The sequence below is a fragment of the Triticum aestivum genome, chromosome 4A, assembly GCF_018294505.1.
Source record: "Triticum aestivum cultivar Chinese Spring chromosome 4A, IWGSC CS RefSeq v2.1, whole genome shotgun sequence".
In the NCBI taxonomy this organism is placed as follows: Eukaryota; Viridiplantae; Streptophyta; class Magnoliopsida; order Poales; family Poaceae; genus Triticum; species Triticum aestivum.
Genome location: NC_057803.1, coordinates 286,034,817 through 286,106,905, shown reverse-complemented (window position 1 = coordinate 286,106,905; position 72,089 = coordinate 286,034,817).

Sequence of the window (72,089 nt, the reverse complement as noted above, 5' to 3'; positions counted from 1 at the left end):
CACCACATCAGGTGCGCTTCACCGACGCCGTCTCCCACCTCACCAGGGCTACTTCACCGAGCACATTGTCGCACCTCCGCCCCCCGAGGCCGTTGGGGCTTCACCAACGGTATCGTCCACCGCATCGTAGTGCTCCCCTGCCACTCAAGATCTGCATCCGTGTGCGACCAGCCAACGCCAGCGCATCACCCTCAACGGCTCTGAAGTGACCCGCACTCTAGCTAGGCGAGCGTGCCCAAACGCCGACCCGAACTAGGTATCCACACATCACTCCCTTATGCACTATTCCGACGATGTTTGGATATCCTTTCACTGCTCTCTTACCTTACACGCCTATGCAACTCTGACTTTAACTTTTGTTTCTTCTAGAGATATCATCTGAAACAAGAAAACCCATTTTTAGCAAAGCATGACGGCGCTACCGGATCTGGTACACATCCTGCACACCCGTATAACCTTGTAAGTATTTGTCCTCCGGTACAACAGCAAGGTCGATTCCTCTTATTTGATCAACCATTCGCTGTGTCAAAAATGTAGAGGGGGATGCAAGGAGCACAAGGCCTGCACATCCAAGCAAGTGGTAACATGGACTTGTACATGGAACATCCCAAGTGCAAGCAGAGCTATAGTGAGCCTGTACAACGAGCTAGCGTAAGTCCATGCATTTCATTTAATCCGTACTGGCCTACGTGTATGATTTGTGTGAAGTGGTGGATCCACGAATTCAAGTTACCAGGGGCGAACATTTAACATAAAAAATACAAAGGCACTTGCACTCCAGAAATCAACATAACTTGAGAAATGTGAAGCTACATGCACTTTGAAAACCAGCTAATGATCCAAAGTAGTTCAGATTATAAAACACTAAATGATGCAAGCACCAAAAACACAAAATTCAACATGGTGTACAAGGACTACTAACATGGTCTGTACCTACTTGAATTATTCGTTCTCTGGCTGAAAATATCGAAGTATAATTGCACCTATAACGAGTGCGCAAACTGCATATCAATATATCTATCCTGCATAAGTACGCCAATAGTTTTGAACAACAGATTAGAAAAGTATTTATGCTACGTTGTCATGATACGGGGCCTTTCTGGTAGATGGCCTCGACGTTTCCTGAAGCCATGAAAATGTACTGTAGTTTGCTTGTCATCAATGCCTACAAATCTCTATGTCTCTCTCAACATAGCAGATCATCATTAGACACTAAATCCTTCAATGGGAGCTTGCAAAATGCTTGCATTAGATCCCACATTAGACACTATATGTTCATCACCAGGAGCATGCAAACTGTTGGCATCAAATCCTTCATTAGCAGTCTATTCATTAGACACTTCAAGCTCAAGAACAACATGAGCTTGTATGTTTGCACCAGAAACTTGATTAGATACATCAGATTCAATCAGTTCAGTATTGATTGGGGGAGTTATAAAATAAGCAGAAATTGGTTTGATTTTCTCATAGATTCAACAGTTTCACAACACCGTCAGGTTTAACTATTGGCAAGAAATTGAACAGTTGAATTAGATATAATCAGGATGTGATGTACCTGCTCATTGCGCATGCTGCTCTTGAAAGCTGCGACTGTCCATTTGCGAAAGCTCGGTGCCATGCCCGTGCTGTCGATGTTGCCTCCCATGCAGGCTACACCGAGGGCTGGATCTTCATCTTCTTGTCCTTCCATTCGCTTGAAGCCCGGCGACCGCCCTCCAACGAGGGCGCGAAGAAGTGTCGTGCTGGTCTGTCCAGCGGCGACAAGGTTAGGAGCAAACCAGGCTGGAGGCTGGAGGGAACGAATTGGGATTTTTCCTGTTGTCGATCGATATGGGAGGCGCTCATTTGGGCCGCGAGCCTGCTATAGGGCCTGCCTTGCACTTACGTTATAGGCCCATCCAAATTGAAACATTTTTCTTCATTTTTACATTGCCTGCTCGTGCGTTGGGACAAACATAACTCGCCTGGGCCAACCTAGACGACTCAAATTAGGTGCACACTTTCCAGCCACCCGAGGAGGCCACCCATACCAGCCCCTACGATGGCATCGCCCCCTTTTGCATGTTTATTGGGGTAGTGAAAAATATTCAAGTGGCGCTTTTGATTTACCCACAAAATGGTTGAATTGCTTGTTTCTATGAACTGAGTTGGCCAATAATGTGAAGGATGCCAGTCTTTCCATCCTATTTTAGATTGCTTAGATCTCGATATGCAAAATGTAATCGCATGAAATATACAGTAAAAGCCGGTGTGATGTGTGTGGCTAAAACTAGTCTGACTACACGTCCTCATATAACATATCAAGGACGCACCATCTTACCAGATTAACCATTCGACTTACCAATGCAGTGTGGAAAGAAAGAAGTATTGGGACTGCGTATCCAAGCAATTGACGCCATGGACTCCTTCGTAGAAGCTTGTAAGCGAAAAAGAAGTTGCAATGTGCTTGTACAAAGAGCTAGCGTAAGTTCAGTTACTTGCTTCTCGGAATTTTAGTTAGCCACTTATTGCAAAATTGTTCAGTTACGTTGCTTGGCTTAATTTAGTTTGCTACTGATTACATAATGCCATAGCCTATTAACCCTATTATAGGCCGCACCTATCTATGTGTTTGATACTTACTGTTAAGAATTACCTGTTTGCCTGAACTTAAATAGCTACTTAAGCACGTAGATAGATGGTCATATGTACTGCTAGGGTGCAGCAGAATTCACGTGTAATTTACGTTCTGATACCCTGTTTATTTAATTTGCTGTTATCACTTGTAGCACTAGTAATGTTTGCATGTTCATAGATAGACAACGGTCAGGTTTATATGAGGGACACCGTCTTTTTAACTTATATATGTGTTGGAATCATTTTTCTTACATCAAAGAAACTTACAGATGTCTATGTTGCTGGTAAACGATACCGACTTGTTACTCTAATATGTTGCCAAGAACTTGTCAGTTTTACTAGTTCATGTGTAATTAAATATGTTGCCAAAACTGGTTAGCTTTACTAGTTTGATGTTAGTTTCTTATGGCTCTTGCAAAACTTTATTTATTGATTGCTAACATTCAAGTTTGCAGGATCCAACTGAAACTCAGTTGGCACAAGAGGTATGTTTTCAGAAACTTCTTTGTTTACCTGGTTTGCTGCTGTAACTTGTTGTTGTAATGATCTTACCAACTTCACATTTTCAGAATCCAATTGGAAGTCCAATTGCACAGCAAGTACATTTTCAAAAATATATTTGTGTAACAGGTTTGCTGTTGTAACTTGTTGCTCTAATCAAGTTACTGACTACTCAAATTTTCAGGATCCAATAGAAACTCCATTGCCACAACATGTTCCTTTTGCTAAACTTGTTTGTTTAACTGCTTTGCTGCTGCAACCGGTTGCTGTAATCACGTTACTGGCTACTCAACTTTTTAGGATCCAAGAGAAACTTCAATGCCACAACAGGTACATTTTGCAAAACTTGTTTGTTTAACTTCTTTGCTGCTGCAACAACTGGTTACAATGATGTTAATAACTACTTTTCAACATCCAATTGAAACTCTTTATTTCCTTGTTTGTTTAACTGGTTTGTTGTTATAACTCCCAGGTGAGATGTTTTGCTAACTTCAACTTTTTGGAATCCAATCTGAACTTTAATGGCAAAACAGGTTAGCCCATGATCAAAGAGCGAGGTCCCCATGGACGTTGTATCATCCCACAACAGTGGCACCGGCCCAATCGTGCATCATGAATTGCCAACTACTGATGCTCTATAGGGTAAACTAGTGGTAGAAAGAGATTCTGCTTCTACACTTAGAGGGCTGCGACTGTCCATTTGCGAAAGCTCGGTGCCATGCCCGTGTTGTCGCCGTTGCCTCCCATGCAGGCTACACCGAGGGCTGGATCTTCATCTTCTTGTCCTTCCATTCGCTTGAAGCCTGGCGACCGCCCTCCAACAAGGGCGCGAGGAAGTGTCGTGCTGGTCTGTCCAGTGGCGGCAAGGTTAGGAGCAAACCAGGCTGGAGGCTGGAGGGAAAGAATTGGGATTTTTCCTGTTGTCGATCGATATGGGAGGTGCTCATTTGGGCCGCGAGCCTGCTATAGGGCCTGCCTTGCACTGACGTTATAGGCCCATCCAAATTGAAACATTTTTCTTCATTTTTACATTGCCTGCTCGTGCGTTGGGACAAACATAACTCGCCTGGGCCAACCTAGACGACTCAAATTAGGTGCACACTTTCCAGCCACCAGAGGCGGCCACCCATACCAGCCCCTATGATGGCGTCGCCCCTTTTTGCATGTTTATTGGGGTAGTGAAAAATATTCAAGTGGCGCTTTTGATTTACCCACAAAATGGTTGAATTGCTTGTTTCTATGAACTGAGTTGGCCAATAATGTGAAGAATGCCAGTCTTTTCATCCTATTTTAGATTGCTTAGATCTCGATATGCCAAATGTAATCGCATGAAATATACAGTAAAAGCCGGTGTGATGTGTGTGGCTAAAACTAGTCTGACTACACGTCCTCATATAACATATCAAGGATGCACCATCTTACCAAATTAACCATTCGACTTACCAATGCAGTGTGGAAAGAAAGAAGTATTGGGACTGCGTATCCAAGCAATTGATGCCATGGACTCCTTCGTAGAAGCTTGTAAGCGAAAAAGAAGTTGCAGTGTGCTTGTACAAAGAGCTAGCGTAAGTTCCGTTACTTGCTTCTCGGAATTTTAGTTAGCCACTTATTGCAAAATTGTTCAGTTACGTTGCTTGGCTTAATTTAGTTTGCTACTGATTACATAATGCCATAGCCTATTAATCCTATTATAGGCTGCACCTATCTATGTGTTTGATACTTACTGTTAAGAATTACCTGTTTGCCTGAACTTAAATAGCTACTTAAGAACGTAGATAGCTGGTCATATGTACTTCTAGGGTGCAGCAGAATTCATGTGTAATTTACGTTCTGATACCATGTTTATTTAATTTGCTGTTATCACATGTAGCACTAGTAATGTTTGCATGTTCATAGATAGATAACGGTCAGGTTTATATGAGGGACACCGTCTTTTTAACTTATATATGTGTTGGAATCATTTTTCTTACATCAAAGAAACTTACAGATGTCTATGTTGCTGGTAAACGATACCGACTTGTTACTTTAATACGTTGCCAAGAACTTGTTAGTTTTACTAGTTCATGTGTAATTAAATATGTTGCCAAAACTGGTTAGCTTTACTAGTTTGATGTTAGCTTCTTATGGCTCTTGCAAAACATTATTTATTGATTGCTAACATTCAAGTTTGCAGGATCCAACTGAAACTCAGTTGGCACAGGAGGTATGTTTTCAGAAACTTCCTTGGTTACCTGGTTTGCTGTTGTAACTTGTTGTTGTAATCATCTTACCAACTTCACGTTTTCAGAATCCAATTGGAAGTCCAATTGCACAACAGGTACATTTTCAAAAATATATTTGTGTAACAGGTTTGCTGTTGTAACTTGTTGCTCTAATCAAGTTACTGACTACTCAAATTTTCAGGATCCAATAGAAACTCCATTGCCACAACAGGTTCCTTTTGCAAAACTTGTTTGTTTAACTGCTCTGCTGCAGCAACCGGTTGCTCTAATCACGTTACTGGCTACTCAACTTTTCAGGATCCAAGAGAAACTTCAATGCCACAACAGGTACATTTTGCAAAACTTGTTTGTTTAACTGCTTTGCTGCTGCAACAACTGGTTACAATGATGTTAATAACTACTTTTCAACATCCAATTGAAACTCTTTATTTCCTTGTTTGTTCAACTGGTTTGTTGTTATAACTCCCAGTTGAGATGTTTTGCTAACTTCAACTTTTTGGAATCCAATGGAAACTTTAATGGCAAAACAGGTTAGCCCATGATCAAAGAGCGAGGTCCCCATGGACGTTGTATCATCCCACAACAGTGGCACCGGCCCAATCGTGCATCATGAATTGCCAACTACTAATGCTCTATAGGGTAAACTAGTGGTAGAAAGAGATTCTGCTTTTGCACTTAGAGATGAAGTTGACATGTTGAGGAAGAAAACAACACAATCACAAGTTGTACTCAAGACAACCATTAAATATTTGGTGGATTTCAAAACGAAGCAAGCTGAGACTAACCGCATTGTTAATGTCCTGAAGTAAAAAAAGGAAATTAAATTCCCACTTGGTAAATCATAGGTGAAATGTTCTTTCCATCGTTGAATAACCTTTGTGTTGTTTGTTCATGTAATCGATGAAACCATTTGTTTTAGAGATCATGTAATAATTATTTTTTTGGTTTGTAATTTTATTTGAGCACAAGTCTGTATTAATTGATAAGACTGGGAAACATTTCATTTGATTGCTGTGCCAGACTTACAAATATGCCAATCGGGCTGAATATGCATTCAACAATAATAGTAGTATCGATGGACCATATGTGGCATGCACCGGAAAGGGCCAAGATGTTGTACTAGCTGCGCTAAAAAGGATGCTCTTCTAGCAAAAAAAAGTACAGCGGCCTGGCCTATGTATGTTAGTTGATATTATTGATCCATATACTCTATAAGTGTTTATATGCCTGTTAGTTTTGTACATTACTGGTTGATTGACTCGGTATTTGAATCTTGATACATCGCTTGTGTACATATCTAAATGGGAGTACACATTGTACACATTATGCTGCGTGTGACATTTGAGTTGGACATAAAGTGTACCAAATATTCAAATTCACCTTAAACTAGATTCTAGCTTCTGAATTTGAATATCGGCATTTGTAAATCATATTCATATATGACAGTGGAATACATCTTTGTCATGCTTTTTAAGATATATAAAACACATAGAATGATTTATAAAGATTCATATAGGAATACAAAATGGATTCGGATTTAGTTGCCAGGGTAAAAATGGATTCTTATTGTCCCAAAATTCGAAAGAAGCGGCAAAATGTCCACTCCCACGTCGGTTGCCCAAAGCCAAGTGTTTGGGAGATGGAAATTACTATCTACCCCTTACACGGACAATCCATCGGCCCGATTTCCGCTGCTCTCAATACGGGTAGGTTAGTAACTTCAATTAGACGTGACCCGACCATCTCTGAGCCCATTCCAACACGGTGGGCGCCAAACATGGGCGGAAAAACACATTTGATTCAAGCTCATCCAAAAGACCTCTGTTTCTCCCTCCATTTCCCCATTCATACACGGTGGGGGCAAAACAAACTTGACTCGGCCGAAATCGATGTAGGCAAATATTTTCAATAGGGGCAGGTTTGTAAGTTCACTCAGACGTGACACAACCGCCCTACCTGTCAGCCCTGTTCATACACTGTGGGCGCCAATCATGGGCGCCAAAACACCCTCTCCTCGCCTGAAATTGCTCTGGGCAAATATTTGCGAGATGCGAGATTACCCTCCTATCCCCAACCGACGAGATGTCCAAATTTTAAACGGGGGCTAAGTTCGTAACTTTCCCATATTTTAGACAGGCGCGTCCCAAAAACATGGCTCCCCGTACCTCTCAATCCATTTTCCCATTCAAACACCGTTCGCGCTAGGCCACCATCCCCACACCAGGCTCCTCCATCCGCCACCCCATCCATCGCCGCCGTCCTCCACCCCATCCATCGCCACCGTCCTCCACCCCATCCATCACCATCGTCCTCCACCATGTCGGAGCGCCTACCATGACTGCGTTGTCCGTTGCTAGAGATGGATGTTTCTCATCCACGACGACGGACCAAGAGCCTTGCATCGCGTCCTCACGCTTCATCGGCGTCGTCGTCCTCTTTGCCGAGGGTGCTCACACAACCTTCTCTTCCACCGCAATGGGACTTATCCCCCATGCACCCATCTACCGTCGTAGAACTACTTCAACGCCACCGAAAACATCGCACCCTCGATGCCTACACAGCGCCGCAAGAGAGGTGGTACTTCATATCTCCACAACTTTTTGATCTCAACCAGAAAATAGATCGTAACTTGGTTACTGTACTTTCTTTTTTAGCTCTTAGAATTTAGTTCTTAGTTCGAAGCAAACAATGGATGCTAAATAGCATTTCCCCGGTTTCTAGCTTTAAATCTGCCATCGCACAGTCATAATAGGGTTTAATTGATCATGCTTAGGGTTTAATTGATCATGTTGGTTCCGTGGTGGTTTCTTTAATAGAAATCGGAGGGGAAACCCTCTTTTACTCAAAAAAATGCTTAGGGCTTCCCCCTTTTATGATCACTATACGATCAGCATATGTGCTTCGTGTCATAATAACACTGCTCCACCCATCAAGCTAAACAAGCTTGGTTGTTCGAATATGAATCTAATATTATTAAAAAAGAGTCATTTAATTGGTCAGCTAAATGTTCCTAATTTAGTTTTGAAAATGCATATTCGCCGCTCGGGTGTGTATCTCTACAAGGTGCCCACAGTGGGCCGCGGCCCACCCTGGGATTTTAGGTCGGCCCAGGCCCCGATTCCCCTCTGTTCTGCTGCGCGCTTCCGATCTCTACTCGCCCCCAGCCGCCTGCCTCGACGGCGACTTGCCATCCCCAGACGGCATGACTCTAGGAGGATATGCCGGACTAACAGGAGGTCAGGATCCGCTCGCCCAACAGCATCACCGCTGCCCGGGCGCGCTATCGTGCCTACCTTCCCAGTCCGTTCAGGGCTCACACATGCAGCACCCACTAAGCCAACCCGATTTATCCTGAGATACATCCTCAACACTCAGCAGCCACTCCTCATCACCCATTTTTTAATTGATTCATTACTCATTAGGCAGGACTGTCATTAGGGTTTGTTGTGTGCTGAGTGCTACCTACACTTAATTGTTCAGATGTATTTCAGTAATCTTTAGTACCTGTAAAGTTCACAGGGTTTCAAAATTCTGGCCCTAGGAATAGACACTAGTCATTTTGGATTGTTGGTCGTAGTTACATTGACCCAGATTAGTACTGCCGGCCAGGTTTGTTCACAATTTTACTTGTCTTTCTTACTCATTCGATATGATATCCAATTATTCATGTCGATTAGTTGCAAACAATAAGTGCTAGACAAACTTCTAGATTCAGAGTTTGGATGGTCTCTTACTGCAGTTACACTACAAGAAATATGTCAACTTGTGACCTTGACTATTGGTCACTCAAAGGTCATTGTTTCTCATTTGTGACCTTTTTGTGACCAAAAACAGAAGGTCAAAAGCTGGCGGTCGTAAACTGAAATTAACGACCTTCTCTGTGAGAAGGTCGTAGACGTTTACGACCAAAACAGAAGGTCGTTGAACCCATGACCTCTTGTTTTGGTCACTGGCTGTCTGCCCAGGCCACGTCGGATCTGATGTGGCAAAATTGCGTCCAATTGAAAAGGTCACTGACAAGATTCAGCCCGGTCCGATTAGGTGTTTTACATGGGCCAAGCCCAACAATTCAGCCCATTTATATACAAAAATTCTACCAATTTTTTAGCTACCTGGGCCTGGACCAACAATTCGACCTTTTTTTCTGGGTCGTGGCCTTTAACATTGTTTGGGCCATTATATTTTGGAGCTGGTCCAACTTGTCATCATCTCACACATTGGGCCCACTTGACAAAGATTTCAAAACTACTCAGATTATTTTCATAAGTGGGTCCCACAAGTCATGTTTCCATTCCACACATTTTCAAATCACATACATAATCAATATTTCAGACAGAATAGTACAAATGTAGTTCATCAAATAACACTAAGTCTACTATAATATGTACATAGTCTATTACATCCCCAATATGCCTATTGTTACAATATTACAATATTTACAGTCTATTACAGTCAAACATAAGAGACAACTCTTCGCTGAGTATACGGCTTCAAACTTCAAATTTCGTAGACCTGGAGCTCCTGTAAAAGAGTGAACACATAGGTACTAGCATTAGAGTCGCTATTATTCCTGGACTATCAAAAAATATTGAAAGAGATCTCATAGAAATGTAGATTTATGGACCAAATATATGATAAAGCAACAGATTCAGCCAACTTCAAAGACCTGGATGTTTGTGATGCATCTTCACAGAACCACAAGAACACTAGATATAGTATAATATGATTCCAGGAGACCAAAAGAGCATCAATCAGTAGCAGGTATATAGCTAGCAAACTACTACTAGACATCATCGACACTTGAACCATAGCATGTCCAGCTAGGAAACAAAAAATGGGACAAGTACTAATTCTGGATAACATGTCCAGGAAGGCCATCCAATGCTTTCAGCCACATCCTAATAAACCAACGGCACTCTAATACTACTAATTACCAGCAGCAAATCAAATTGCCAAATGAAGCACCAGCACTTGATCATCAATGCAACAGTCGGCAAGGACTCAACCACGGCGAAAAAAAATCGAAATCCTAACTGACACATGAAACAGAGCATGGTTGTAGCATAGCAAAGGGAGGAGATCACAATGGTGGTTTGTGTAGACGATGTCGAACAGCCTCCGTTCGTCGCTTGCGAGCACCATGCGCCCTGTTTGGCCATGAAGCCCTTGTCCTCTGCTGCATGAATGAAATCCAAAGCATCGCTGTTGCACACGGATAGGAGGAGTCAGAAATTTTGAGGTCAAATCAAAAAGGGAATAACATATATTTTGCAAGTGCATGAGGAAGGAAAACAATGCAAAAGCATCACTTCGACGTGTAGAATCCTAACCACAAGAGCATCAATGAGTAGCAGGCATATATATAGCTAGCAATAATACCATGTACTCTCTTGTAAAGAAATATAAGAGAATTTAGATCACTAAAGTAGTGATCTAAACGGTCTTATATTTCTTTACGGCGGGAGTAGTAAACAGCAGCATCAGCACTTGTTGCATGACATGTCCAGCAAGGAAACAAAAAATGGGAAAAATAATTTATTCTAGACTAGATACCAACTAAACCAGCCAATGGCCATCCAATGGATTAAGCAACATTCATACTAAACCTACAAATTCTTATTACCTGCAACAAATCAGTAGCATAGGCAGACTATGCCGACTGAAAATCAAACTCTAGCCACATTGCTCTGTGTTCCTACACTAAACTAGAAACCACAGAAATCAAATGAGCTAAACAGCGAGTCGGAGCCCTCTTTCTAGAGTAGAGACTCCACTCTTACCTCCACATCACACTCCCAATTCTACTGATGCAAAACTACTCTTAATGGACTGCTACAACTATACTGCAAGAAGTTACAGCTATACTCCATGTACTGCTCTCTAGGAGTACTCCAATTCATCTTTTAAAAAATGTTCAAGCACTGACTAAACAAGGAATGCAAAAAGAGATGCAGTACCCAGCTGTACTCCAGTGGAGAGCATCAACCCAAAAGAAAACAAAGATAACGGCTGAAAAAATTACTCTAGTTTATACTCCTCTTTTAGTAGTACAGATTATAGCTAATGCAATATCATGGGAGCTGATGTATAGATCCAGCGAAGGGTTTCTTCCACTCATTGGCCAAGTAGCTCTTCTTGTATGCCTTGTCAGCCCACCTCTGGTTCCTGCGGTGGGTCTTGAGCTTGCGCCCAGCTCCCATACCACGTGTCTTACTGTAATAAGAATTCATCCATACTTACATTAATTAAAAAGATCTCAAAAGTTAAAGCAGGTGCATTACTACCAACTTCACAAGCAACAAGAAAATCTTGAGCAAAAATCAGAACATGTCACTGAACCGAAGTGGTGCATACTGCATACACATCCATTTGGTACAATCATTTCTCTTTGCGTTCTAAACTGGTAAGTGGTTTACATATTAATATGTATTGCAATCATGACAACAAGGAGCTGGACATATTCTAAAAATGAGCAAACTGAAACCAAACTAGAGGATATAAAGAAACTCGTATTGTATGCTACCATGCACAAGTTCCAGGGCCCAATCATCTAAGAAAAGGAATACAGATAACATGGTGGCAACAAATTTATGTTGCTTATGAATATGTTTAGCACTGAAGTTGTATCTGATCAGCACTGGACCGTCAATAAACTCAGTTTCATCACAATGGAACGACAATCTCATCCTCTGATCCCAGCACAAACCAGCCTAAATGACATGGTTCTACTTGGCACTTGCTAGTCCAGGAACATAGCACAAGAACATCTACATATCAACTGAACATGTGCATATGTTGCAGCGAACTACAGATATGTAGATGTGTACACATTAACATATCAACTGAACTTGTCCATGCATTGCAACAAACTACGAATGTGTACACATCCCAAGGCAAATCCTGGAATAAAGAGCATGTCACTGAGCCGAGCTGATGCATACTGCATGTATACACAGATGTTCCAAGCATTTCACCTCGAATTCTAAATTAGCAACTACTTAACATACTATAATCATGTTATTGCAATCACAACAAGGAGGTGGATATATTCTAAACATGGCAACCATACAGAGCATCATGAAAACCGAGGTAGATATTATCTAGCTACCTACACTAAGAACAGGCAAACTACGCCAGCCTAGAGGCTAAGAAGGAAGACGTCTTTTATGCTACCATGCATAACTTCCATGGCCCAATCATCTGAACAATGGAATACAGATACCACGGTAGCAACGAATTCATGTCGCTCCACACATCCTAGTACTGAATTTCCTCACGTTTGATAGTGCTACAAGCAAGCAAGCAAACATGCAAATACAAGTAGTAGTATTCGTTGTCTAATGAATGGGATACATGATTCTCATCAAATCAAATAGACCAGGGTTTTCTTCTTCTTTTTTCTAGTTAATGACAAGTAATCATCAATCAAGCAAGCAACATCACATTGGTACAGCAGCTAGCATCGTTCAGCATATAATACCTACTAATTATATTTTATTTGTTTGCATCGAGTCAGCACCTACTAGATGGGATGGAAATGCATCTTCTGTATTAGTTGTGGAGCATGCGTGTATTATTAGCAACAAAAGCAAGGGTCGACACTAGTGAAAGAGCAGACACGAATATTTGCTTGCAACCTGACGACGCCGCTTGTGCGAGGCAAGGCGAGGCGAAGAGCAGCTCCTCGCTGCTTGCACGAGAGCTTGATGATCCTCCTGCCCCACATCCACTTCAGCAAGATCTTCATGTCGATCTTGCTATTCAGGCCATCGGTCACAACATCCTATCGCCATGGTCAGATATTTTTCATCAGCGTAAAGCATATAAGCATTGGATAAAACAGAACATGAATATTCTCAAGTGCCATGAATTGAGCAAGTAGGTAGTCAAAAGGACGAGGCATGTTAGCTACCAAAACAGATTTAGACTAACTGCATGTCCAGAAGGACGGGCCATTCCCAAGCAATTCAAGACACTAGTAGAGGTCAGTAGACAACAAACTTGGATGCTGTTTATCCATACTAGTATAGAATGATACGAGGCCAGTAGAAACTATTTGCTACCGACGAGCTTGCCAAGGTGCACAATTGTTCAGAAAGGAAGCACATTTGACTAAAGTACCAGATTTCAGAGTTTGTAATAGCATCATGAACAACAGCTGTAAATTACTAAATGTTACCATACTGAATGCTATCTTGAAAGATAGATACGATGCAGGCGGTGTCCATTACCGATGATCTTGCCGAGGTGCATGGAGATGGAGTTGAGCCGGGCCTTGTTCTTGTAGAGGTGGTTGACCGCCTTCCTGGACTGCACTAGCTCCTTGGCAGCGCCTTCAGGAACAAGCATCACCAGCAGAGGAAACCAAATCCGTAAATCAGCCCAAATTGATCCATGGCGCAGAGTATATATGTAGGTAGGTACCTTGGCGGCGTCTCGGATGGCCTTCTCCACCTTCTTCTCCTCCTTCTGCACGTCTGTGCACCGGCCCCAAAACCAACAATCAGCAACCAGTTGAAGGCCTAGAGCCCTAGATTGGATCGAATTGGGGACGGAGGGGAGGGGAACCTCGGATCTGGTGCTCGATGTTGCGGCCCTCGTTACGGAGGTGGCGCTGCCACTCGTGCAGCTGCTGCCGTGGTGTCGGCTTCGGCTTCAGGAGGCTCCTCACCACCTCCATCGGCACTCTGCTCCGGTCCGCGCGGCAGCGTCGGCGGGTGGTGGTGCTCTGGCGGGATCGATCGGAGGCGGAAGCATTAGGGAAGGAGGAGGAGTTGCTGCTGTGTGCGGAATTGGAAGTGGAAGCCCCTGGCCTAGTTGAGGAGGCTATGTGTGGAGGCGTGGTGGACCCCGGCACGGAGGAAGTTGGAGAGGAGCGCGGGCGGGTGGAGCAGGTCGAGGAGGATGATGAGGAGCCCGATGTGAGCGTGAGCGGGATCTGGCTGTTGAGGGAAACGAGGTCACTGCCGGGGTTGGGGATAGCGAGAAGGAGAGGCGACGCTTGAGGGAAAGCGGGAATCATGATGGGGAGGGTGCCGCCACCGAGGGGCTGAGCGATGAGAGTGTGAGGGGAACGCCGATGGACAACGTGGGAGGGAGTGGGTTGGGGGCGGCGGCGTGTCGAGATCCAGAGGGAGGGAGTGGGGTTGGGCGGCGGCGCATCGAGATCCTGAAGGAGGAAGTGCGGGGCTGAGAGGGTGAGAGCGCTAGGGTTCACTGCGTGGGAAGGGAGAGGAGTGGCGTGTGGTGAGTTTCTTTTTCGGGGTAGCTCGCGGTGGGTGGGTGAGAGGGTGAGGTGCGGGCCGTTGGATCCAGTACCATCCTACGATGATTTATGCACGATCCGCGTGAGAGGCCTCTAGACCAATCAAAACGCAGTATACGTATATGATATTTTGACCATTTAAATTGGTCATAATCGACTAAAAGTAAGGTGCTAAATCATGTTAGCTATTTTATTATGACCTGAAAAAATTGAAAAAAAAACTTCTCATTGTGTCAGCAAATTTGACTATAGTTTTTAGGAATAATCACGAATTGAAATAAGACAAATATTTTTTTAAAAGTTATGAGAAACGAGTTCCTTTAAATCATTTTTTAATTTTTTGAGTGTCCAAAATGAGTTCTTTTGTGAAGGACCTACCATATACTTGTTACAATTTTGGACCAAATTAATTTTCTAAAATATTAGGACATATTTAATTCACAATTGACCAAATGGTTGGGTGTCAAAAGATTCAATCCATCTTTGGTGAAAAAGACAAATTTCCGCCGATTCAGTAGGAAGCGGGTCAAATTTGAACTGCAGCTGCCTCATAGTTGCTCTTTATTTTTTCCAAAAATCATTTCTAGGAACATAAGTCTATTTAATCATAGAAACATCAAAAGTTTTCTAGGATTCAACCACTAGCTAGGAACGGTCAACCCCGCCGTTTTGACCATATTTTGAAACGGACATAAAAAATTCAAAAAAAAATCAATAAATTGGAAAACTTTCGCATTGTGTCATTATATGTGACCAAGTTTCCAGGAAAAATAATAAACTTGTAATACGACAATTATTTTAAAAAGTGTTCTCAGAAATGAGCTGTCATGCGTGAAGATTCATGGCTTTCAAGCCAAATGATCAATCTTATGGCCACATTCATGGCATAGTTTGTTCAAATGATCTCATATTGTGCACAAGGATGCATCCTGGAATTCCAAACAATGTTGCCTAAGGGAGTTTTCATTTTCTTTTCACGAAAAAAACATTTTCCATTTTCTGAGTTCCCGAAATGAGTTTTTTTGTGAAGGACCTACCATATATTTGTTGCAAAATTGGACCTAATCAACTTTATAAAATACTATGCCATATTTAATGCACAATTGACAAAATGGTTGGGTGTCAAAAGTTTTGATCCACCTTTGATGAAAAAGACAAATTCTCGCCGGTTTAGTAGGAAGCGGGTCAAATTTGAACTGCAGCTGCCTCATAGTTTGCTCTTTATTTTTTCCAAAAAACATTTCTAGGTGCATAAGTATCTATTTAATTAGAGAAACATCAAAAAAATTCCAAGATTCAACCACAAGCTAGGAACGGTCAAGCCCGCTGTTTTGACCGCATTTTAAAACGTGCATAAAAAAATAAAAAAAATAAAAATTGGAAAACCTTCGCATTGTGTCATATATGTGACCAAGTTTCTAGGAAAAATACTAAACTTGTAATATGGCAATTATTTTAAAAAAGTGTTCTCAGAAATGAGCTATCATGCGTGAAGATTCATGGCTTTCAAGCCAAATGATCAATCTTATGGCCACATTCATGGCATAGTTTGTTCAAATGATCTCATATTGTGCACAAGGGTGCATCTTGGAATTCCAAACAATGTTGCCTAAGGGAGTTTTCATTTTATTTTCACGGAAAATATATTTTTCATTTTCCGAGTGCCCGAACTGAGTTTTTTTTGTGAAGGACCTACCATATATTTGTTGCAAAATTGGACCTAATCAATTTTATAAAATACTAGGCCATATTTAATGCACAATTGACAAAATGGTTGGGTGTCAAAAGTTTTGATCCACCTCTGGTGAAAAAGACAAATTCTCGTCGATTTAGTAGGAAGCGGGTCAAATTTGAACTGTAGCTGCCTCATAGTTTGCTCTTTATATTTTCCAAAAATCATTTCTAGGTACATAAGTATCTATTTATTCAGAGAAACATCAAAATTTTTCCAAGATTCAACCACTAGCTAGGAACGGTCAAGCCCGTCGTTTTGACTGCATTTTGAAACGGGCATAAAAAATTCAAAAAAATCAAAAAATTGGAAAACCTTCGCATTGTGTCATTATATGTGACCAAGTTTCCAGAAAAAATAATAAACTTGTAATACGACAATTATTTTGAAAAAGTACTCTCAGAAGTGAGCTATCATGCGTGAAGGTTCATGGCTTTCAAGGCAAATGATCAATCTTATGGCCACATTCATGGCATAGTTTGTTCAAATGATCTCATATTGTGCACAAGGGTGCATCTTGGAATTCCAAACAATGTTTCCTAAGGGACTTTTCATTTTCTTTTCACGAAAAATACATTTTCCATTTTCTGAGTGCCCGAAATGAGTTTTTTTGTGAAGGACCTACCATATATTTGTTGCAGAATTGGACCTAATCAATTTTATAAAATACTAGGCCATATTTAATGCACAATGGACAAAATGGTTCAGTGTCAAAAGTTTTGAGCCACCTCCGGTGAAAAAGACAAATTCCCGTCGATTCAGTAGGAAGCGGGTCAAATTTGAACTGCAGCTGCCTCATAGTTTGCTCTTTATTTTTTCCAAAAATCATTTCTAGGTACATAAGTATCTATTTAATCAGAAATACATGGTTTGGTGGCGAGACATCGAGGTTTGGATGGTGGTTGAGGGCCCCAACTCTAGAGCGCGTAAGCTCGCATGCCCGCCGCATGGTCACCGCGTGACCGTGGCATTGTCATGCGTTCTGGGCGGCCTAGGCATGTCTAGTGGGTTGGGCACTCCCTAGGTAGGTGCTAGGAAGAAAATTACAACATAAGATTCTCATGAGGAGACCGAACTATGCTAAAAGATGAATTAGCAGCCAAGTATTTGATTAGCGGTACGGGAAATGCATATGGCTAATGGGTGTGAGTTTTGGCTGAGGATGATCATCTACTAAGAAGAATGTCTTCACAAATTTTCAGCTCAAACGGAGGATCCTAGGTGGTACTTCCTTCACAATGCTTCTAGGTGGACAAAAACTTTGGAAATTCACCGAGGAATATTTATTGGGCAAATGGAGCTTAATTTTGTTATGAGGCAATGATTTGGATAGGAAATAGTGCCCAAAAATTTTGAGGGCAATCAAGAATATATAAATAGCACTTCCTTCACAAAGTGTTTTTCTGAACAGAATAGGAAAATGAATATTGTTGAATTATTTTTGAACTAGGCAAGGAAGGTTTTGTACATATTTGACAAAGATATGACCCAAAGAATTTATGAGATTTTTTTGGAAATTTTGGGAATGACAGAAATATAGGTTGCTTCACAACCTAGGGCAAAAACTGACACATGGACATGACACATAGGCAAAACTGATGAGGTGGCGCCTAGTCATAGCAACCCACCACAATTTACAAGGTTATGACCATCTATATTGGTCATGATCAGCTAGAAATAAGGCAGCGGACCAGTGCTATATGCTTTATGACCATTTCTTGTAAGGAAATTACGACCTTTCGGACCAAAATGGTCGTTATAGTTTAGGGTTTGGAGCCCCCCGAACAGCTTTTGACCAATTGGTCTCAAATGGTCATAGATCTATGACCAACTCTTCCAGGGTCACTGACAGAAGGTCACTAGTTGACATATTTCTTGTAGTGTTACAATTCTGCATACGTGTCCTAGTAAGCTCACAAGTAAATGATTGATTCACTACATCTATGCTTTCCTTGTCATATTTGTTGTCAATATTCTTTTAGGGTGGACCACCCTGTTTCAAAATACTGGAACCATAGACATGAGTGAATAGTATTTCTCTGTGTGATCTCTTCCATCATGTGTGGGCAACGAGCATTGCATTGTATAGAAAGAAAGTGTCATTTCCAGCTTTTACATAGACTACGATCTTTTACATGGAATACAATCTACCTACTTGCTTTGTGTCGCACTACCAGCACTCCACCCTTGAAGCTAAACATTATGCCACTGATAATTCCTTAGTTTATTTGTTCAAATACGATTTTGATATGAATCTAATGTTCCTACTTCAGTTTTGAAATGTGTGTCTGCCTATTATAGAGATATAAGAGGTTTGTATTTCTGTGTTTGGTCTGGTCAGCACGGTTGGGGGTCAACTTTGCATATGCAGGGGTTTATAGGGAGACACTCTTCGAGTTGAATCCGCAATGCATTCCATAGATAATCTGACTACTTTTTATGTTTTCATGAATCTTAGATTCTGAACAGCATCATAATGATTATGAGCTTGCACGCATGAAAAGAATAAAGCAGAACAATGCCATGGCTGTCAAACTTAGCATTAAGGGACTGAAATCAAGTCTAGATGCAATGCAATGCAAATGCTCTCCACCTACAGATCATGCTCAAATATGATCCTAACAGTGATTCTGAGCTAGAGGGAGACCTAAGTCAATGTAGGTCCCTAGTGGAGGAGTCAGAGGCAGATGCCCTATCTTATTCACCCATCAAGGTGCTTGCTCTAGCTTTCCAAGGTTATATTGGTCGCACATATCTTGCAACTGATGTTTTGCATTGCTTCTACTTTGTTGCACTGCCATTAGCTTAGTTTACACATCGTGTATGTGAATACGCCCTGCCTATCCATTTTCAATACGTATTCCATCTATCATCATACCATATTTATCCATTCAGATGCTGTTCTTGTGTATCATACGTTCAAAAGGAAGAGGGCGATTGATGATCGCGGAGGAGCACAAGCAAAGTATTTGGAAAAGGTAGTGACACCTGATAAATCAAATTGCCCATTAGGTGTAGTTACAATATCACCTGACCCACAAAACACCCCAACTCTAGCAGACTCTAGCCCTACTACACTGGTCATTTCTGATGCCCCAACTCAGCAGACCCCAACTGCAACAAATAGTATGATGATGCCAGTTGACATAGCACCAGCTCTACGATGCAAAACCCCCATTCCAGCAAAGAGTACACCAAAACCAGTTGCCAAATCCATTTTCGAACCAGAGAGAGCCCCAATTGCAGCAAATAGGACCCCTGTTCCATTTCTTCCCAGTTTAGAAGATGAAGCTTATATTGTTGTGAGGAACTTTGTGCGCATCTTTCCTTCATGGAAAGATTAGAACGCAGACACAGAACAATTTCCAGTCTTCCTCCGCAACTTACGCGTAAGTAATGTACTAATGTTATTCATGGTAATTGCTGCATGTGTTTCTACTGACAGAAGACACAATATTTCATTCTTTTAAATAGACGAGGACCAAACTGGATTGTCAAGATGAGCAAGGGTTGGTTGCGCTTTTCAAGCACTCGTTGATGAAGTATCATTCCTACCTGAGGAAAGCGCACTTTGATTGCAAGCCTCTAAACGAAAATTCTGTAAAGTCTCCGGTGCTACATTTATCAGACAGTGACTGGAATAATCTTGTTACACATTCGTCTCATCTGCAGCGTAAGGTACTATCTATGATATCACATCACAATTTGTACTACATTTCTGCATTTGCCTTAACATCTCACTTGTATGAAAACTGTTAGCAGAATCACACAACTATACTGCACACTCCATTGCTCTTATGAGTACCTCTTGCCCTGTATGACCATACTTACTTTCATAGCTGTTTGATTATGTAGCATTGTTGCACATGTTAGCCTCGTTATCGTCCATTTGGTGGACATTATAAGATCCATATGGACTCTTACATAAATTTAGAATCAACCCAATGCTTTTGAAGAGGTTTAGCTCTGTAGTCCTCTTGTAAGGACTGGACGTTGTCTATCACTGTGCTTACATTAACAGCTACTCCCTCCGTCGCATAATATAAGAACGTTTTGTACAGTACACCAGTGTTCAAAACACTCTTGTATTATGGGAAGACGGATTGGTTCATTGTGTAGCATTTTGCATCTTATCTCCCTCGTCCACCATTTACTAAAAAATATCAGATCTATATTTAATCTTACCAAAAAGTTGAATACACAGATAATACCATTGCAGAAGTGTAGCCCATTGCTCTTGTCAGTACATTTTGTCCTATAACACTTGTACTTCCAGGGATTGGTAGTTGATTATGTAGCATCAATCTACATCTTATCTTCATTATCCTCTATCCCTTCCAGTATTATCATATCTATAATTACTCTCTACAAAATGTAGAGTACAGGCAATACTTATGAAGAAGATTTTGTGCTAAAATTATTGAGTTATCCTTCCCTTGACATGGAGAATGGCATTATAAAGCCGGTATTAACTGTTAATGTAAGTCAGTCCTTCTAAAGCCTTTGTGCTCAACTGCTGTTTAATTTTCTCATACTCCCTATCGTTTACTGCTGTTTAGTTTGCTTTTTCTATCAAAATGCATGTTCGCAACAACCATAAGTTCCAAGTTTTACTTGTAAAACCAAATTCCTTATTCATACCATGCACAATACTCAATACTCCCTATATGTATGCTTGTTTTTCTCGATCTATAAGCTAGTGTGTGGTGAAGCAGCCCACGTTTGCACCTTGTCATCTCCTGTTTTATCTTACTGATGTGGCTGATGATATGAACAACATGCCATGCACATTAACCAAAATAGATACAATGATTGTCTTTACCCTTCATCTATGCTTGTTATGTTTACATGGTAATCCAGTAGTGTGGTGAAGCTCCCCGCATTATGAACAATGCCAAATTATGCTATTGATATTTTGAACTTACTCTTTATTTCCTAATTTGAAATTGGATGGAATTGACAACACAGTTATAATCTTTGTTTATACACGTGCGAAACTTGTCATCTCTCTGCCTATTTCAGGGTGATATGCCTGATGGCATGCACAAGTCTATTGAAGGATGTGACACAAACCCAACATATATTGCAACAAAGAAGGAAAAACATCTTGAAGATAGCGAGACAACCCCAAAGTCTTGTCTTGATGCAGTGTTCAAGTTACTTGAGACTAGAAGTCAGACAAGCTCACCGAATCCGCTGTCTGAATCAGTTTGACTTCTTCAGTCCCAAGTTCTAGCAGAAAGGCATTCTGCAACTCAACTTTGAATTGAAGTCCTATCTCTAAGAAATATTTCGGAGAACACCAATGAGAACCTCATTGCTAAACAGCTACACCTAGAAGCTATGACCGACATGCTAGGCCGGTCTCATAGCCTTGCTCAGCAGCTTGTGTAGCAGTTCCCGCGCAAGGCTAACCTTTCTTGAACTGTCTTGGAAGTGGTCTTGGTTTAGTATTATTTTGTTACGCTGTAATGGTGCCCAGTTTTCGTAATCTACTTCTTTGTTGCACTTTATGATCACTGGTGGCGAACTTCGATGCCCAGTGGATGTAATATACCATAAATCCTTTATTGAATAGTGTAGGTTTATTCTAAGTTACTATGCCGTAATTTCTTTATTGTATAGAGTAGGTTTGTTCTTAATTCCTACTAGTTATTGCCATCATTCGCTATCTGGAAAAAATCAGATGTAGTCGACCGGGCCGAAACATTCGCCTCTAACGAGCCTGGTTTTTAGTGGGCCACAATTAGGCCGTCCTGCATCTTTCTTGGGCCCGAATGGCCATTGGGGCCTTAACACTTCGCGCCAGGCCCACAACTTACTCCGGCCTATATTCGGCCCAAATTTTAGTTGGGCCTTTTGTGGACCCAACGCTTAGTTTGGCCCATGTAGCGTTGGGACATTAATAGGCTGAATATTCTGGTGGCCTGTTATGGCCCAGAAGAAACCATGAGCCTTTACTAGGCTGAAATTCACGTTGGGCCTTATTTTTCACTAGTCATCGACGGGCCTTCAGCTGGCTGAAAGGTAGACCGGGCCTTTTTTGGCCCAGTTATATGACGGGCCATTACCATGCTGAAACATATTTTGGGCCTTAGTTGGCCCACTGGTATCATGGGCCTTTAAGAGGCCGAAAGCTTAGTACATGCATCAATAGGCCGAATTATACGACAGGCCTTTAACAGGTCCAATGTCACATTGGGCTGAACTGTTGCCACCTTTATCATGGGCCGTTAGTGGGCCGGATGTCGCGTCGTACTATATATGGCCCATGGGCAGCATGGGCCATTTCCAGGCCGAAAGACACACCGGGTTGAAATTGGCACATGTCTACATCAGGCCTCTAATAGGCCGAAAGTCATTGGGTCGTAATTGGGCCGAAATATTCAGCGAACAATTAACGGGCCAGATCTGGCTTTCGGCCATAAATGGGCCTTATTAAACATGTCGTTATTGGGCTGGCCCACTAGTACCTGAGTAAGTACTACGGGCCTTTGACTGGGCCGCCCTTTTTAACATATATGGGCCTTTGTTGGGCTGTGCCACATGTCGACGTATCATAGGCGCCTCCTGTCCAATGAATGGATGACATCTGTCCCAACGGTGAGTCAACACGTGTTTCCTCCAGCCAATGACAATTTTACATGTGGAAAATCCTCATTGGTCTGTGCTGTTAACGGGTTATCGGATCCAAAACCAGACCCGATAGCTTAACAGCGACCCATTATGGTGGATGCCACGTGTCGGTCACCCTTGAGGAAAGCACTTCTATGACGCGCGATTTATCGTCATGGAAGTGGGCACTTCCGTGATGATATTTTTGGCAATGTCATGGAACACTTCTATGACATCACATGTATGACTATCTTGATTCTGTCATAAAATTATCATGGATGTACATGCATGATAGAAAACATGACCTACTATGAAAAACACGTATCATCACGGAAGTGTCTTCCTTTTGTAGTGATAATGGGCCATGGCTGCGCCTGGGGGGGGGTGCTCCGAGGAGAGCACAACCCACCAGGGCGTGCCAGGAGGCCCAGGCGCGCCCTGGTGGGTTGTGCCCACCTCGGGTGCCCCCCGAACCGCCTCTTTGCTCTATAAATACCCCAACATTCCCAAAACTGTAGGGGATTCGATGAAATATTCATCCAGCTGCCGCAGAGTCCAGAACCACCAGATCCAATCTAGACACCATCTCGGATGGGGTTCACCACCTCCATTGGTGCCTCTTTGATGATGCGTGAGTAATTCTTTGTAGACCTTCGGGGCCATAGTTAGTAGCTAGATGGTTTCCTCTCTCTCTTGATTCTCAATACAATGGTCTCTTGGAGATCCATATGATGTAACTCTTTTGCGTTGTGTTTGTTGGGATCCGATGAACATTAAGTTTATGATCAGATCTATCTCTTTTTATATCCATGAAAGTATTTGAGTTTCTTTGATCTCTTTTATGCATGATTTCTTATAGCCTCGTATTTCTTCTCCGATATGTTGGTTTTTTTGGATAACATGATCTATTTATCTTGCAATGGGATGTGGTGCTTTGTAGTGGGTTATATCTTACGGTGCTTGATCCCAGTGACAGAAGGGGAACCGACACGTATGTATCGTTGCTACTAAGGATAATATGATGGGGTCTATCTCTACATAGATAGATCTTGTCTACATCATGTCATCGTCCTTATTGCATTACTTCGTTTCTCCATGAACTTAATACACTAGATGCATGCTGGATAGCGGTCGATGTGTGGAGTAATAGTAGTAGATGCAGGTAGGAGTCGGTCTACTAATCGTGGACGTGATGCATATGTAATGATCATTGCCTGGATATCGTCATGAGTATTTGAAGTTCTATCAATTGCCCAACCGTAATTTGTTCACCCACCGTTTGCTATTTTTATCAAGAGAAGCCACTAGCGAAACCTACTACCCCCGGGTCTCTTTCTCATACATTTGCCTTTGTGATCTACTTTTCCTTTGCTTTTATTTTCAAATCTATTAAACCAAAAATACAAAAATACCTTGCTGCAATTTATTCTTATTTATTTTATTTGGCGTTCGATCTATCAATCTACTACAGTTTTATCTCACATCCGTCTGCCTATCTTGATGCGCTGTACCCGGAAGGGATTGACAACCCCTTTAACATGTCGCGTTGCGAGGATTTGTTATCTGTATGCAGGGGCTGTTTACGTTGTGTTGCTTGGTTCTCCTACTGGTTTGATAACCTTGGTTTCATATCTGAGGGAAATACCTACCGCCGCTATGCTGCATCATCCCTTCCTCTTTGGGGAAATGCCGACATAGCTTCAAGCGACATCAACATCCCACACAGCGTTGCACAAGGGCCTGTGTGTCGGCTCGGGCCGTTGGCCAAAAGAAACCTGCACGGAAGGCCTTGCTTACGAGGGCCCGAGCTGCGGCGTGATGGCCGCCTAGACCAGCGTGTATTTCAGCCAGGAGTTGTCGTCCCTCCTCTTCCGAGATGCACCGTTGGAGTTCTCCAGTAGCGCTTTTCTTGTATAGTTCACCTTCGTGAACTTTATAGGCTTTAGAATGCCGAACTATTTGACGAGCTCCATTTTGATCATCAGGAAGTTCCTGCATATTGAGGTAGGCCAGGAAGGGTTCTGTCCATGGAGCAATAACAGCCATGATTACATGGGCGGAGGGTGTTATTTCAGTGCCCGAGCCCCTGATAATATCTGAATTGTGTTCAGATGCTGAGGGTATGATCGGTTCCGTACTAGTATTTCTGCTCTCGTCCTGCCATACCACAGATGGCTTAAAAAGCCTTTCCACAAAGGTGTTAGGCGGGACGGGATCGCGTTTAGCACCCATTCAAGCAAGGATGCCCGCTGCCTGATTATTGTCTTGAGCAATGTGATGGAAATCGAGCCCCTCGAACCGAGCCGATATTTTGAGTATGGCATTTCGGTATGCCGCCATTTTTGGGTCTTTTGCATTGAATTCTCGATTTATTTGGGATATTGCGAGGTTTGAATCCCCATGCACCTCTAGGCGTTGTATGCCCATGGAGACAGCCATTCGGAGACCGTGTAGAAGTGCCTCATATTCGGCTGCATTATTGGAGTGTGTATACATGATTTGTAACACATAGCGGACTATGTCCCTAGTAGGGGATGTCAAAATGACATCAGCCCCTAGTTCGGCTAACATTTTAGAGCCGTGAAAGTACATGATCCAGTTGGAGTATGTTGTGTAATCTTTAGGGAGCTCGTCTTCCGTCCACTCGGCGATAAAGTCGGCCAGCACCTGAGATTTAATAGCTCGGCGTGGCTTGTATGTTATTTCAAATGGTAGGAGCTCGATGGCCCATTTGGCTATGCGGCCAGTGGCATCCTGATTATTTATGATGTCATTGAGTGGTACTTTGGATGCCACCGCGATTGAACATTCTTGAAAGTAGTGCCGCACCTTTCGGGATGCCATAAAGACCACATAAGCAATCTTCTGATAGTGAGGGTATCAGGATTTGCATGGTGTAAGGACCGCTGATAAATAGTACACTGGTTTATGGATAGGGAATTTGTGTCCCTCTTTCTCGAGTTCAACGACGAGTATGGCGCTCAATACCTGGTGAGTCGCGAATATATAGAGCAACATAGGCTCGCCAACACTTGGTGCAGCTAGGATTGGGTTGCCTGCTAACAAAGTTTTTATTTCTTCCAATCCTGTTGTATTTGCGTCCGTCCATTCGAAGTGGTCGGTTCGTTGGAGCAGTCGATAAAGTGGTAGTGCCTTTTCTCCCAATCTGGAGATGAAGCGGCTCAAGGCTACCATGCACCCAGCTAGCTTTTGGACCTGCTTCAAGTCTGTTGGCATGGCCAATTGTGACAGGGCTCGGATTTTGGCTGGGTTCGCTTCGATTCCTCTGTTGGAGACAACGAACCCGAGCAGTTTTCCGGCTGGAACACCGAAAACACATTTTTCCTGATTAAGCCGTATGTCATATGTTCGGAGGTTGTAAAATGTGAGGCGGAGATCGTCCACCAATGATTCAACGCGTTTGGTCTTGATGACCACATCGTCCACATATGCTTGCAATTCTTGCCAATTTGTTTTTACAAACATGTTTGAATCATGCGTTGGTAAGTGGCACCAGCGTTTTTAAGCCCTAAGAGCATAGTGTTGAAACAAAAAGCCCCGTACGGGGTAATAAATGTCGTTGCGGCCTGGTCGGACTCCTTCATCTCAATCTGATGGTATCCAGAGTAAGCATCGAGGAAACACAATGACTCGTGTCCCGTGGTTGTGTCAATAATTTGGTCAATGTGGGGCACCGGGAAGGGGTCCTTAGGGCAAGCCTTATTGAGGTCTTTGAAATTGACGCAAAGGCGCCAGGATTTATCCTTCTTCGGCACCATGATCAGGTTGGCTAGCCAGTATGGGTGCGTGATTTCTCTAATGAACCCGGCCTCGACTAGTTTGGCTGGCTCCAGCTTGTCATTTGGGTTCAGAAAATCGTCGTAGCATTTGCTTGACTGGTTTGAACCCCTCTATTATATTGGGCTATGTTCGGCCAATCTGCGTGGGATCCAGGGCATGTCCAAAGGGTGCCAAGCAAAGATCTCCCAATTTTCACGCAGGAACGCTCGTAAGGCGGCATTGACCGTCGGATCCAGCTATGCTCCAATGGATGTTGTTTTATTAGGATTCGTCGGGTGCACTTGAAATTTGACTATTTCGTCTGCTGGTTTCAAAGTGGTGGATTTGGGCCTCTTGTCGAGGATCACATCGTCTTTGTCCACTGTGGAATTCAGGGTGGTTAGCTCTTCGGCCGCGAGGGCTTAGGATAGTGCCTCGAGGGCCAAGGATGCGGTTTTGTTTTCGGCACGGAGTGCTATATCCGGATCACCGGTGATAGAGATCACTCCGTTGGCCCTTGGCATTTTAGGCTTCGTGTACCCGTAATGGGGTATGGCTTGGAAGTGTGCGAAGGCGTCCCACCGCAAGAGGGCGTGATATCCGCTGTTGAAAGGGGCCACGTGGAAGAGCAACTCTTCAGACCAGTAGTTCTCAGGCGTGCGGAATACTACATCAAGTTTGATTTTCCCCAAGCATCGTGCTTCTTGACTAGGGATGATGCCTCAAAAGGTGGTACTGCTTAGCTCGATGCTGCTTTTGTCAATTTGCATTTTGTCAAGCGTATCCTCATAGATGAGGTTAAGTCCGCTGCCGCCGTCCATGAGCACTTTGGTGAGTCGAAAGCCATCCACAATTGGGTTTAAGACCAAGGCGGCTGGTGCTCGGACTGATCGGGCCCTTGGTTCGTCATCCGTGGTAAAAGTTATGGTCGCGTCGTTCCAAGGGCTTATTGCGGTTACTTGGTTGATTTCGGCGAGGTCGCCAAGCGCCCTTTTACGCCGATTATTTGAGGAGAAGCTTTGAAGACCGTAAAGACATTAAGATCGTTGTTCTCTGAAGAATGTCACTCTGGAGTAGTACTAGTGAGGATAGCCTCACCACTTTTAGCCACTTGCCGGAGTACCCAACATGCCCGAAGGTTGTGCATTGGTTCATTGCTCGGTGTTGGATGTATCTGACAGGGCTTATCGAGTATTTCATCAAAGACGGTTCTGTATCCCATGAAGGGTTTGTTCTTCTTGTCAATGGGCTTGTGATCGGATGCCTCGCAAGGGTGCATCCATTTTTCCTGTACGGTGGGCTGCTTAAAGGCAGGGAGTTACCACTGGGCTGTCTGAGCCTTCCATGCGCTTGCCATCGAGCAGTACTTCTATACTATGTGTGCCAATTCTGTAAAGTGCTGTCTGTGGTGGCGGTTGAGGGTGTTAAGAATTCTCTCGTCCGTACAATTACGACAAAAAACACAAACCGCGTCGTCGTCGCAGCAATCTTTAATCTTGTTTTTAACAAGGAGAAATCTGGCCCAAAAGTGATGGACCATTTCCTGAGGTTGTTTCCGTACATACATTAGGTCACATATGTCTGGAGGGCCTAAATTACTTGGGGGATATTGATTGTGGTGGGTGGGCGGGCTAAAACCCGAATCCTGAGCCAAGATTGAAGCCGGAGCTTGAAGAATCTCTGAGGTCGCCAGTTCAGGACCAGGAATGTCTAGGTGACTTCCGGGCTCAATGCCTGATCCTGAGTTCGAAGGACATAAAGTCTCTTACCAAGAATGGGTGTCCAGATCGAAGGGCTTGAAAATACGAACATAGCTAATTTTTAACTTAGGGGAAGAAGCATTCTCGGCTTGTTCCTCAATGACCGCTACTAGATGGGTGATTGGTGGGGACTTGATTTCCCTCTGAGCAGGTTTAAGCCTGATCCGATCATAGTCTGTTGCAAGCCCCAGGGCGGCGATGCGATCTAGCAGCTCATTCAAGGACGAGATATCTATCGCATCCATTTTTTTGGAGTGTTCGAGGCCGATGTGGAGATGATGATTGGCGATTGTGGGAGCCTCCGTTGGCTTAATTGCCGAGCGAGCACCCATGGTAAAATCGCCAAGCTGGAGGACCTTTCCTGGAGTTAGGGCCCTTCCAGAAGTGATATCATCATTGATAACAAGGCGAGCCATCGATCCTTCTATCGACAACACAGTGGAACTCTTAATGAAAGCACCAATGTCGGTGTCAAAACCGGCTGATCTCTGGTAGGGGGTCCCGAACTGTGTGTCTGAGGATCAAGGGTAACAAGGGACAAGGGGGGCACGGTGTTTACCCAGGTTCCGGCCCTCTTAATGGAGGTAAAATCCTATGTCCTGTTTGATTGTATTTGATGAGTATAGGGGTTACAAGAGTTGAACTACCTTGAGATCGTAATGGCTAAACCCTAGTTGTCTAGCCTATGAGAATTCTGATCGCCTCTACGGACAAAACCCTCCAGTTTATATACACACCGGAGGGGCCTAGGGTTGTACAAAGTCGGTTTGTAGAGGAAGGAAATTGCATATCCGGACACCAATCTTGTCATCCACGCATAGGAGAGTCCTACCCGGACACGGGAGGAAAGCCTTCTGCTTTGTGTCTTCATGACCAATCAGTCCGGCCCATATCAAATAGCCTGAACATGCGAGGACCCCCTAATCCAGGACTCCCTCAGAGGGGTATATATAGCCTCCACACAAAATCCAACCGTTAGAAACATTCGACTCATCTCGGCGAGACCGAATGGTTAAACTCGGTGGCACTGATCAGTTAAAAAATGTGAACGTTAGGAATATCGATGGGACCGACTGGAACTACTTGGTGGGACCGATGTGCAAGGGCTTAGGGCCAACATCATCTCGGTGGCGCCGATTGCATCAACTCGGTGAGACCGAAGTGAAGTACTAAGCAATAGAGAATCTATCAAGCCAACTTGGTGAGAATGATTGAATAACTCAGTGAGACCAAAGTTAATGCAACAAGTCACAAAGCGCTGGCAAGGCCATCTCGGTGAGACCGAGATCTGTATTAGTGATACTGAACTGTAAGGGTTTCTGGCGGTGGCTATGTCGCGGGAAACCACGGCCACCTATGGGACCAAGAGGCCCTTTCTGGTTCGGCAGGGGGATGGCACATTGTACAAAGAGTGGAAGGATGCGGAGCAGCACGACAGAGATCACGCGGGCAATCTTTGCCTAGGTTCGGGCCGCCGTGAAGCGTAAAACCCTACTTTGGTGGACTGGTGGATCGATGGTGGCAAAATGGTGGTGAGCGCAGCACACTTGCGGGGCAGAGTTGCCTCGGGGCGAGAGTGGCTACGCGCGTATGAGTGTGAGGAGGTCCGAATCCTCCCTGCGGTTACCATGGGCCTCCTTTTATAGATAAAGGGGTCACCATAGTAGCAAATTAGTCGTTATGCACTGATTAGATAGCAAACAGTGATATCATACCTAACTATGCAGGCTGATAGAGCGCATTAAATGCGTCGCTCAACATCACATCACAACTCGCCCGGCAGGCACTACCGGGCTGTTTTGACAGCGTCACGCCTGCTTGCTTGACACGTCGCGGGACGGGTGTCACTTGTAGACATTTCTTGTAGAAAGTGTCTGCTAAGTGGCAAATAACAGCCACTTAGTCACCTTGGAGCTTGACACCGCACTGATTGATGACTTGGGCCATAATGAGGTGGTGCGGTGGGGTGGTTCTTCCTTCGTAAGTCCCGGCAGGCCTGCCGGGACAACCCAAATACTTGCTTCCGGGGGTAACCCTATCCTCGCCAGGCTTGCCTTCCCGGCAAGGGAAGCCATTTCGCTTAGCAGTGTCTTGCTTTTTTGGCTCTTCTTGGTCTCCTTCATCCTCATGTTGGATCCTTCGAAGGGATGGTTCCTTGTGCTCCAATATGATCTTGGAGTTGTGGTCTTGTTCTCATGCATGTGCATAGTATGGGCAACAGACCCAGGGTTTGTTGCACCGACAGGCTATGTCAAGTAACCTCGATGGATCCGAATAGAAAGAATTGGTGGGGTGAGTTGGAGTTTAGGTTTTGGACTTATTTGGATGGAGAAAGTCGCTGAGGGTTTTGGAGCAGTATCACTAAGCATTTGGGCAAGTAGACCATTAAGCAACACCTCATCCCCTTTTAATAGTATTGTCTTTCCTATGGACTCAACGTGATCTTGGATCACTAAAATAAAGACGAAGAGTCTTGAGCTTTTGCCAATCTTTGTCCTTAGCATTTTGAAGGGGTTCCCCATCCTCTTGTCTTTGCCACGCCATTGTTTAACTTGTATAAAATACACTAGATAGAACTATTAGTCCAACATGAAATATGTTGACATTAATTACCAAAATCACCCAGGGAGCACTTGTTTCAATCTCCCCCTTTTTGGTAATTGATGACAACATACATCAAAGCTTTAAGTAAATGATATGAAGAGTATGTTAATGCTTCATTGCATGACAAAGTGGGTAATGAGTTACGTGTATCTTGGCTATATGCACCAGAGCAAACAATATGGTTAAAAGATGTACCTTCATGTTTATGAATCCCTCTTGCAAACCATATGTGCACAAGCAAGGAATCATCATGCACATGAACCTTGTGGTTCTTGAGCTGACTTTTGAAGGAGTAAACTTGAGAAAACAGGGTTAGATAACACAAGAACACTCGAAACAAAATAATTTCAAAATCTACAAGATTACCAAGACTGGGATGACATGTAATAGGCGAGTACTACAAAGTGAGTACTCTCCTATTACATGTCCCCAAAGATTTAAATATTCTGAATAAGTTCAAAGGATTTTTCTCCCCTTAAGCATAGACTCTTTCTCCCCCTGAATCTAACATTAGATAATGGGAGAAGGTAGGGTGAGATAAAATCAAAGAAAAGATAAATCAATAGAGCGAAAAAAGAATCAATTATACTGACATGTCTTTCCCCTCTTAAAGACATGCAACTTATCTCCTCTTGTTAACATCCATCTTTAGAAGAGCTCAGATGTGCTCTTTCTACGAGTAAGTTTGACTTGATAAGCTTTGATGTGCTCTCTCTCCCCCTTTGAAATTAATTTCCAAGAAGGGAAACTTCGGGAACATGATTCAGGTAGATGTGGTCCTTGAGAGACACTACAAAGCATCATGTAGCTTAACATGCTGGTAGAGGAAAAGAATCATTGAGTAGAGCTGAAGAAGATAGGAAATATAAAAAATGGCAAAATGTTTTCTCAGCAGTGAAATCGGTGACGCCGATCTACTTCCATCGGTGACTCCAAAATAGCAGAGCCACTGAAGGTGCTCATCGGTGTGTCCGAGTTAGTCTGTGTTGGTTGTACAGATGAACTATGTACAAGGAAATCTTGTGTTTCGGTTTAGCCGATGGGCTTGGATCGGTGAGATCGAGTTCAATGCGGAGGAAAATTTTGTCTACTCAGCTCACTTGGAAAATGGAATCTCACAAAGATTTCCAAGGAATTATCATAAGGATTTGCAATGAATTAACTTTAGGTAAAGAGACAACTGAAAGAGAAAAACAAAAGAGATCTAGAAGAAGTTTTTTTGTTTTTAAGATTAGAAGGGAAACATTCTAGTAAGAAACCATGCAAATGAAATCCAAAATACAAAAGAACACTAGAGAACTTCATCTAGAGATGGTCGGCGACAAAGTCACCTATGTTAGAGTATATTGACTTAGGAGTCAAGTGAGATCACTTGATCGTAGGTCATACTCATCATTTAAGCTCAAAATGGGGTTGCCATTTTTCCTTTATGCATTTTGATGTGTTCACATCTTTTTGAGTTGCTTTATCTCATGACTTGGAGAAAAGCTTCTGTAAGATGGAAAGACATACCTTGGGTTGTGGTGTTGATTTTGATCATGTAGTTGAACTTATATTGGAGGCTCAAGGTTGATGTAGTTGGGAGCACCCATTGAAGTTCATCTTCCTACATGGGTTAGTATTGCAAGGAATATCACTTGTGTATCCAAATTGACAATCATGAAATTTGATATATTGAAATAGTCAAAGGATATGTTGAGTGAGTTCATGCTTCCTTGAATTCAACCAGCAAACCATAGACACTTGGTGATGTAGAAATTGCTCAAGATGTGAGTGAATTCCAATCTCCTAGATCATGGCTTATCCAAGTACCTACATGGGTTAGATAACATGCAAGGGTGCAATTATATATCCAAGACAAATGATCACCATCATAAGGGAAATATCAAGGATTAGTCACAAAGCCTCATGCCTTGCATGTATCCAAATGGAATCTATATTCCAAATTTGAGGCATCAATGATATTCAATTCTCCTCTCAAACGGCAAAATACCTTTTCATCAATTAGTTTGGTGAATATATCCGCCAAATGCTTATCGATACGAACATGCTTAATATTGATCTCTCCTTTAGCAACATGACCACGAATGAAATGATGATGAACTTCAAGATGCTTACTTCGAGAATGTTGCATGAGATTGTGAGCAATCTTAGTAGCACTCTCGTTGTCACAAAGCAATGGAACATGTTTCACATGTATCCCATAATCTTTAAGAGTTTGGGTCATCCAAAGTAATTGAGCACAACATGATCCGGCGGCAATGTATTCCGCTTCGGCGGTGGATAAGGATACCAAGTTTTGTTTCTTGGAGGACCAAGAGTGTCGTAGGAAACCATGACCACCTATGGGACCAGGAGGTTCCTTGCTGGTTCGGCAGGGGGTCGTCGTGTTGCACAAAGAGCAGACAAGCGTGGGTTAGCACGACAGAGATCACGCGGATAGTTTTACCTAGGTTCGGGCTGCCATGAGGCGTAAAACCCTACTCCTCCTTTGGTGGATTGATGGTGGAAAGGTGGTGGTGGAGCATAGTACACTTGCCCGGCAAGGGTTGCCTCAAGGCAGCAGCGACGACGCGCGTATGGGGGTTTGAGTTATCCAACTTTCTAACCCTTTCTACGGTTGCCATGGGCCTCCTTTTATAGATCAAGGGGTTACCACAATGGCAAAGTAGTCATTATGCACTAATAAGATAGCAAACAGTGCTATCATACCTAACTCTACAAGCTAACAGGGCGCATTAAATGCACTGCTCAACGTCACATCGTTGGTTGCCCGGCAACGCTTGCCGGGCCGTCTCGCCAGCCTCACGCCCACTCGCTTGACACGTCGCGGATGGGTGTCATCTGTGTGTTTTTCCTATAGGGAGTGGCTGCCATGTGGCGAATGGCTGCCACTTAGTCACTATGCGGCTTGACACCGCACTAATCGATGACGTGGGTCGTGGTGGAGTGGTTGGTGATGTGGTTTTGCCTCCGTGATCCCCGGCAGGCCCTGCCGAGATGCTTTGGCTGTCCGCTTCTAAGTGTGGCCTCGCCCCTGGTCGGGCTTGCCCGCTCGGCAAGGGAGGCTTTTCCTCCGATGGTGTCTTGCTTCTTTGGCTTGATCCTGGTCCCTCTGATATGCATGTTGGTCCTTTGAATCTCTTGGTCTCTTGTACTCTGACTTAGGCTGGTGCTTCAATCTCGTTCCCATGCATGTGCACAGTCTGGGAAACAGACCCAGGGGTTTGTTGCACCGATAGAAGCCCCCGGGCCTACCCCGCACGTGCTAGCGAGCATCTTCTGGGTAGGGCCTAATAATTGCACCGGCGGGGTTGCTAAAGAGGCTGGTCTCTTGAGGACTTCTTTGCTTCTTCATTAGTCTTGATTCCGGGCCAGTTTCCGATTTCCCCGCGCGTCGTGCACAAAGCTGTGGAAGAAGTTCGATCGTGGCCTGCAGATTTTTCTCGCCCCACGATCACGGGACGGAAACTGTCATCCCACTCGCCTCCCGTTTTGCACATACCTGCCACGTGCTCCGCATGCATTGGGTGTGGTAGGTGGTGGATGCAGAGGGCACGGGGAGGTGTGCCATGGCTGAAAACTGGGTGTTGATGGTTGGGGTAGAGGGACGGCCTTGATTATCAGGGCCACAGAAGGTGCAGAGAGGCCGTATTGGAGGAGCGGGGCGGACATTTCCTATATGAGGAGCCAAACCCCCGGCCTCACCCCTCTATAAAAAGGGGCAAGGATGGTGCCTCTCCGCACACAGTTCTTCTCCTTCTTGTTCTCTGCAACCCTTCCCTTCCAATCATGGTGAAAGGGCGAGGGCGCGGTGGTGTCCTTACGGCAGCGGCGAGGGCTTCTGCTCGACAGCATGTCCATCCTCCTCCAGATCCTGCGGTGGCAGAACCTGCCGTGAGGGGAGGAGGAAGGGGACGAGGTCGAGGTTGTTGTGGTGCTCGAGGAGGAGGAGGGTGGGGCGGTGCCTTGGCAACGCCCCTACCGGCGGCTCCTCCCCCAATGGAAGGCCACATCGGGGACCAACCTCGGGAGTTCATCATTAGGCTGTACAAGCCCTTGTGTGGTCATCTTCTCCTTCCAACTCCCTTTGTCCAGGAGATGGATCTTGAACAACTACTGGCTCTAAGGTTGCACATGAGGGGTTGTGGGAACGGAGGTATGAGGGTTGATGCCGACTTCCCTGCCCCTCATGTAATGTACCTCCGCCGCGGCTGGAAGACCTTCGCCCGTGCTCACGGCTTCTCAGAGGGGCACGTTCTCTAGTTCAAATTAATGGAGAATGGCCTACTCTCTGTCAGGATCTTCGAGCGCTCGGGAGGTCGCTTAGGGTGCTGCGCGGAGAGCTCGACCGACAACGAATCCTCCTCCTCGAGCGAAAGTGACAAGGAGGACAGTGACGGTGATGATGACGGCAGCGGACTGGGGAGCGACGACTCTGACTCCGGCTGATCACCGCCCACACCATCTTCGTCAGGCAGCAGCACCATCCTCTGCATCCTCATCTCTTCCCTGACAATGCGATTTGCCGGGGAGTTGGATGCACAGGCGTGTATGGTGCTCCCGGGCTCCTCCAGCAGTCCTCCAGCTAGACCCCGGCAGGCTTCCTCTCGGGCTGCAGCTCCGTTAGCCCTGCCGAGTCCTGCTGGCCCTGGTGGTGGTGGTCGATGGGGTCGCCTTCCGCCGTGCTGTCCATCAAGGCATTCCCTCGCGCTTCCGTTCCCGTTGGGCTACCTCTCTTGGAGCCCGTGGGGGCGGTCTGGGCTCCTGCCCAGGCACTCCTTTTGCCCTCCTCACCTTCGACGGTCGTGCCTAGGAGGAGAGGGACAAGAAAGGGCATCACAGGGCAATTACCTTTTTTCAATCTTAAATCTGTAGGCACTTGCCAAATTTTAATTCAAAGAATGTAATCTCTCGAGTCCATGTTTGTGTTCTGTAATGCTTGTACTTGTACCAACATATTAATGAAAAAGATGAGCCTTGCCGGGAACCCATGCATGTGTATGTCCATGAAGAGGCGAGATGCCTCTTTAGTGTAAATAAACGAGTTTTCCACGGCAGGCTATCCTGTCGGCACCCCTTTTTGTCTGCTGGATAGCTGTGTCTACCGGGTAACAGACAAAGGGACCAACCCCCCGCCAACTTCTTTTTACCAAAGGCCACTGCGACCATCCTGACCGAAGCAACATTCGAGTCATGGATGGGAGCACCTAAGTCTCAAAAGAGTGGCGAAGCTTTCTTATGCACAAGTTATAGTTTTACAGAATGCTAATGGACTGGAGGTAAAACTTATCTATCTGGCTTGCTGGGGATCATAGTGCCGGGCAATCTTCTCAACTCCTTGTCGAAGCCAAATTCACGGCAGGAACAGGCAGCTTCATGCAGATGAGAGTGAATGCAGGATGCGATCCTATCTATATGCATATGCAAATGCTCATGAAATGCTTGTGCAGTGATCTTGGAATGCTTATGCATGCATGTAATCTGGATGCCCCCCCCACAGCGCTTCTTTATTTTCCCTTCCACAGTGTCATCGCCCTGGCTTTGTACAAGGGGTTACATGTAGCTGAGGCAAGGCCTATCAAAAGAGTGGCTGCCGGGCAGGGCCTGATAGCCGTGCACTACGGGTAGAACTTGCGAAGATGCTCAATATTCCATGAGTTTTGCAACTAAGTGCCATCTCCGGTCTCCAGACGGTCTGCGCCAGGTCTGGTGACCCGTACTACCCAGTAAGGGCCTTCCCACTTTGGTGACAACTTGTTTGTACCCTTGGCGGGCTGAACGCGCCTAAGGACAAGGTCACCTTCCTCAAAACACCGGGCGTGAACCCAGCAGCTATGATAGCAACGTAGGTCTTGCTGGTAGCGTGTAGCACGCGTAGTAGCCCGGAGACGGTTCTCCTCGAGTAGCATAGCATCGTCACGCCGGTGCTAATCTTGCGCTACTTCATCGTAGGCAAGCACTCGAGGCGACCCATAAATGAGTTATGCGGGGATAACTGCTTCTTCCCTGTAGACCAAGGAGAAGGGTGTCTGCCCATTTGGTGTCGTTCTGAGGGACCAGAGAACTACCCGCAGCTCCTCGATCCACCGCCTATCGTGCTTCTACAGCATACCAAAGGTTCTATTCTTGAGTCCACGCAACACTTCAGTGTTCGCCCTCTCAGCTTGTCCATTACTCCGGGGGTGTGCCACAGAGGCGAATGAGATCTTGCATTCAAGGGCATGAACATATTGCATGAAGGCGCAACTCGTGAACTGGGTGTCGTTGTCGGTAATGATCCTTGTCGGAACTCCAAAACAACACACTAGATCTTTCAAGAACTTGATAGCTGACTCAGCAGTCACCTTTGTCACGGCAGTCACTTTCGTCCACTTTGTAAAGTAGTCGATAGCAACGAACAAGAATTCAAAGCCCCCAATTGCTGGGGGGAAGGGCCCGAGGATATCGAGCCCCCACACCAAAAATGGCCATGATAGGTTTTTTTTGAAGAGCTTGGGCAGGCAGGTGGGGTTTCTTGGACTGAAACTGGCAGGCTTCACATTTCGTGACTAGCTCAACCGCATAACTTGGAGGGCTGTGGGCCAATAGAATCCTTGCTGGAATGCTGTCCCAACTAACGCCCTTGATCCAATGTGGGAGCCGCACATTCCTCTGTGAATCTCAGCCAGCAGTTCCTTTCCTTCTTCCCGATAGACACACTTCAATTTCACACCGTTGGGCCTCCTTCTGTATAGAGTGTCATCGACAAACTAGTACATACTGGCCCTCTGGGCTACTCTTTCAGCTTCATCTTGGTCGCCGGGAAGCTCTCTGGTTTGGAGGAAGTGGACAATGTGCGCTACCCAAGTTGGATCTTGGGGCTCATTAACGAGGACTAGCGGCACCTCCTCTGCTGCGGGAGCACCAGCCTCATTCGCGGGGCCCATGGGCCCGGCTGGAGGGGGTGATCCGGCAGGCTGTGAGGAGTTGTTTCCGGCAGGGTCTCTGCCAGGAGCGGACGGCTCAACTAGGAAAGGCTTATCGGTGTCCAACTTTCTCCTTTTCTGGGCCATTGTTGCTGGGATACGGAGGGTTGAGTGAGATGGAGAACAAAAGTCCCAGGTTCCACATGAAGATTCTGCGCATCACACTTTAAAATCCGTCAAAGCGCTCCTCCAATCTCCTCACTTCCTCGACGTATGCCTCCATCGATGCACTTTGGTAATCCTTGTTGACTTGTCTCACCACAAGCTGTGAATCTCCTCGAATGATCAGTTTCTTAATTCCCAATTTAGCTGCAATCCTGAGCCCGGCAAGGAGCCCTTCATACTCAGTTGTATTGTTGGTGGCTTCTTCCCGGGCAAAATGCATTTTGACGACGTACTTCAAGTGCTCCCCGAAGGGGGAAACAAGAAGCACGCCAGCTCCTACACCTTGTAGGGAAAAAGCACCATCAAAATACATAATCCATTCTTGGGGCGATTCCTTGCCGGGAATAACTATCTCTGTCACTTCCTCGTGAGGGGTTGGCATCCATTCTGCAATAAACTCTGCCAATGCCTTTCTATGAATAGTTTATGTACTCTTGAACTTCGAACCAAAACTTTGATAACTCCAAAGCCCACTCCACTATTTTTTCGGTAGCCTCAGGGTTTCGGAGTATCCTTTGCAACGGGAACCGAGTGACAACTGTGATCTTATGGGCTTGGAAGTAGTGGTGTAGTTTCCTTGAGGCCATGATGAGATCAAAGATCAATTTTTGCACGCTAGAGTACCTTGATCTCCTTGGACATGAAGATCTGGTGAAACCCAGAATATGCATCCAGAAAGGAGAGAAAATCACAACCTGAAGTGGAATCCACAATCTGATCAATGCACGGCAAGGCAAACGGATCCTTCGGGCAAGCTTTGTTGAGATATGTGAAATCTATGCAAAGCCTCAACTTCCCGTTAGCCTTCCGGACTCCACTGGATTTGCCAACCATGTGGGATGCAGCACTCCTTTGACTAAACCAACTGCCTCAAGTTTCTTGATCTCTTCCATAATGAACTGCTGCCTCTTCAAGGCCTGCTTCCGAACCTTCGGCTTGACAGGTCAAGTGGGCAGACAACAAGCTGGTGCTCGATTACCTCCTTGGGAACACCAGGATATCAGATGGTTGCCAGGAAAATACATCGACATTTGCCCACAGGAAGGCAACGAGCGCGCCTTCCTATTTGTCATTGAAGGTGTCGTTGATAGTGAATGTACCATCAACACGGGCCAGCCCTGCTGGAACCTTCTTTACTTGGGGTGTAGCGACCTTGGATCTCTAGCTGTTGGAACACTCTGACACGTCGTTAACGGGTGTCGTGCACTCAGTGGGGGCATGCTTTCCGAAATCCTTGCCGGGGTCCCTAAAGTCTCTCTTTTTCCTTTGTTTTCCTTGGTGGGAACTGCTGCTGCCGCTGCCTCAGCCGCGACCGCATCCCGGTACATCTTGTCCACACAAATGATTGCATCCTTCTCATCTGATGGGATGGTGATGACTCCCAGTGGCCCAGGCATCTTCAAGGTGTTGTAGGCATAGTGGGATACCGCCATGAACTTAGCCAGGGTCAGGCGTCCAAGAATCCCATTGTATGGTAGGGGGAGATCAACCACATCAAACACAATCCTCGCATTCCGGTAGTTCAGTTCTCCCCCAAATGTTACCGGCAATGTGATATTTCCCTTAGGATGGCTCCTGCCGGGATTAACTCCTTGAAGTGTGCAGGTAACCTCTAGCTCTTCCTCTTCTATCTAAAGCTTGCTGATAACTGCTGGGGAAATCAGATTCAACCCGGCCCCACCGTCCACCAGCATCTTTGTGACCTTGAGGTTGCGGATCATTGGGGAGACCAACAATGGCAAACACCCTACCGCAGTGGTACGGCTTGGGTGATCCTCTTCATCAAAGATGATGGGCGTACGGGACCACTTGAGTAGCTTCCGGGCTTCTGGCGCTGGTTCCATGGCATTGACTTCTCGCGCCCACCGCTTGAGTTGGCAGTGAGAGGTGTGCAGAGATGCACCCTCGTCAATGCACAGGGCTTCAGTGGCCTTCTGAAACTCCTGCTCATTGGTTTCTTCTTCATCCCCTCCATCACTCTCATCATCACAGACTTCCTTCTCTCTACCCCTGGCGGGCTTTCCTTGGTTCCGAAAGGATCTACCGGGGCGAGTTACTTCACCATCTCGGCCCTTACAACTAGCAATAGTCTGACCCTTTTCCTTGTCACGCTTCTCATACTTTGCTATCTGTCTCTTAACAAGCTACTCAACCTGATAGCACTCTTGAAGGTCGTGGCCCTTGGTCCGATGAATTTTGTAGTATGGCCCATCACCTTTCCTGGCTTTCTTGGCAGCAGCGGCTTCCTAGCAGTCAGTGCACACAACAGCTTCCTTGTCGGGGCCTCAGCTTTGGCCTTCTTGCCGGTACTAGGCGTACCCGATCCTTCAATTTCCATCACTACCTTATCTCTCCACTTCTTACTGCGCTTCTTGCTCTTCTTCAGACTGGTTGATTCATCATCATCCTCTGAATAAACATTGGTGCAATCTTCCTCTCCAGGCAACTTCCTTCCCTCCACCTTCTGAGCACACTAATCCACCAACGTGTAAAGCTCCTTCACAGTCTTGGGCAACCGCACGTTCATCTTGGAACGGATCTAGCAGTTGCGCACATTTGAGTAGAAGGCTGCTATCACAGATGTGGGATGGATATTTGGGATATTTCTATGAACTTTGTTGAATCTCTGTAAATACTTACGGAGGGTCTCTCCTTCCTTCTGTTGGAGAAGCGGCAAGCTGCTGGGCTTGTCGGGTTCTTGATGACCGCCAGTGAAGGCTCCAATGAACTCATGGCACAGGTCAGCCCACGACGAAATGGAGTTCTCCGGTAGGTGCATCAGCCAAGACCTCACATTGGACTTGAGGGCCAAAGGGAAGTAGTTGATGAACACCTTGTCATCTCTTCCCCCGACAGCCTGAACAGCGATGGTGTCGATGCTCAGGAACTCTGCCGGGTTCAGCCTCCCATCGTACTTCTCAGGCATCTTTGGCTTGAACATACGAACGGACGACCAACAGACTTGCCGCAGCTCTCGAGTAAAGGTAGGGTAGCCAACCTTGAAGGGTAGGCCCCCTCCAATACCGAGCACGGGCTCGTCGACGTCGAGGCCATCGCACCCGTCAGTACGGCGGAGGTTGTCGCAGCACTGCTCGACGACGACGCGTGTGTCTCCTCTCCGCCTAACCCCTAGGGCTCGTCGTTGGCCTGGACGTGCTCGAGGGTCAGAAGAGGCCATCGATACATTGTCGCGGTCTTGATTCTGTCACGCTCGTGCTGGCTGTCGTGGTGGGGACTGCACCATTGGGATGGCCCCATCTGTACGGTCAGCAGCAGGAGTTGTTGCTGTCGCTTGAGGAGGCCGCGGGAGGCCATCTTGCTGCGAGCCCCCAGCTTTGGCAAAACGAGTAGGCTTTGCATGGTGGCACGCCATTCGTCCATCTGCTCGGCCGCTGGCGGAAACCTCAGCAGTAGCTGAGCCCGCGCCATGGCCTCAGAAGCTGTACTTGGCGCAGAAGAAGAAGAAGAAGAAGAAGAAGAAGAAGAAGAAGAAGAAGAAGAAGATATAAGGGAATTCAATGTACTATACAAAACATGAACAAGTTTATGTTGGAGGGAAGGCAATAATGTTGTCGATGGTAACACAAACCATCGGGAGGCAAGGATGGTATTCCTCATCAAGAATTCGATAGATATCTTGGAAGAGCTCAGAATGTTGATGATGATCACGACTCATTTGTTGAGAGAGTTCATGAAGATGTAATCGATCGGCGATGACATCAAGTCAAATGAATAATGAAGCAAAAGGTTATCAGAACCAAGGGCATGACACAAACTCAAACTCAAGCTTTCCGTTCAAGTTGAATGATATGACAAGGAATATCGACATAAGCTTAGCTCATCCTCGAAAGCTGTGCTCCGGGAATAAGGACCAAGAAGTACAGTTAAAATCATCATGATAATGACATAGCCAAATAGGCAAGGAATTGCGTGATCGGGTTCAAACCCGTAAGTAAAGAAGATTACTAAGAGTTGTTGAATTGTAGTACGGAAACGATTCAGTTATCGGTGTCCCTGAGTGTTTAACCACTCAGAACCCGTGGAAAATCTAGATTCGATGAGAAGTAATACTAGATGAAAACTCATAGGAAGCAACATAGTTCTTTGATATTCTTGAGATACTAGAGGGTAATACTCGAAGGAGGGCCGAAATAGGGGTTGCGGAGATGTATTGATCTACAAAAGCCAAGTGCTTTGACTTGTCTGAGAAATGGAATCAAAGGAGAACAAAATGGTCGAAACCACATATGTAAATTATCAAACCAAGGATACAAGACGAACCTATAACAAGGGGGTATTTATATTTTTACGATAAGCTTCCGTGATAAGATCTGCATTGTGTCCATGGGCATGAACACAAAGTTCAAGATTGACTCCCACTTCTCCAATGCATGACCTTTCATTCACTTCTCGCATTTCAAAAAATGAAATTTAGTTGTTGAAAGTTTTACCTGGTGCAATGCAAGATAAGTATGGCCCGTGAAATCTTATGGGTTTAGTCAAATTAGGAAGGCATTGGTTCAACCCATCGGGGCATCTTATGAACATATACCACAAACTTGAGGAGTAATTAGCACAAGCTCAAAAGTAGATCCTGGTTGAAAAAGCAAGGGTACAATTTTACCAAAGGCAATATATACCCATGGAAAGGCTCACAAGGTTATTGAATATGAAGGTCACAGTCGGATAATAATCCAACTAGGGGTCTTATGGTCTACAATGGAGCTGATGCGAGTATCGGTACACCATCAGAGGAAGAAGGAATGAAAGGGCATCGGATTATAGAAACAACTAACTAATTCAAAGCTCAAATGCAAAGGAATTATCATTTCCAAATCAAGGGATCAGAAGCCAACGGTCTGATTAAGAATGGATAAGTTGAATAGACTTAGGAGTACAATCAATGGCAATTTGATTGGTCGATAACCAGCTCATGTTCAAAATGACATGTGAGCCGGAAAGATAATTTAAAAGGATCGACTGATGATTGCGTGCATTCGCACTCATGTTGAATCAATAGGATCAAAATGTCGGTGTCAAAGGAGACTAATGAATATTGCCATACATATGGGAAGCATCCCTAATGCAAGCAAACAAGTATTTGCAGAGCAATAAGCTGCTAAGGATTTTCGGAGGATAGAATAGTATATCAAAGAATTTTGTGAAACACATGATCAACTAGGGATGAACAAATCCTCGATAAGTGTGAGGAATTATTTGCAGGTGTATTGACGATGAAAAGAGATAACAGTAGGCACAAAGGATTCTTGAGATATTGGAAAATATTCCATGGTATCTACTAATAACAAGAGCATCGTGGACTGATGGTATGGACGGCGAGTGTATGTATTTATCCGTAGGGATACATCGGTGGTTGGAAATTGCAAAAGTGGTGTGCACAAGTCTCAAGAGAATATTGGAGAGTATCTCCGGAATCTTCTGGTGGAGTAGGCGGTTATCTATAATAAGGGGCTCTCCGCGAGAAAGTAGTTACGAGAACCTAGAGTCAGATTTAGTAAAATCTTTTAACTCGAATAGAAGAGAGATCAGAGTCCAAGAATATAGACGAGGAGTAAAAGATCCTAATACCACCCAATGGCGACGTGGGGCCGTAAGCCGCACAACCATGCTAGTAAAAGTTTTTCAAAGACTAGACTCAACTTAGGCCAAGGAGTTTGGAAGGGGGATTCCTACAGGCAGTCGGCTCTGATACCTACTTGTGACGCCCTTGATTTGACCATACATTAATCATACATGCAAATGTGTACGATCAAGATCAGGGACTCACGAGAAGATATGACAACACAACTCTAGACACAAATTAAAATAATACAAGCTTTATATTCAAGCCATGGGCCTCGAGGGACCGAATACATCAGCTCAAATACAGAAGAGTTAGCGGAAGCAACAATATCTGAGTACAGACATAAGTTAAACAAGTCCGCCTTAAGAAGGCTAGCACAAAAGTAGCAATGATCGAAAATGCGAGGCCTCCTGCCTGGGACCTCCTAACTACTCCTCGAAGCCTAACTCCATGTAGAATCACCCTCGGGATCCTCTGGCTCCTGGACTCCATCATATGATCGCAATAACCTGCAGGGGAAAAAAAGAAGTAGCAAAGCAACCGTGAGTACTCATCCAAAGTACTCGCAAGCAAGGTGTCAGTGTAAAAACCGGCGGATCTCGGGTAGGGGGTCTTGAACTGTGCGTCTAGGATCGATGGTAACAGGAGACGGGGGACACGATGTTTACCCAGGTTCGGGCCCACTCTATGGAGGTAATACCCTACGTCATGCTTGATTGATCTTGATGAATATGAGTGTTACAAGAGTTGATCTACCACGAGATCATAATGGCTAAACCCTAGAAGCCTAGCTTGTATGACTATGGTAATGAGTATATCCTTTCCGGACTACCCCCTCCGGTTTATATAGACACCGGGGAGGGAACCTATGGTTACATAGAGTCTATTACATAAGAAGGAATCTTCATAGTCGGTTCGCCAAACTTGCCTTCCACGCCAAGGAGAGTCCAATCCGGACACAGGTACAGTCTTCGGCCTTCATGTCTTCACAGCCCATCAGTCCGGCCCATGGATAATAGGTCGGACACCCGAGTACCCCTTAGTCTAGGACTCCCTCAGTAGCCCCTGAACTAGTCTTCAATAGCGAGGTGTTCGGGACACAAATTGTCTTCGGCATTGCAAGGCGGGTTCCTCCTTTAATGATCTCCAAGTGATGTATTCGGCCATCGGTTCAATGTCGTGCCCCTCGGCTTCTGCACGTTAAATAACTTCGCCTTCCACGTGTCAAGCAAAGGTGGAAGGTCAGGGTATTTTGCAGATAACACCCCGTCCATGCAAGGAAGAGCACCTTTTAAAGAGATTGGATCCTAGATCCGTTCGGCGCCACACAGAGGAAATCGTCGGAAACTGCTTAGGAGAAACCATTCCAGCATGGCTAGTGCCCCCAGCTCCTCCACCCTCTCTGGCCCAGACAAAGGCTAGTGGGAGAGGTGTACAGTGTCCCATAGTTAATTGACGAAGCTGGAGACACATGGATTTCTTCCCCCCGCAGATCAAGTTTCTATTCGAGCGGGGCTAGATTCCTTTGATGGTGAGATTCAGGCAGAGGACTTCCCCAATCCATCCAGGGGAGAGCGAGTATGTTTCATCCCCTACCTGCTAAGGGGCGTTGGATTTCCCATTCATCCATTCCTCCGAGGGCTTTTGGAATACTATGGCCTCCAGCTGCACAACTTCACCCCTGCCTCCATTCTGCACATTGCGGGTTATGTCTCTTTATGCGAACTATTCCTGGGTATCGAGGCTCATTTCGAGTCGTGGATGAAGTTGTTCTGTCTTGTCCCGCGTAATCACGAGGGGTCAATATTTGAAGTGGGTGGAGCCGAAGTATGGCGTATCGCTGATACTAGATATCTATCCGGCACACCAAGGAAGGCTTCCAAAGAATGGTCTTCCGAATGGTTCTATATTGAGGACATCATGCTTCCTGACCCAGTTCGAAAGGGTCTTCCTGAATTTGTGAGTGTTCTGCTGAAGAAACGCCATAGTTGGCGTCCCCGGAGTCTTAAAGAGGATGACAGCGCAGACGTTTGCCAGCTTATGAGCAAGATAAAGACGTTCGCTCAGTCCGGACTCAAAATAATCGGAGTAATGGCGACCTCCATAGTGCGAGGGGTTCAGCCACTACAGTACAGAGGGTTGCCCATGTGGCACTACAATGGAGAGGATGACGGCTCCCGCTATGGCTGGAAGGGTCCGGATACCCACGCTGCTCTGGCCAAAATATTGGCCGAGCTGTTTAAAGGGGAGGAAGAGGAGTTTCTTCGCATTAAGCGCAGACATGGGTATTCTATGTATGATCCTCCCAGTTGGGTAAGATTCGACCCCTCTATTCCACTCATTCCCCTTCTGGATTACTTTTGATAAATTTCAAGTCTGTCTGTTATGACAGCACTGGCGGAAGGTCACCGAAGGACTTCATAGTCCTGCCCCACAGCCGGAGATCCACAACCGGGAGCTAGATCCTGGGTTTGAAGAGGATCCAGATATATTCGTGGTGGTTGCGGGGGGAGTGTTTTACCAGACAAGCTATGACGACACAGAAGTGGCCATCACCGCCGACTACCCTGGCCTTCTTCCTGCTTCACATGTAAATAATTAAGAAACACCTTCTCTAAAAGAGTGCTCTTATTCTGCCTCACCCACCGCACTGTATCGTGCTTCACAGGGGAGACGTTCGGCGATTTCGAAGAGATCGACTCCCGCGCCGGGCAAGCCTTCGAAGAGGAAGGCGGGTGAAGACACAGCCAGGCCTTCATTGAGGAAGTACGGATAAACATGCTTTTCAGCAGTCGCATCCGACTATGACTCATGTGTTTGTTTGGTTACAGGAAGAAGGTTCGCCAGAGTGTGTCCGGGGATCCGGTCGATGGTGTTCCCAACAACCAGGATTTAGATCCAATCGGGGAGACTAGGGCTGGTGCAAGAACAGCGCCGGACTGCCCTTCGGCCGGGGGTTCGGAAAATATGTTCATCACCAACTCGGAGGTAGAGAGTGCCATGAACCATTGGTGCTGCAGGGCTGTCTTGCGAAACCCCAAGTTCTCGGAGGAGGCTTTTAATGCCTTTAGCTCGGGCGACGCATACATCTGAGCTGCTCGAGATGGGCTTAGAAGAGCCACGAAGCAATATCTGACAGATGTGCAGGTAAGTTTTCTTTGTCAAAAAAGGATAACCATATGCCCGTAGCCCCCGAGACTGAAAGCAGTTGGCACAACTGATTTAAGGATTGTTGTACGACCAGGTCCTTACAAAGAAGAATTGCTTGCTAGCCCAGGAGGTGGAGCAGTGCCGGGCGCAGCTAAATGCTGCTACTGCCGAACTGGAAAATGTCAAGAAGTCGTCTTCTGGTAGTGTTCCCCTCTACCGAAGAACAATAATTATATACCAACTGTACTAATTCTGCTGTTGATCGCATAATAGGGTCGTCTGATCAACTTGAAGAGAACTTGAAGATCGCCCAAGAGGGGGAAAAGAGGCGAAAAGGCAACATGCCGCAGGCAAGCATGTGCTGACCCGCGTCAGAGACGAGAAAAACAAGCTACATGATTCCAACACTTCATTGGGTGAAGAATTGAAAGATGTTCGAGCCCAGCTAGCCGATTCAGTGAAGGAGAGCAAGAAGCTGTGGGGCGGCATATTCAGTATGTGTCCGAACTATTTTTAAAGTAGTTCAGAGATAAATGGGACTGATATAGTCATGTTTGCAGGTATATTGACAGGCCATCCTGAAGAGAAGATGTCCGGATCATCGAGTGATCTGCTGCAAAGACTGTCGCAAGTGCACGAACATGCCCGGCTGGCCATGCGGAGCGTTGCCAAGGCCTTATGGCCCTCCGCCTCCCCTCCAGGAAGTATGGAGGAACTTGTAGAGCTGTTCAAGGGAGCGCGGCAGCCTATCCGACTATGGAACATATCTGCCTGGCAAGAGGGTGCGCGAGAGGCCTGAGCCATGGTGAAAACGCGATATACCAAGCTGGATCCAAATCATATGACTCGGGTTGGACCGTTAGGGTCAAATGGGGAAGAAATTCCCGTTAGTTTAGTATATGACCAAGTAGAGGTGGCCGCAAAATATTCCCAACAGGATTGTAAGTTAGACTGCCTGTTGGAAGGTGTAGAGGAGGAAGTGTTTGAGTCCAAGTGACTGTGCACTTTCCTCATTATGTGGAACTCTAGCTGAATTGTATATCATTTGTCGTGGCATACCTTTTCGCTTCAACCTCCGGACCCGAAGGTGCGGAGTGTTTCTGAATACCGTCGCGACTGAATAGGCCGGGGTATGCTTGGAAAACTAGGCGTAGCGGTCATAGTTGCTTGAACATACAAGTTGTATCTGGCTAGCTATGTTATATTACATTGGTATCATAAGAAACATCTTCCAGAGAGAATAGTTCCGTTAAGGGTTCCTTTCCCTGGGTGTGCATGCATTTAATGTACATGTCTGAATTGTGATGCGAGCACCACAGTTTGTATAACTTCTGGGGTGCACAATGGAGTGAGTTTAGAAAACATCTTTAATTCACCGACCGAATATTCCCTTAAGAGCGCTAGCTTTTGGCTTCACCCAGTCTGAGGTACACATCCGGATGACCCGGCAGTAACAATCGCAGAGGTGCTCCCTTTATGCCCTGGCCAAACTAACTGGAACGTAGGGCATAACCACAGGAGCCAGGCAACCCAGCTTGGTCAAAACTTAAGTCATATCGATGCATATAGTGGCAAAGAAAAGGTACATATGGAAAAACTCATATGTGAGGAGCTTAATGGTCAAGGAATGACAAGAACCTTTGTCCTAGAAGCCCCCAGGTACAAGTGACGTACATATCCAGAGATGTATGTGTCAATGGAGTGCGGTCTAGCCGTACCAATGCGTTAAAGCGAGAAAGAAAAAGTAATCGGAAAAGAGAGAAAAAATAATGGAAACTACAGGGGAGGAGGAGAGGAACAAGGGGTTTGGCGCTAGGCATAGAATCTTCGGAGTCTGGCCGCGTTCCAGGGGTTCGGCTCGAGGCGATTGTCTGATGCATCGCTAAGACGGTATGCTCCTCCAGTGAGAACTTCGTCAATTATGAAGGGACCCTCCCATTTGGGCTTGAGTGTGTCCTTTTTCTTCTACGGCAGGCGCAAAATGAGTTCGCCAATGTTGTAAGTCTTGGCCCATACTTCTCTGCTTTGATATCTTCGAGCCTGTTGTTGGTAAAATGCTGAACGGGCTTTTGTGACATCGCGTTCCTCCTCCAGGGCATCTAGGTTGTCCTGCCGATCAAGCTCGGCTTCTCTCTCCTTGTACATACACACTCGAGGTGAGTCGTGGATAATATCACAGGGCAGTACGGCCTCTGCGCCATACACCATGAAGAATGGTGTGTATTTGGTAGTATGGTTGGGCGTGGTCCACAACCCCCAGAGTACGGAGTCGAGCTCCTCAACCCAATGCTTGTCTGATTCTTTCAAAGACCGCACTAGTCTGGGCTTAATGCCGCTCATAATATGACTGCTGGCTCATTCGACTTGACTGTTGGTTTGTGGGTGGTAGACGGAGGCGTAATCGAGTTTATACCCAGATTAATACACCAGGTTTTTACCTCGTCGGCTGTGAAATTAGAGTCGTTGTCGGTGATGATGCTGTGTGGGACACCATAACGGTGCACAACACCGGATATGAAGTCTATCACCGGGCTGGACTCAGCCGTTTTGACCGGTTTAGCCTCTATCCACTTAGTGAATTTGTCCACCATAACCAGTAGATTTTTTTCTTATGGCTTCCGCCTTTAAGGGGTCCAACCATATCCAGTCCCCAGACCGTGAAAGGCCAAGTGATCGGGATAGTCTGTAAGGAAGTTGGGGGCATGTGGCTTTGCTTGGCGAAGAGTTGGCATCCGACGCAGCATTGGACGAGGTCCTGTGCGTCTGCTCAGGCTGTCAGCCAATAAAACCTAGTATGGAAGGCCTTGCTAACAAGAGCCCGAGCTGCGGCATGGTGTCCACCGAGACCGGTGTGAATTTCCGCTAGAAGCTGCCACCCCTCTTCTTCGGAGATACATCTTTGAAGTACTCCAGTGGTACTTTTCTTGTAGAGCTCTCCGTCATGAACCTTGTAGGCCTTCGAGCGTCGGACAATGCGGCGAGCCTCATTCTGGTCTTCGGGGAGCCCCTTCCTATTAATTTAGGCCAAGAAAGGTTCGATCCATGGAGCAATTCCTACCATAATGAGATGGGCCGACGGTGTTACATCGGTGACTGAGCCCCCGATACTATCGGTGAGTTCGGGATTTGGAGTTGTGTTCGGATCTGGACTATTGTTGCTGCCCTCCCCTTGCCACACCACAGATGGCTTGAAAAGCCTTTCCAGGAAGATGTTGGGTGGGACGGGGTCGCGCTTAGGCGCCGATTCGAGCAAGGATGTCCGCCGCTTGGTTACTTTCTCGGGCGACGTGATGAAATTCGAGCCCCTCGAAGCGAGCCAACATTTTTAATACGGAATTATGATAAGCTGCCATCTTTGGATCTTTGGCTTCAAAGTCACCGTTTATTTGAGATATGGCAAGGTTCGAGTCCCCGCGCACCTCCAGGCGTTGTATGCCCATGGATACGGCCATCCGAAGACCATGCAGTAGGGCCTTGTATTCGACTGCGTTGTTAGAGTCTGTGTATAATATCTGGAGTACATACTGGACGACGTCTCCAGTGGGGGATGTTAACATGACTCCCGCTCCCAGCCCTGCCAACATTTTGGAGCCGTCAAAATACATAACCCAATTGGAATATGTGCCGTACTCTTTAGGGAGTTCGGCCTCTGTCCATTCGGCGATGAAGTCGGCCAGTACTTGGGATTGATGGCTCATCATGGCTTGTATGTTATGTCAAATTGAAGTAGCTCTATGGCCCATTTGGCGATCCGTCCCATGGCATCGCGGTTGTTTATTATGTCATTGAGTGGGACCTCAGAAGCCATCGTGATTGAACACTCCTGGAAGTAGTGTCGTAGCTTGCGGGATGCCATGAAGACCGCGTATGCTATCTTTTGGTAGTGGGGGTACCGGGATTTGCATGGTGTGAGGATAGTTGATACGCAGTATACTAGTTTTTGGAGCGAAAATTTGTGTCCGTCTTGTTCTCATTCGACGATGATCACAGCGCTCACCACCTGATGTGTTGCCGATATGTATAACAACATGGGCTCGCCAGTGTTTGGTGCGGCCATGATTGGGTTGCTTGCTAGGAGTGCCTTTATTTCCTCCAGTACGGCAGTCGTCGCGTCTGTCCATTGGAAGTTATCAGTGCACCATAAGAGGTGATAGAGTGGTAGTGCATTTTCTCCTAATTTGTAGATAAAGCGGCTTAGCGCCGCTACACATCCAGCTAGCTTTTGGACCTGTTTGAGGTCTGTTGGCGTAGCCAACTGTGATAGAGCTTGGATTTTAGCTGGATTTGCTTGGATTCCTCTATTGGAAGCGATGAAGCCCAGTAGTTTTCTAGCAGGGACGCCGAAGACACACTTTTCCGGGTTGAGCTTAATGTCATACGCCCGGAGGTTGTCGAATATAAGACGTAAGTCATCTATTAGTGTTTCGATGTGCCTAGTTTTGATGATGACGTCATCGATGTAAGCTTCTACCGTTTTGCCGATCTGTTTCTCAAGGCATGTTTGAATCATGTGTTGGTATTTGGCGCCGGCGTTCTTGAGACCAAAGGGCATGGTATTGAAGCGGAATGGCCCATATGGGGTGATAAATGCTGTTGCGGCTTGATCGGACTCCTTCATTTTTATTTGATGGTATCTGGAATATGCATCAAGGAAACACAGTGAGTCATGTCCTGCGGTGGCGTTGATGATTTGATCAATGCAGGGAGGGGGAAGGGATCCTTAGGGCAAGCATTGTTGAGGTCTTTGAAATCGACACACAGGCGCTAGGATTTGTCCTTCTTTGGTACCATCACCAGGTTTGCCAGCCAGTCTGGATGTTTGATTTCTCTAAAGAATCCGGCCTCGATGAGTTTGGCCAGCTCCTCCCCCATGGCTTGTCGCTTGGGTTCAGAAAAGCGCGGAAGTGTTTGCTTAACCAGTTTAAATCCCTTTAATATATTGAGGCTATGTTCGGCCAGCCCGCGTGGGATCCCTGGCATATTTGAAGGGTGCCAGGCGAATATGTCCCAGTTTTCGCGCAGGAATTGTCGTAGTGCGGTGTCAACTATTGGGTTCAGTTGAGCTCCGATAGATGATGTCTTCTTGGGGTCTGTTGGGTGGACCTGGAATTTGACTATTTCTTCTGCTGGTTTGAAGGATGTGGATTTAGGGCGTTTGTCGAGGATCACATCATCCATGTCCACCGTGGAGCATAGTGCGGTTAATTCTTCAGCCGCGAGGGCTTCGGATAGCGCCTCCAGGGCCAGTGATGCGGTTTTGTTTTCAGCGCGGAGAGCTATCTCTGGATCGCTAACGAGCGTGATTATACCATTTGGTCTGGGCATTTTGAGCTTCATATACCCATAATGGGGTATGGCATGAAAGCGTGTAAAAGCATCCCGCCCCAACAGGGCGTGATATCCGCTGCTGAAAGGGGCCACTTGGAAAGTTATTTCTTCGGACCAATAGTTCTTCAGCGTGCCGAATACTACATCAAGTGTGATTTTGCCCGCGCACCTCGCCTCCCGACTGGGAATAATTCCTCGGAAGGTTGTGTTACTTTGCTTGATGCGGCTCCTGTCTATTTCCATTTTATGGAGTGTGTCCTCATAAATGAGGTTTAGTCCACTGTCGCCGTCGATGAGGACCTTGGTAAGTCGAAACCCGTCCATGATGGGACTGAGGACTAACGCGGATGGCGATCGTACTGTTCTGTACTTTGGTTCGTCACCGGCGTTGAATGTTATACTTGTGTTGTTCCAGGGGTTTATTTCAGCAATTTGGCAGACTTCGGTGAGCTCGCGAAGCGTCCTTTTGCGCTTGTTGTTTGAAGCAAATGTCTCAAAGACCGTCAATACTCTTGAGTTATCATCCTCTGGGGGATGTCGTTCTAAGTCGTCCTTGATAAGGATGTCCTCACCGCTCTTGGCTACCTGTCGTAGTATCCAACATGCTCTATGGCTGTGGGTTGCCACGGTATCTGGTGTTGTATGTATTTTGCATGGGCCATCGAGCCACCCCATCAGAACGGTGACGTGCCGCATAGCGGTTTTGTGTTTCTTGACTGTTGGACTGGGCGTGCCACGAGGGTGCACCCTTTTCGCATGTAGGGAGAGTTGAGTTGGGACTAACGGTTCCCAGCAAGTTGCCTGAGTTTTCCAGGCGCTCTCCATCGTGTTGTACTTTTGTACGATGGTTGCTAAGTCAGCGAATTTCAGTATGCGGCGGCGATTGATGGCGTTGAGGATTCCTTCGTGCGTTCAATTGTTGCAGAATGCTGATATTGCGTCCTCGTCATGGAAATCTTTTACCTTGTCTTTGACAAGGAGGAATCTGGCCCAGAAGTGGTGGACCGTTTCCTGAGGCTGTTGTTTTATGCTCATGAGAGCGTCTATGTCCGGGTGGGTGGGTGGAATTAAATCCGAACCCCGACCTGACCGATTATTCAGAGTCTAACGACCTTCCGGGCTTAACAGTCCGGGTTCTGGAATATCTTCTGATTGTTTCGGACCGCCGTCCGATGCTATGTTCAGAGGGCTGGTCGCATCCTTTCGCATGTGAGTATCCGGCTCTTCCTGATCGGCGATTCGAACATAGTCCATCTTCGGTATAGAAGAAGACTCGTTGTCCTGCTCCACGACTACCGCAATCTGATGGGTGACCGGTAGGGTCTTGATTTCTCCTTGATCGGTTTTATGCCCGATCTGATCGTAGTTTGTGGCTATTCCCAAAGCGGCGATGCGATTTAGGAGTTCTTTCAAAGACGAAAACTCCGTCGGATCCATCTACTCAGAGTGCTTGGAGTTGATGCGAAGGGGTTTTTTGATGGCCCGAGAGGTCACCGTCAGCTCAACGGCCGAACGGGCGATCATGGTAAAGCCGCCCAGCCGGAGGGTTTGGCCTGGGGCCAGAGCTCCCCCGGAGGTGATGTTGTCTTTAAGGACAAGGCGAGCCATCGAGCCTTTAGCCGACGGCACAGTGGAACTCTCAATGAAAGCACAAAGGTCGGTGTCAAAACCGGCGGATCTCAGGTAGGGGGTCCCGAACTATGCGTCTAGGATCGATGGTAATAGGAGACGGGGGACACGATGTTTACCCAGGTTCGGGCCCTCTCTATGGAGGTAATACCCTACGTCCTTCTTGATTGATCTTAATGAATATGAGTATTACAAGAGTTGATCTACCATGAGATCGTAATGGCTAAACCCTAGAAGCCTAGCTTGTATGACTATGGTAATGCGTATATCCTTTCTGGACTACCCCCTCCGATTTATATAGACATCGGGGAGGGAATCTAGGGTTACATAGATTCGGTTACATAAGAAGGAATCTTCATAGTCGGTTCGCCAAACTTGCCTTCCACGCCAAGGAGAGTCCAATCCGGACACAGGTACAATCTTCGGCCTTCATGTCTTCACAGCCCATCAGTCCGGCCCATGGATAGTAGGCCGGATGCCCGAGGACCCCTTAGTCCAGGACTCCCTCACAAGGATCTACACTACAAATGCATTGGTATCAATGAAATGGGTAGTATCTGTGGACTGAACTGTAGAATGCCAGAATAAGAGGGGGATAGCTAGTCCTATCGAAGACTACGCTTCTGGCAGCCTCCATCTTGAAGCAGTAGAAGAGAGTAGATGGTAAGTTAACCAAGTATCATCGCATAGCATAATCCTACCCGGCGATCCTCCCCTCGTTGCCCTGTGAGAGAGCGATCACCGTGTTGTATCTAGCAGTTGGAAGGGTGTATTTTATTAAGTATCCGGTTTTAGTTGTCATAAGGTCAAGGTACAACTCCGGGTCATCCTTTTACCGAGGGACACGACTATTCGAACAGATAAACTTCCCAGTAGGGGTGCACCACGTTTCCCAACACACCCGATCCCCTTTGGCCGGACACACTTTCCTGGGTCATGCCCGGCCTCGGAAGATCAACACATCGCCGCCCCACCTACGCACAACAGAGAGGTCAACACGCCGGTCTAAATCCTATAAGCGCAAGGGTCTGGGCCTATCGCCCATTGCACACCTGCACATTGCGTACGCGGCCGGTGAGCAGACCTAGCAACCTCCATTACAAATGAAGTTGCGTTACATGGTCCAACTCAACGCATGCCGCTTAGTCGCTGAAGTCAAGAAGGCTTCGGCTGATACCACAACGTCGAGTGCCCATAACTGTTCCCGCATAGTTGGTTAGTGCATATAGGCTAGTGGCTAGACTCAGATAAAATACCAAGATCTCGTTAAGCGTGTTAATTGATATAACCGTGAACGCCGACCAGGGCCAGGCCCACCTCTCACCTAGGTGGTCACAACCGGGCCTGTCGCTCTGCCACAAAGTAACAGTCTGGGCCGTTGGGAACCCAGGCCCACCACTACCTGGATGGAACCACCTACCTCTTCAGCCCACACATCTGAATCACTTGCGGGTACTCTACGAGCCGACCCGACTTTAGTCACCACATGTATCACATATTATGTATATAAGTACAAACTCGTGATCACCTCCCAAGTGATCACGACCCGATAGTATAGCATGGCAGACGAACAAGAATGTAGGGCCACTGATGGAATAACTAGCATCCTATACTAAGCATTTAGGATTGCAGGTAAAGGTAACAACAGTAGTAGCAAAGACAGGCTATGCATTAGAATAGGATTATCAGAAAGCAGTAACATGCTACTCTACTCTAATGCAAGCAGTAGAGAGAATAATAGGCGATATTGGGTTGATCAGGGGGGGGGGAGCTTGCATGGTTGCCCTGGCAAGGAGGGGTCATCGTTGATGTAGTCGATGACGGGGGTATCGGTAGCGGTCTTTGTGTCTGCCGGAAAGAAGTAACGGAGGGGGAACACAATAAATAACAGAGCAATCAAAGCATCATAAAGCATAACATGACATACATGGTGCTAGGGGTGACCTAACGCAGTACTAGATGCTACCGGCGAAGGGGGGAAACATCCGGGAAAGTATTCCCGGTGTTTCGCGTTTTCGGACAGACTGACCGGAGGGGAAAAGTTGCATGTTCGTTATGATAGGGACGTGTGGCGGACGAACAGACTGCGTATTCGGATTTGTCTCATCGTTTTGAGCAACTTTCATGTACAAGGTATTTTTATCTAACGTACGGTTTATTTTATATTATTTTATAAAGAATTAATCATTTTACGGATTATTATTATTTAGTTGATTTGAAAAAGAATTAATGCGTCATCATGATGTCAGCATGACATCAGCGGTCAAAGTTGATCGTTGACCAATCAAACTGACGCGTGGGTCCCATTCGTCATAGGCTCAGAGTAATTAAGCAAGGTTAATTAGTTTTAACTAAAAGATTAGATTGACTAATTTTAATTAGTTTAGCTAAATAGAAATAATTAAGTTAATTAATTATTTGATTGATTTTTCATTATATATTTATTTATTTCTTCTTCTTTTTTTTTAATAAAAACTCTCTAGGGCTGGGCCTCATGTGTCCTTGTCACCAGGCCAAAGCGGGTTAACGGGCACAGGTGTAGTGGACGTGGGCATGGGCGCCCGTCGGGGCTAGACCTAGGTGAAGTGGACGGAGGCCTGGGGCGCCGACGGGCCGGGGCCGCTGCTAGCGGCGGCGGCAATGAGCGGAGCATGAGGCCGACGGCGGTGCTGGGAGGAGGAGCCGAGTAGGCACAGGCGGAGGCGAGCGCTGTTGGCGGAGCTGCAGCAGCAGGAGGAGCAGGAGCAAGACAGTAGGTGCGGCAGCGATGGTGGGCTCGCCGGAGCGCCGGCGCGCGCGGCAGAGGCCAGCGGCGGCGGAGCGAAGGCGGGCCGCGATATGCGAGGAGGGGGCGTGCGGGCACGGGTGGCCGCGTGGAGGAGCAGCGGCGCTGGGGAAGCAGGGCGCGAGTGGGCGGGCTCGGTGCGGGAGCCGCGGTTGACGGCGGGCACGAGCGCTGGTGGCTCGGGCACGACCCCATGCGAGTGAGCGCGCGTGGGTGCGCGGGCAGCAGGAGGAGGAGACGCACGGCGGGCGTGCCGTGTGGGCAAGCGCCGGCCGGAGGCAACGCCAAGCAGGGGGCGACACGGACATAGCGCATCGGAAGCGGGGCGAGGCGAGGCGCTGTCGGGGGCGCAGGGGCGGGTGTTACGAACAAGCCCGCGATGTAGGTGGCTGCGGCGAGGGCATGCACGAGCGCGCACGAGGCGCGGCGAGCACATCTACGGGGAGGACGGCGAGCGTCGTGACCTGCGGGGAAAGAGGAGGGGAGGTAGTGGTTCACCCCCATTGCAGGGGTTTGGTTCGGCGAGGCGCGATGAAGCTACGTGAGGAGGAGGACAGGGACGAGCGAGGTCAAGGTGGCGGTGCTCTGGGGATGTGGATGTTGGTGCTCTGGCGGTCGATGGAGTCATGGTGGTGGTGATGGTCGATGAGGGTGACGGGGTCGAGCGGTGGGCGTCTGCGGTTTGTTTCCATCCCGATCCAGATCGGGATCGAGAGAGGAGGGAGACGAGGGAGTGAGAGGGGAGACCAGTGGGGGAATTGTGGGTTACAGCTAGGGTTCGGTCGGGGGTATGTGTAGGCCGGGATGGGCCAGTGGGCCAAAACCCAGTGAGAGGGGGGGCTATTACTATCCTTTTGTTTTTGTTTTGATTTTCCTCTTTTATTTATTTTTCCTTCAATGTTTCTTTCAAATTTTAACTTAGTTCAATTTGTAAAATTTCAAAACAGCACCTAAATTTAGTATGTCAAATATACCACCGCCACATTAATTTGCTACCCAAGCTAAAATAGTTTCGTAATTATTTAATATTTAAAATTATTTAAATAATAGTTTTCGCTACAGTTTTGTTCAGCTTATAGTGTTTTAAACATTTTATAAAGGTGTGGCTTCCCCACCATAATTACCTATGCAATATTTGGTTCACTCCGAACATTTTAGTTTTAATATTTGAGAACTTTTATTGTTTGCTTGAATTTGAATTTGAATCACTTTCGAACTAACACGAGATTAGCAACAGTAATCGAAGTGACGTGGCATCATTAGCAGAGAATTACTGTAGCTTAATTATCTGGGCCTCATAGTTCTCCTCCACTACAAGAAATCTCGTCCCGAGATTTAAGAGGTGGAAAACGGGGGAAAGGTCTGGTTATGAAAATCTAACGAATCTTCTCGGTCTTGGTTGCTCTTCTCGAAGAGGTCGATCCATAGCGTTGATGTCTCCATTCCTATGCATCAATGCATCATGATGAAGTTGTCATCCTTCCTTCGGGATCTTCACCGTACTTACGAAAGGATAAGAGGGGAAAATCTCTATAAGGACGGATTCTATCAAATTGAGCATCGGGCGGTTTACTCAGGGGAAGAAGCATAAGTATCTCTCGAATTGTAACTTAAAAAGACATCGCGAGCAAAGTAAGAAGGTACCATGATAAGTTTCAAACGGATAGGCAATTGGTCGATGTCTGAAACAAAGTGTGATAGTGTCGGCGTTCTGGGAATGGGGGTCCCCATACTTGCCTGCCTGTGGCCCACAGCGTGGCTTTGCTGGCAGGCCTATACGACCCATCTTCATCAACAAGGAATCAAGACCCTCGCGAGGGGCTAAGCCTCGCGAGGTGGACTACACAGGACCTCCTCAGGAGCAGCCTCATCAGGCCGGCTCGTGAGGGGCAGAGAGTTCAAAGTCGGGCAAACCTCATGAGGTTTCTCGTGACGTAAGCCATGACGATCGAGGCTAGGCGGGCGCCAGCGCGCGTAGCGTCCTTGTTTCCTCTTTAGTGCTAAGTGGGCAAGCGTAGGCGCGGAGTGAGTACCGAGGCATCAAGCAAAGGTTTCCATATTGGTGCAACGAGACCAAGACCAGAAGGACGGTAAGACGGAGGTCACCATGGAGCCCAGGACGGCGTCACCACCAGAACCTTTGGCACGTGAAGACCACCTTTTGTCAGGATAGCTTGTACTAGCTGTCCCCTTTCAAATTGGCCGTTGTTGGCTCCCTTCCCGCCCAATATTTGGGGAGAGGACCAAGGCCGATATAAATAGAGCTAGCCACCACCGTAGCTAGAGAGAAAGAGGGACGGGTCAAGAACAGAACCCTAGACCGCATCCTCACACACAAGAACACCTCAACCTCGGGAGGTTGTTCTTCCCCTTGTACTATTCATCCTTAGCCCAAGAGGCAATCCACCACCACCACACTGGAGTAGGGTATTACAACACAACGGTGGCCCAAACCAGTATAAATCTTGTGTCCTTTGTGTTGCGAGTTCGTCGAGTTAGTTCATGATAAGTAGGCTAAGTTAGGACGCGGATCGATAGGGGGGAGTTCTTCGCGCGCACCCTAGTGTTCGAACCTTAAGGGTTTTGTCGGAACCCGTGATCTGACATTTGGCGCGCCAGGTAGGGGTGCGCTGGAGCTTCTTCCCCGCCAGATGATCCGCCGATGCTCCATGGTTCCAATGTCTGGTGACCCGAGGGCTGACGACGACCGATGGGCAGCCTGGCCCGCCCGGGCGGCGCCGCCCGCCCAGGAAGACCTCAACCCCGTGTCTCAGGCAGCTGATACGTCTCCAATGTATCTATAATTTTTGATTGCTCCATGCTATTATATTATCTATTTTGGATGTTAATGGGCTTTATTTTACACTTTTATATAATTTTTGGGACTAACCTACTAACCGGAGGCCCCGCCCAAATTGCTGTTTTTTGCCTATTTTAGGGTTTCAAAGAAAAGGAATATCAAATGGAGTCCAAACGGAATGAAACCTTTGGGAACGTGATTTTCTCAACAAACGTGATACAGGAGACTTGGAGTGGCCATCAAGAAACAAGGGAGGAAGGCATGAGGCAGGGGGGCGCGCCTACCTCCCTGGGCGCGCCCTCGACCCTCATGGGCCCTCTGTTGCTCCACCGACATACTTCTTCCTCCTATATATATATATCCACGTACCCCCCAAACATCCAGGAGCACCATGAAAACCTAATTCCACCACCGCAACCTTCTGTACTCGAGAGATCCCATCTCGGGGCCTTTTCCGGAGCTCCAACGGAGCAGGCATTGATCACAGAGGGCCTCTACATCAACTCCATGGCCTCTCCGGTGATGTGTGAGTTGTTTACTTCAGACCTACGGGTCCATAGTCTTTAGCTAGATGGCTTCTTCTCTCTCTTTGGATCTCAATACAAAATTCTCCCTGATTCTCTTGGAGATGTATTCGATGTAATCTTCTTTTGCGGTGTGTTTGTCGAGATCCGATGAATTGTGGGTTTATGATCCAGATTATCTATGAACAATATTTGATTCTCCTCCGAATTCTTTTATGTATGATTGGTTTATCTTTGAAAGTCTCTTCGAATTATCAGTTTGGTTTGGCCTACTAGATTGATCTTTCTTGCAAAGGGAGAAGTGCTTAGCTTTGTGCTCGATTCCAGTGACAGAAAGGGAACTGACACGTATTGTATTGTTGCCATCGAGGATAAAAAGATGGGTTTTATATCATATTGCATGAGTTTATCCCTCTACATCATGTCATCTTCCTTAAAGCATTACTCTGTTCTTATGAACTTAATACTCTAGATGCATGCTGGATAGCGGTCGATGTGTGGAGTAATAATAGTAGATGCAGAATCGTTTCGGTCTACTTATCTCAGACGTGATGCCTATATACATGATCATACCTAGATATTCTCATAACTATGCTCAATTCTATCAATTGCTCGATAGTAATTCGTTCACCCACCGTAATACTTATGCTCTTGAGAGAAGCCACTAGTGAAACCTATGGCCCTCGGGTCTATCTTCCATCATATTAATCTTCCAATACTTAGTTATTTCCTTTGCCTTTTATTTTACTTTGCATCTTTATCATAAAAATACCAAAAATATTATCTTATCATATCTATCAGATCTCACTCTCGTAAGTGACCAGGAAGGGCTTGATAACCCCTTTATCGCATTGGTTGCGAGGTTCTTATTTGTTTGTGTAGGTGCGTGGGACTTGAGCGTGATCTCCTACTAGATTGATACCTTGGTTCTCAAAAAATGAGGGAAATACTTACGCTACTTTGCTACATCACCCTTTCCTCTTCAAGGGAAAACCAACGCAGTGGTCAAGAGGTAGCAAGAAGGATTTCTGGCGCCGTTGCCGGGGAGATTCGTGCCAAGTCAAGTCAAGATTTGACTCCAACAACGAGTCATTTCTGGCGCCATTACCAAGTACCCATCACAAACTCTTATCCCTCGCATTACGTTATTTGCCATTTGCCTCTCGTTTTCCTCTCCCCCACTTCACCGTTGCCGTTTTATTCGCCCTCTCTTCCTCTCTCCCTCTCTCTCTGTTCCCCTTCTCTTTTTCTATTTGCCTTTTTGCCTGTTTCTTGTTTGCTTGTGTGTTGGATTGCTTGCTTGTCATGATGGCTCAAGATAATAATGAACTCTTGTCCGATTGCTCCTCTTACCGATGCTGAATCTTGTGAAATTAATGTTGCTTTGTTGAATCTTGTCATGAAAGAACAATTCGCCGGCCTTCCTAGTGAAGATGCTGAAGGAAATATGCCCTAGAGGCAATAATAAAGTTATTATTTATTTCCTTATATCATGATAAATGTTTATTATTCATGCTAGAATTGTATTAACCGGAAACATAATACATGTGTGAATACATAGACAAACAGAGTGTCACTAGTATGCCTCTACTTGACTAGCTCATTAATCAAAGATGGTTATGTTTCCTAACCATAGACAAAGTAATTGTTATTTGATTAATGGGATCACATCATTGGTTGAATGATCTGATTGACATGACCCATTCCATTAGCTTAGCACCCGATCGTTTAGTATGTTGCTATTGCTTTCTTCATGACTTATACATGTTCCTATGACTATGAGATTATGCAACTCCCGTTTATCGGAGGAACACTTTGGGTGCTACCAAACGTCACAACGTAACTGGGTGATTATAAAGGAGCATTACAGGTGTCTCCAAAGGTAGATGTTGGGTTGGCGTATTTCGAGATTAGGATTTGTCACTCCGATTGTCGGAGAGGTATCTCTGGGCCCTCTCGGTAATACACATCACATAAGCCTTGCAAGCATTACAACTAATATGTTAGTTGTGAGATGATGTATTACGGAACGAGTAAAGAGACTTGCCGGTAACGAGATTGAACTAGGTATTGGATACCGACAATCGAATCTCGGGCAAGTAACATACCGATGACAAAGGGAACAACGTATGTTATTATGCGGTCTGACCGATAAAGATCTTCGTAGAATATGTAGGAGCCAATATGGGCATCCAGGTCCCGCTATTGGTTATTGACCGGAGACGTGTCTCGGTCATGTCTACATTGTTCTCGAACCGTAGGGTCCGCACGCTTAAAGTTACGATGATAGTTATTATGAGTTTATGCATTTTGATGTACCGAAGTTAGTTCGGAGTCCCAGATGTGATCACGGACATGACGAGGAGTCTCGGAATGGTCGAGACATAAAGATTGATATATTGGATGACTATATTCGGACAACGGAAGGGTTTCGGAGAAGTTTCGGATAAAACCGGAGTACCAGAGGGGTTACCGGAACCCCCCGGGGGGTTAATGGGCCTTATGGGCCTAATGTGGAGAAGAGGAAGGGGCTGCCAGGGCAGGCCGCGCGCCCCCTCTCCCCCTAGTCCGAATTGGACAAGGAGGGAGGGGCGGCGCTCCCCCCTTTCCTATTCTCCCCCCACCTCTCCTAGTTAGACAAGGAACGGGGAGGGGAGTCCTACTCCCGGTAGGAGTAGGACTCCTCCTGCACCCTCCTCTAGGCCGGCGCACCACCCCCCTTGGATCCTTTATATACAGAGGCAAGGGGGCACCCTAGAACACACAAGTTGATCCTCGTGATCGTTCCTTAGCCGTGTGCGGTGCCCCCTGCCACCATATTCCACCTCGGTCATATCGTTGTAGTGCTTAGGCGAAGCCCTGCGTCGGTAGAACATCATCATCGTCACCACGCCGTTGTGCTGACAGAACTCATCCCCGAAGCTTTGCTGGATCGGAGCCCGGGGAGCGTCATCGAGCTGTACGTGTGCTAAGAACTCGGAGGTGCCAGAGTAATGGTGCTTGGATCGGTCAGATCGGGAAGAAGACGTACGACTACTTCCTCTATGTTGTGTCAACACTTCTGTTGCGATCTACAAGGGTACGTAGATCATACTCTCCCCTCTCGTTGCTATGCATCACCATGATCTTGCGTGTGCGTAGGAATTTTTTTGAAATTACTGCGTTCCCCAACAGATGCCGCTACCCATCTGAATAGCTTAGTTGATTTGTGTGATATGCAAAAGAAGAAAGATGTGGATAATGATATTGTTAAATTGAAGCTATTTCCGTTTTCGCTTAGAGGTCGTGCTAAAGCTTGGTTTTCGTCTTTGCCTAAAAATAGTATTGATTCATGGAATAAGTGCAAAGATGCTTTTATCTCTAAGTATTTTCCTCCCACTAAGATCATCTCTCTTAGAAATATTATGAATTTTAAGCAACTTGATCATGAACATGTTGCACAATCTTGGGAGAGGATGAAATTAATGATACGTAATTGCCCTACACATGGTTTGAATCTTTGGATGATTATACAAAACTTTTATGCCAGATAGAACTTTGCTTCTAGAAATATTTTAGATTCGGCCGCGGGAGGCACTTTTATGGAAATCACTTTAGGAGAAGCTACTAAACTCCTAGATAATATTTTGGTTAATTATTCTCAATGGCACACCAAAAGATCTACTAATAAAAAAGTGCATGCAATTGAAGAGATTAATGTTTTGAGTGGAAAGATGGATGAACTTATGAAATTGTTTGCTAATAAGAGTGGTCCTACTGATCCTAATGATATGCCTTTGTCCACTTTTATTGAGAATAATAATGAATCTATGGATGTGAATTTTGTTGGTAGGAACAATTTTGGTAATAATGTGTATAGAGGTAATTTTAATCCTAGGCCGTTTCCTAGTAATTCCTCTAATAATTATGGTAATTCCTACAACAATTCTTATGGAAATTATAATAATATGCCCTCTGATTTTGAATCTAATATTAAATAATTTATTACTTCGCAAAAGAGTTTCAATTCTTTGATTGAAGAAAAATTCCTTAAGATTGATGAGTTGGCTAGCAACGTTGATAGAATTTCTCTTGATGTTGATTCTTTGAAACTTAGATCTATTCCACCTAAGCATGATATCAATGTGTCTCTCAAAGCCATGAGAATTTCCATTGATGAGTGCAAAGAAAGAACCGCTAGGATGCGTGCTAAGAAAGATTGTTTTGTGAAAGCGTGTTCTTCTAGTTTTCATGATAATAAGGATGAAGATCTAAAAGTTATTGATGTGTCTCCTATTAAATCTTTGTTTTGCAATATGAATCTTGATAATTATGGGGCTGAATATGAGCCACCTTTACCTAGAAGGCGTTCCAAAAATTCGGAGTCTTTAGATCTTGATGCTAAAATTGTTAATAGTGGGATTGAAGAGGTTAAAACTTTAGATATCAATGAACCCACTATTTTGGATTTCAAGGAATTTAATTACGATAATTGATCTTTGATAGATTGTATTTCCTTGTTGCAATCTGTGCTAAATTCCCCTCATGCTTATAGTCAAAATAAAGCTTTTACTGAACATATCGTTGATGCTTTGATGCAATCTTATGAAGAAAAACTTGAGTTGGAATTTTCTATCCCTAGAAATCTTTATGATGAGTGGGAACCTACAATAAAAATTAAAATTAAAGATCATTTGTGCTATGCCTTGTGTGATTAGGGTGCTAGTGTTTCCATGATTCCAAAAACTATGTGTGATTTGCTTGGTTTCTGTGATTTGAATGATTGTTCTTTAAACTTGCACCTTGCGGATTACACTATTAAGAAACCTATGGGAAGAATTAATGATGTTCTTATTGTTGCAAAGAGGAACTATGTGCCCGTAGATTTCATTGTTCTTGATATAGATTGCAATCCTTCATGTCCTATTATTCTTGGTAGACCTTTCCTTAGAACGATTGGTGCAATTATTGATATGAAGGAAGGGAATATCAAATTCCAATTTCCATTAAATAAAGGCATGGAACACTTCCCTAGAAAGAAAATTAAATTACCATATGAATCTATTATGAGAGCCACTTATGGATTGCCAACCAAAGATGGCAATACCTAGATCTATCTTCGCTTTTATGCCTAGCTAGGGGCGTTAAACGATAGCGCTTGTTGGGAGGCAACCCAATTTTATTTTTATTCCTTGCTTTTTCCTCCTGTTTAGTAATAAATAATTTATATAGCCTCTGTTTTGCTTGTGTTTTTTTGTATTTAATTAGTGTTTGTGCAAAGTAGAACAGTTGGGAAGACTTGGGGAAAGTCTTTTTGATCTTGCTGTAAAAAACAGAAACTTTAGGGCTCACGAGAATCGCTGCCATTTTTATTTGGAAGGTGATATTTAGTGAATTCTTTTTGCAGATGATTAATAGATAAATTACTCACGTCCAGAAATTTATTTTAGAATTTTTGGGGTTCCAGAACTTGCGTTAGCTACAGATTACTACAGACTGTTCTGTTTTTGACAGATTCTGTTTTTTTGTGTTGTTTGCTTATTTTGATGAATCTATGGCTAGTAAAAGAGTTTATAAACCATAGAGAAGTTGGAATACAGTAGGTTTATCACCAATATAAATAAATAATGAGTTCATTACAGTACCTTGAAGTGGTGTTTTGTTTTCTTTCGCTAACGGAGCTCACGAGATTTTCTATTTTGAGTTTTCTGTTGTGAAGTTTTCAAGTTTTGGGTAAAGATTTGATGGATTATGGAACAAAGAGTGGCAGGAGCCTAAGATTGGGGATTCCCATGGCACCCCAAGGTAAAATTCAAGGACACCAAAAAGCCTAAGCTTGGGGATGCACCGGAAGGCATCCCCTCTTTCGTCTTCGTCTATCGGTAACTTTACTTGGAGCTATATTTTTATTCACCACATGATATGTGTTTTGCTTGGAGTGTATTGTATGATTTGAGTCTTTGCTTTTTAGTTTACAACAATCATCCTTGCTGTACACACCTTTTGAGAGAGACTCACATGAATTGAAATTTATTAGAATACTCTATGTGCTTCACTTATATCTTTTGAGCTATATAGTTTTTGCTCTAGTGCTTCACTTATATCTTTTAGCGTATGGTGGTGGATTTGTTTTATAGAAACTATTGTTTTCTCATGCTTCACTTATATTATTTTGAGAGTCCTTTAGAACTACATGGAAAAAACAAACAATTTCATATAACTGCATTGAATACTATGAGAAGTTTGATACTTGATAATTGTTTTGAGATATGGAGATGGTGATATTAGAGTCATGCTAGTTGAGTAGTTGTGAATTTGAGAAATACTTGTGTTGAAGTTTGTGATTCCCGTAGCATGCACTTATGGTGAACCGTTATGTGATGAAGTTGGAGCATGATTTATTTATTGATTGTCTTTCTTATGAGTGGCGGTCGGGGACGAGCGATAGTCTTTTCCTACTAATCTATCCCCCTAGGAGCATGCGTGTAATACTTTGTTTCGATAATTAATAGATTTTTGCAATAAGTATGTGAGTTCTTTATGACTAATGTTGAGTCCATAGATTATATGCACTCTCACCCTTCCACCATTGCTAGCCTCTCTAGTATCGCGCAACTTTCACCAATACCATAAACCTACCATATACCTTCCTCAAAACAGCTACCATACCTACCTATTATGGCATTTCCATAGCCATTCTGAGATATATTGCCATGCAACTTTCCACCGTTCCGTTATTATGACACGCTTCATCATTGCCATATTGCTTGCATGATCATGTAGTTGACATAGTATTTGTGACAAAGCCACCATTCATAATTCTTCATACATGTCACTCATGCATCATTGCACATCCCGGTACACATAGGAGGCATTCACATAGAGTCATATTTTGTTCTAAGTATTGATTTTTAATTCTTGAGTTGTAAGTAAATAAAGTGTGATGATCATCATTATTAGAGCATTGTCCCAATGAGGAAAGGATGATGGAGACTATGATTCCCCCACAATTCGGGATGAGACTCCGGACGAAAAAAGGAGAAAAGGCCAAAAAGGAAAAAAAAGAAGGCCCAAAAAATGAGAGAAAAAGAGAGAAGGGACAATGCTACTATCCTTTTTCCACACTTGTGCTTCAAAGTAGCACCATGATCTTCATGATAGAGAGTCTCCTATGTTATCACTTTCATATACTAGTGGGAATTTTTCATTATAGAACTTGGCTTGTATATTCCAATGAAGGGCTTCCTCAAAATGCCCTAGGTCTTCATGAGCAAGCAAGTTGGATGCACACCCACTTAGTTTCTTTTGTTGAGCTTTCATATACTTATAGCTCTAGTGCATCCATTGCATGACAATCCATACTCACTTGCGTTGATATCTATTGATGGGCATCTCCATAGTTCGTTGATACGCCTAGTTGATGTGAGACTATCTTCTCCTTTTTGTCTTCTCCACAACCACCATTCTATTCCACCATAGTGCTATATCCATGGCTCACGCTCATATATTGCATGAAGATTGGAAAAGTTTCAGAACATCAAAAGTATGAAACAATTGCTTGGCTTGTCATCGGGGTTGTGCATGATTCAAATATTTTATGTGGTGAAGATAGAGCATAGCCATACTATATGATTTTGTAGGGATAACTTTCTTTGGCCATGTTATTTTGAGAAGACATAATTGATTAGTTAGTATTCTTGAAGTATTATTATCTTTATGTCAATATTAAACTTTCATCTTGAATCTTTCGGATCTGAACATTCATGCCACAATAAAGAAAAATCACATTGAGAAATATGTTAGAAAGCTTTCCACATAAAAAATTCTTCTTTTATCATTTACCTACTCGAGGACGAGCAGGAATTAAGCTTCGGGATGCTTGATATGTCTCCAAGGTATCTATAATTTTTGATTGCTCCATGATATTATATTATCTATTTTGGATGTTAATGGGCTTTATTTTACACTTTTGTATCATTTTTGGGACTAACCTACTAACTAGAGGCCCAACCCAAATTGCTGTTTTTTTGGCCTATTTTAGGGTTTCAAAGAAAAGGAATATCAAACGGAGTCCAAACAGAATGAAACCTTTGGGAACGTGATTTTCTCGAAAAACGTGATCCACGAGACTTGGAGTGGACGTCAAGAAACAAGGGAGGAAGGCACGAGGCAGGGGGCGCGCCCTCCACCCTCGTGGGCCCTCCGTTGCTCCACCGACGTACTTCTTCGTCCTATATATATATATCCACATACCCCCCCCAAACATCAAGGAGCACCATAAAAACCTAATTTCACGGCCGCAACCTTCTGTACTCGAGAGATCCCATCTTGGGGCCTTTTCCGAAGCTCTGCTGGTGGGGGCATTGATCACGGAGGGCCTCTACATCAACTCCATGGCCTCTCCGGTGAAGTGTGAGTAGTTTACTTCAGACCTACGGGTCCATAGTTATTAGCTAGATGGCTTCTTCTCTCTCTTTGGATATCAATACAAAGTTCTCCTCGATTCTCTTGGAGATCTATTCGATGTAATCTTCTTTTGCGGTGTGTTTGTCGAGATCCGATGAATTGTGGGTTTATGATCCAGATTATCCATGAACAATATTTGATTCTCCTCTGAATTCTTTTATGTATTATTGGTTTATCTTTGCAAGTCTCTTCAAATTATCAGTTTGGTTTGGCCTACTAGATTGATCTTTCTTGCAAAGGGAGAAGTGCTTAGCTTTGGGTTCAATCTTGCGGTGCTCGATCCCAGTGACAGAAAGGGAGCCGACACGTATTGTATTATTGCCATCGAGGATAAAAAGATGGGGTTTATATCATATTGCATGAGTTTATCCCTCTACATCATGTCATCTTCCTTAAAGCATTACTCTGTTCTTATGAACTTAATACTCTAGATGCATGCTGGAGAGCGGTCGATGTGCGGAGTAATAGTAGTAGATGCAGAATCGTTTCGGTCTACTTGTCTCGGACGTGATGCCTATATACATGATCATACCTAGATATTCTCATAACTATGCTCATTCTATCAATTGCTCGGCAGTAATTCGTTCACCCACCATAATACTTATGCTCTTGAGAGAAGCCACAAGTGAAATCTATGGCCCCTGGGTCTATCTTCCATCATATTAATCTTCCAATACTTAGTTATTTCCTTTGCCTTTTATTTTACTTTGCATCTTTATCATAAAAATACCAAAAATATTATCTTATCATATCTATCAGATATCACTCTTGTAAGTGATCGTGAAGGACTTGAAAACCCTTTATCGTGTTGGTTGTGAGGTTCTTATTTGTTTGTGTAGGTGCGTGGGACTTGAGCGTGATATCCTACTGGATTGATACCTTGGTTCTCAAAAACTGAGGGAAATGCTTACGCTACTTTGCTGCATCACCCATTCCTCTTTAAGGGAAACCTATGGAGTGATCAAGAGGTAGCAGCGGTCCGCGCCCCAAACACCGCGGGGCGTGGGCGGCGCGGCCACTCACCCTCTGCTCTTACCCCCCGACAGACGCGAGCCGCTGCAAGGACTGCCAGCCACACCGCGGCGACGGTGCCGCACACTAGGAGGGAATAGGCGAACATGCGGGCCGCGCTTATAGTGGCACGGGAGCTGCTGCGGTGCCGGATGATAAAGAGCGGCCGAGATGCCCTGCTGGAACGCGTCGCTGAGCTCCTGGACGTGGCGGCCTCAGGAGCACCGCCTTTCTGCTACCAGCTCACGCCCCAGGCAGCGGCAGGATCCCACGGCGGGCCTCACCGCGCCCGAGTACCCCCAAGTGCGCCCGGGGGCTTCGTCGACATCAGCGCAGTCCATGGTGGAGGGCATCCCCTCACATCCGAGCCACCTCGGATGGGCGCGGGCACGAGCGACCTCGCACACAGCCTCATCGGAGCATCGCCCCACCATCCTCAAGACAGTGTGACGGGCCGAACGACATGGAGCGTGGGGCACTTCGGCGAGGTCTTCGGGGCAGCGGCCTAGAAGGCCTACATGCCCCACATGATGGATCAGGCGTACACGCCGAAGGACGACCCCAGCTCCTTCCTCATTCCAAGATGGGAGGAGGAGGCGTTAGGAGCTAAAGCCTTCCAGGAGCCGCCAGAGAGCCCCGCCGGCCGCGCCATCAACGAAAGATATAGGGTACCATTAATCCCTCAGGGGCAAGCTTACACTAACCATGAGTCACAGATGAACCAGGTCACGGTGCTAAATGATGGTTCCAGCAAGGCAATTCCCACCCCGTTAGGAGAGACCCGCTGGGGGTTGCGTGGAACGGGCCAGGAGCAAGGCCCCTCCCTGTGTCGCACGGAGCAAGGCAATGCCCGGAGGTAGGCCCTCTGCTGGGGTGGCATCGGTGACCTTTCCCCCGGCAGAGGACCCGTGGTCGCCGAGGGTGCCGCTGGCGTCCCCCCTGCCCTCGTTAGTCCGTCCTGGTTTTCGGTCGTCCCAGCGGTGGTACGGGGTGGCGCAAGGTGGGGCCCTCGTCAGGCGATATGAAGTAAGGCTCACGCCTGTGAAGATCGCCACCCGTGACACTCTCACGTGATAATGAGTGGGGCTGTACACGCCCGGGTGCCTCAGGAGAGCCGCCCTCGGGCCTCGGGGGCTCCCTCCCACGCCCAGTGGCAGCACTTAGCTCCACGCTGGTGAGAAGACGTCGAAGACTAGACTAGGCGCCGGACGCGGCCATTTGCTTTGGATCTCTTTTCTGTAACCCTACCTTCTGGATTTAGATTTAAGTTGAAGTTGAATTTTATTTGATGCGCGTGGGGGGTGGTTGCCTTTTCTCGTTCGAGCTATTTCTCGCAGTCTAGTTCTTGCCTTATTTCGAAGTTCGCGCCAATCGCTCCCACCTTGCGGGCCCCTCGCGAGCCGGGCTGGACATGAAGCACACGAGCCACGCACGTGCCAAGCCATGGCTGGCGCTTTCTTATCACGCGGCCCCCTCGGGCGTGTCGACGAACTCCTCGGGAGCTTCTCAAAACCCGCAATCTCTTGGGCTGGTTTTGGGCTTGTCCAAGCTAAGGTAAACCGCAACAACAACCTTGCCCTGGCATGCGTAAGCTCGTGAAGACGCGTACCCAATTTGACGCAGAAGGATAAAATCTATGATTGTTTACATGAGGGGCTCACCCTCTCAAAATGCTCTTACAATCTTCCAGGGCCACGCCCAAGTTTCTACAGGGTAAACGGTAGGGGAACGAGGGATCAGCCGGATATGTCGCTCGCCGCGTCCCCCATGTCACCTGCAGATGCACCGCTAGCGTTGTTGTCGCCATCGTTGGCATCGCCCACACCTTCACCGGCGCCGGCGTCACCGTCGTCAACCACGTCGCCTTCGTCTGCCACAACCACTACCCCATCGTCGTCAGAAGCGAAGGCCCTGACCAGTGCATCCACATTGTCTTCAAACCATCGCGCCAGGTCGCGCCGGATGGCTTCCGGTACGGGAGCAATGGCGGCGTCAAAATCGAAGTTGGTGTCGATGTTCCGGAGGTGGCTGAAGATGCGGGAGAACGCGTGCCCAAGCTGACTGCGACTCCTATCCTCAACGAGTTGGCGAGCCCTCTCAGAATGGTTCTGCAGGCGCGTCACCACATCCCCAAAGAAGCGGAGGTGGCTGGCGTGGTCGTTTGCATGGGGATGAGGAGCATTCTCATTGCAGATATGGCCCAGGGCTGTGTTGGCCCTATTCCTGAGGTCCTCGAGCATGGGGGCGTGCACATGCTCCAACGTCTGCCGCTCGAGCACTTCATCCCTGTTCTGTCGCACGACGAACTCGGCATCGACGACCTGCTTTCGAAGAGAGAGCAGCTTGGCACGGGCGGATGCCAGCTCAGCCTGTGCTGAGGACAAGGCTGATGCTGTGGCCTCCTCGCGCCGCTCCACCTCGACCAACCTGGACTTGAGGGCAGCAGTCCTACCAGCGACCCCGGCTTCCACAAGCTTCAGCTTCAGGTTGTGCCTGCTCTCGAGGTCAGCGTGAGCCTCGGCCACCCGGCGGTCGACCTCCTCCTGGGCCCTAATCTCGCGCGCACCAACGTCGTCCTCCGCCTGAGCAACCGGGTGCTCCCTCG